At 41.1% G+C, this 72,089-nt stretch overlaps 4 protein-coding genes across 4 annotated transcripts in view; 2 read left to right on the forward strand and 2 right to left on the reverse strand.

Moving 5' to 3' along the window:
• Positions 1-7,738: 7,738 nt before the first annotated feature.
• Positions 7,739-9,694, reverse strand: LOC110694978. Its single transcript, XM_021872165.1, has 2 exons — positions 9,605-9,694; positions 7,739-8,755 (listed from the first exon to the last, which is right to left on the reverse strand). The coding sequence occupies exon 2, from the start codon at positions 8,417-8,419 to the stop codon at positions 7,922-7,924; it is 498 nt and encodes a 165-aa protein (XP_021727857.1). The 5' UTR covers positions 8,420-8,755; positions 9,605-9,694; the 3' UTR covers positions 7,739-7,921.
• LOC110694977 (protein ROOT PRIMORDIUM DEFECTIVE 1-like) lies at positions 9,363-11,495 on the reverse strand. Its single transcript, XM_021872164.1, has one exon. It carries the CDS (start codon positions 11,002-11,004, stop codon positions 9,703-9,705), a length of 1,302 nt encoding a protein of 433 aa, XP_021727856.1. The 5' UTR covers positions 11,005-11,495; the 3' UTR covers positions 9,363-9,702.
• Positions 11,496-44,609: 33,114 nt separating this feature from the next.
• Positions 44,610-50,128, forward strand: LOC110694979 (DUF21 domain-containing protein At4g14240-like). The gene is made up of 13 exons (XM_021872166.1): positions 44,610-45,158; positions 46,196-46,272; positions 46,352-46,435; positions 46,534-46,647; positions 47,003-47,086; positions 47,201-47,272; positions 47,381-47,448; positions 47,709-47,796; positions 47,905-47,978; positions 48,060-48,429; positions 48,701-48,747; positions 48,818-48,896; positions 49,428-50,128. The coding sequence occupies exons 1-13, from the start codon at positions 44,921-44,923 to the stop codon at positions 49,488-49,490; spliced, it is 1,458 nt and encodes a 485-aa protein (XP_021727858.1). The 5' UTR covers positions 44,610-44,920; the 3' UTR covers positions 49,491-50,128.
• A 21,502-nt stretch (positions 50,129-71,630) lies between these two features.
• Positions 71,631-72,089, forward strand: part of LOC110694981 — a 1,470-nt gene continuing 1,011 nt past the window's right edge. Inside the window, exon 1 of the mRNA XM_021872170.1 lies at positions 71,631-72,089. This exon is cut by the window's right edge and continues 1,011 nt beyond it. Within this exon, the coding sequence (XP_021727862.1) occupies positions 71,971-72,089 (119 nt within the window). The 5' untranslated portion in view covers positions 71,631-71,970.

Consider the following 72,089-nt stretch of genomic DNA (forward strand, 5'->3'; position numbering starts at 1 on the left):
TGATCGGCTTAGAAATCTTCCCAAGGCCGCCAGACAACCCGTTAACTTCTGAACCTCTCGGATGGTACGAGGCGACTGCATGTCAATGACCGCCTGCACCTTCTCAGGGTTCGCTTCTATTCCTCTCTGATTGATAAGGAATCCGAGAAATTTCCCAGACTCAACTCCAAATACACATTTCTTGGGATTGAGCATGACATGGTGCCGTCTGAGTGTGGCGAAAGTTTCTCGGAGGTCCGACAGATGATCTTTCTGAAGTTTAGTCTTGACAATCATATCATCAATATATGCCTCGACGTTTCTCCCAATCTGATCAAAGAACACTGTGTTTATCATTCGTTGGAAGGTAGCCGGGGCATTCTTAAGACCAAACGGCATGACCGTGTAACAGTATAACCCCTGATCAGTGACGAAGGCCGTCTTCTCCTGATCTTTCTTCCATAAGGGAATTTGATGGAAACCAGAATAGGCGTCCATGAAACTCATCAAGGCATGGCCGGCTGTTGAGTCGACCAGGTTATCAATTTTAGGCAGAGGGTAACTGTCTTTGGGGCACGCCTTGTTTAAGTCTGTGTAGTCTACACACATTCGCCAGGTGCCATTCGGCTTTTTAACAAGCACCACATTTGCAACCCAGTCTGGGAAGTAACATTGCCGAATGAACCCTGCATCAAGTAATTTTTTAACTTCGGCGGCTGCCGCCTGACTTCTTTCTTCGCCATGATTCCGCTTCTTTTGCCGTACCGGCTTCTTTTTCGGATCCACAGCGAGTTTATGTACCGCCAGATCAGGACTAATGCCTGGCATTTCATGGACTTCAAATGCAAAGATGTCCTTGTATTCTTTCAATAGGTTGTGAAAGTCGTCACCAAGGTTTCTTAGAGCAGTCGTCCCAACTTTGACTGTTCGGTCAGGACGTGAGTCGTCTAAGATCAGGTCCGCATGCTCACCAGCCGGCTGAGGGCGGAACTCATCCGGCCGCTCCTCTGCCAATGATTGCTATTTTCTCGCTTTTCTTGCGGACTCTGTCTGGGACGCCTTTCTCTTTTTGCCGCCTGCTTCTTGAACAGGCGCACTCTCCTTGACATTGTCAAGGTCTGTTTTTTCACCACTTGACCCAGTGGCCATAACAGTGGGCTTGACATCCGAGAGATAGCACTCTCGGGCCATCCTCTGATCTCCCCTTAGGGAGCCGACTGTTCCATTATCCCTCTCAAACTTGAGCAACATAAGAGACGGGATTATAACAGCCTTGGAATTATTCAGGGTTGGTCGACCTAGAATCATGTTGTAGGTCGAGAGTTCCTCTACTACTAGGAACCGGACTACCATGTGTCGTCCTTCCCCTTTTTCGCCCAGGCGAATGGGTAAATCTACTCGTCCCAGTGGGTGGACGACTCCTCCTCCAAACCCTATTAAAGGGTGGGAGGCCGGATGTATGCAGTCAGTCTGATATTTCAGTTTCGACAGACATTTGCTGCTGATGAGATCTGAGGAGCTCCCGGTATCTATGAGGATTCGGCCAACTCTCTGGTTGGCCACTTTACATTCAATAACGAGAGGGTCGTCATGCGGCCCCCTTACCCCTCCTAGATCCTCTTCAGTGATGACAATCTCAGGAAATGTATATTTGGACGGCCGTTCTTGGTGAACGGAATTTACATCTAACCGCCTTATATTATCTTTGTTGCCCCTAATAGTGGGGCCGCCTCCTGAGAAGCCGCCTGCAATGGTGTAGACGACTGCATCATCTGTATCGGAGCTGTCGGCTTGTTGATTCTTTTTGGCCGACAGCTTTCTTGAGGAAGTGTTCCCTGTAGATTTCTTGACATAAGTGTCAAGATCACCTTGCTCAGCCAGGCGGTCTAGGTACCGCATGAGACTGATGCAGTCATTGGTGTGATGACCAACGTCATCATGATAAGCACAGATTTTATCTTGGTTCCGATTGTTTGCAGAACCCTTCATGGGGACCGGCTTCTCAATTGAGATCCGTCCCTTATTTCTTTTAGGATAAATTGGTTATCCTTGTTAAACACATACTTTGGGGAGTATGGTTTGAATTCTTTTTTCTTTTTCTGGGCCGGCTGTTTAGAGGAATCAGCCGCCCAGACCTCTTTTCTTTTCTCATCTTTGTTTGACGACTGTTTCTGTCGTCCTTCTCTTTTGTCGAACCTTTTCCCGTCCGACTGTTTTATCGTACACAGATCAGTCGCCTGTATATAGGCTTCTGCTTCAATCAAGGCCTCTTGAAGAGTCGCCACCCTTTTTCGAACCAAATCAAATTTGAAGGTAGACCCGTCTTTGAGACCTCTAAAAAAGTCGGTATAAGCTACCTCATCCGGTAACCCTTGAATCTGTATTCTCATCAGGTTGAACCGCCTGATGTAAGAGCGAAGCCCCTCCTTCTCGCCCTGCTGAATTGTTCCCAAATCAAGGGTCGTTTTCTTCGCAGGGATGTTCATGGCGAAGTTGGAGGCAAACAAGTAAGCAAGCGTCCTGAAGCTATTTACACAACCAGTCGGCAGGTTGCCGAACCATTGCTGTGCGATTCCTTTGAGAGTCGCTGGGAAACACTTGCACCAAGTGGGATCATCCAACCCTTGAAGGTACATCAGGTTGGTGAATGCCATCAGATGGTCTTCTGGGTTAGTAGTGCCGTCATAGGCGCCTACTAGTACATTTTTCACTTTGGCCGGCTGAGCGGCTTCAGTAATTTCCTTGGAGAAGGCCGACGGCTGTTCACCAAGTCTAAGCAACCGTAGCTGCCAGTCCATAGGTTGGACGTTTTTTGCTGCAGGTCCACCAAATGGAGGTGGCTGCATAAAATACTGTTGCGGCACAAATGGTAAGTTTGGTACCGCCTGGGCACTATGAAAGCCGGACTGACGGGAGGTGCCGCCTGACTGACTCTCATGGTACGACTGAGTATGCCTCATCGAGGCATTTCGCAAACTGTCTTGAAAGTCTGAAGTAGAAGCCGACTCTGACAATCGGTCACTCTTCTTCTGCTCTAGCAGTAGCCGAGCATCTGTGAATGTTTGCTTTGACCCGTCCGCCTGAATATGACGAACCGGTTTCCTATTTCCTGTAGGATAACGGAATTTTGTGAAATCAAGGGCAGGTGGCTCCCGCTTCCTAGATTTAGGATAAGGAGTCGCCTCTCGCCCTTGAACTGGCTTCCTCTTCAGTGAAGTGGAAGGTTTCTTGGCCGACTGCTCCTTGACTGAAGCAGGCGGCTTCTTGTTGATCAACTCTTGAATCTCTCCCTTGAAGTCCCTCATGAAGGTCATGAGTTCGTTCCTTGTGATGGGAGCAGACCCATCAGTCGGTTGTTGCCGAGCAGGCGGTGCGCCTGCTGGCTCGCTTCCTGTTTGAAGATGCTCCTGTTCCCTCCTTTCGGTATGACGGGTACGTCGGGCCCTTAGGGTCCCGTCTGGAGCTGTATGAGTTTCAACTTCAAATTCACTTTCAGTGTCATGGTCCGACTGAACTTGAGGGTCGTTTAGGGGACGCCTCTCTTCAGGAGTCGGTACAGACTTGGATGCCATCTCTGAAGTACTCTCCCCACAGACGGCGCCAAATGTTTCGGGGTTTTCTGATGTCCTGCGGGAGAGTTACAATTCCGAGACTGGAACCGGACGCTTGTACCTGCAAAATAACGGAGACTCCTCAGAGCTCCGCCTCCAACGGTCAAGTTAGTACCTGATTAAGGAGTAATTAATACGGAAATTAAAGTAATAAGGTCTCTCTAGGTGAGAGTGTTTAATGTTGGTAATCTGCTTTGTTAGCGAGATCAGCCGGTTATTAGTGTGTTCCGTAACGTTTCTGTTCTTCCTTTTTTTTTCTCTTAATGAGGATTAATTAAGTATTTATAGTCTTGAGAAGCGTGCCACTCTCTAGGTTTAGGGTAAACCTAGGGCTGACCGGGCCTCTAAACAGGATTGGGCCTTGTTGGCCGGTTTCCCATTTGGCATGGGTGGACACGTGGCGTGTCTCAATTGGTCCGTAGAGGACGTATCTGTGATTGACACGTGGCAGGCTCCTATTGGCCTACGTGAAGGACACGTGGCGGAACCTGGTTGGTCCACTTGTCAGACGGTGATTGGTGGATAAAAATCCCCTAATCACCACTTGTTTATAAAATGGGATTAAAATGGTATAAATTACTTAGGGTGATAAGTAATGTAGGGCTAACTAATCAAAAAATGGCTAAATATTGTAATCGTAAAAATTAATCAATTTTAAGGATAATAATTAATAACATTTTTTACTTTAGGGATAGTATTCAATTTTGTTTTATTTTTTTAAGGGTAGTAATCAACATTTGTCAATTACTATACAATAATGTGTGTCTTGTCAATTATCTAATTGATACAATAGTAATCAACATTCTAGGGTAATCGAACCAAAATATTAGAGTTAGGTCGGATTTTTTTTTAACTTTTAACAATCCGAAGTGAAGTACAGATAACTAATCCAATTGAAAGACTATACATTACTAACTTTTTTGTTTAGGATAAATCTTGGGCCTGTTCTGATATACTGAACTGAACTGAACTGATTGGGGCTAAACTAAACTGAACTAAATAGAGCTGTAATGAATTGCTTATGAGAGAAGGAAATTAGGAACTTAACTGAAATTAAGCTGAACCGAACAGGCCCTTAGAGGGGTAGTTTTTAGGAATTTGCTTAAGGTTTTAGGGGTATTAATAATCAATCCTGCAAGAACAATCACAATAACAAAGAACAATAATACGATAAAGGAATAAAGATTTAATAGAAGAATAAGAGTAAAGAACGACAATACTGAGTAAGAACAGCTTCCTTGGTCAGAATAGCTACGATTATTATTAAGTAATTTGTAAATAATTCCAGCATCAGAGTATGAATGAGGCTATACACGTGTTTCTAGCTATTTATACCTAGGGATTGCTCGAGTTTACACGGATTTACATAATCTATCTTCGTGATTTATTCTTCTTGCCTTTATGCTTCCACGTATTTTTAGTATAAATAATTGCCTTGTTGATTTGTTGATTGATCCTCTTGCCTTATTTGTATCAATCACGCCGTTAGCTTGATTCTTCCTCATCCATATCCTGGCTTGTGCTTAGGTCTTTAAGTGGCAGCCCTATACTTTGTGGGCTTATTAGAAATACGGGTCCAATATTTTTTTACTTAAAATGTTTTCATTTCTCTCTTCATTTTAATATTTAACTTGTTACCCGAAATTATTATTCACTTTTCCTCCTCAATTTTTCTCCGTTTATTTAGTAATTAGTAATTGATAGCATCTTTTATATGTTTTTTTTTACAGTTGTTTTACAATCAGTTTATTGTATTACTACGAAGGATTTAAATATTAAATGTTTAAGAATTATTTTTATTGGTGGTTAGTTGTAGATTTTAACTGAAGTTTTTGATGGCCTTTATTTAAACGTTACGAAAAACAAAAATTATTATCTGACCAAACTGAAGCGAAAAAACCGATACCATAATAGCGCGTATCAAAAATTTGGATACGCTTTAGGGTTGACAAAAGTGCGACTCGAAAGTAACAATCACCTAAATTAAATTTTTGTTTGTTTGTGTGTGTTAGTGTGTATATGTTACGTGCGCGTGTGTGTGAAAAGTATTGTTGGGTTGGTCTCATGTATATTTTATATTTTTTTAATAAAATATATTCATTAATGTGTACACAATTTTATAGTTAACTAGGGTAGTTAACACGTGCAATGCATGCCATAGCTAGTCACGCCAGTGAGATTTTTCGATATAGCCTATGTCACAAATTTAGTTGTTGGCATCATTAATGAGAGAACATGTATAAACAAATATTTTAGGTCTTAGGGGTATGAAAATCCGCACACTATTCTTGATAGTTTTTTTTAAAAAAGACAATCTACATTAATGAGGGTAAATAAATAAATATACATTTAAAAGGGTATGATTGTCCAAACACTATATATAAGAGTTTTTCAAACGTTAAAAAAAATATTATTAATGAAGGCAAATAAGTAAATAAACATTTTGAATGATATAATTGCCCTGCCCAAACACTATTTAAATATTTAGAGTTTTCTCAGACTTATAAAAGATAAGGATGGATGGATGTAGTCTATTGAAAAATTAAAGTCAAATCAGCGTATCTATAATAACACGGAGGTAGTTTTATTTTTGCAAAAATAAGTCGGATATTCGTGTTAGTGTCTACATACCCAACATGGTTTATCTAGAAGCTTGAACCAGCCCGCTTGGTGAAGTCACCTGACAAACCCCTAACACTTTCACTACCAGAGGTAAAAGCCCCAAGATGAATTTCAAATATTTGTAATCAGGCCCGTTTCTGAGATTTAGGTGGCCTAGGGCGAACATATAATTTGGGGCCCTAACTAACAAGTACTCCATATTATTTAAAATAATTAAACTTTAAGGGGCAAAAAAAAAACCCTACAAATGGTACTTTTTCTTATGATTAACAAACAATCTTATAATTTCTCAAAAAAAGAAAATAAATAAATAAAATAAACGATCTCATAAAACATTTCATATACATATATTGAAGTATAAAAGTCTAAATGTTCATACTAAACAATTTCTACTAGCATTTTTAGAAGTAAAGTCAATAATAGTTAACTAAAACAACCAATGTTCTTACTGCTTACTTCGTATAATATACTTAGAGCTGAAGCATTAAAAAAATATGCTCTTAATTTGTTACCTATTCTTTCACCAACTAATAACTTTACAAAGGTATGTCTTCACACAAGTGCATCCCATCAACTGAAAACGGGCTTTACAATTTCATATGAAATCAATTGAAATCTAAGGATTATCTAACAATCTAACACAAAGGGACTGAAAAACTTTTACCCAAGATTATTGAACGAAACCAATCAAACAAATCCAAATTCAGAAAACATATGCATGAAAATATAAGAAGAAAAAAGAGAAAAAAATGGCTCATTGAAATTGAAGAGATATATGATCGTTTATATTTTCATCATTAGTTAAGTAATTTGAGTTAATTAAGATTTTATTTTGAAAGGATTTAATGTAGGTTTGGAAAGACTATAAGAGGTAATTGAATTTTTGAAACAGAACTAGCAAAAAAAGGGGATTGATTGAATGATTTTTTTTTATTTTTTTTGAGGTGTAAATTAAATACAGTTTGGCAACTGAATAATTAGTGCGAAAAATTAGGGGGAAGAAAACCATAACCGTTTGACTTCTCTTGATAACAGACATCTTATAGTTTTTTGGTTTTTTTAGGGGCCTTAAGTATAACTAAATTTGGGCTTTTCAACATTGGGCCCAGGGCGGTTGCCCCACCTGCCCTGCCCTAGATACGGGCCTGTTTGTAATTAGATTAGATCTAACCATTGGAGATAACAAAAATAAAAAAACTAAGTATAAAATATTTTAAAATTTAAGACCCACCATTGGAGATAGAGATGGTGTCTTTAAAATCATTTGTCAAGAAATTGACACTTTCAATGTGTTTATAAGAACGAACCTTTCTGCTAGACAGTTTTCAAAGCTACTATGTTAAGCAAAGCATCTCCACAAATCTTTCGATATGGCGATTAGGCTTACAATCACTTTGACCTTCCCATACACCATCCATGGCCAGAATTTCACAAGGTGTTGCATTGTTGTTGCGATAAGTCGCTTGTGAGACCATGATAGACTAATTTCAAAGTGCTACAACAGTTCAATCAAGGGACAGAGAATCTGAAGTGAAAGAAATTAATACTTATACATATGCAAAGAGCTATGTTATTTGAAGAGTACACACAAAATAAAGCACCATACATAAACAGCTATTATTTAAAAAGTTGCATAAATAATTACCATACCCCTTTAGCCTACATAGTACATACCCTAACACCTTATAAATCAAATTGAACCTCACAAATCAATTCATCACCCGGCCTGGACATTGATAGGTGACACTACAGTCTTCACTAACATTAACCGTATAATCATGTGAAGGCTTGGCCAGAAATATAGGCAAACGAACGAGCAAATCACAGACACATTGAGTGTCGACTTCTTTCAACCAGCGACAACATTCCTCTGCTGCAGCACTTACAGGGGCGGAACTGGTATGCCTATGCCTGTGATGGTGTCCATGTCGATGGCCAGTTTTCGGGGGGCAAGGGGGTTGAGCAGGTGCAGGAGGAGTTGGTGGAGAAGGTGGAGCAGGAGGGGGCAACGGTGAATAAGGAAGCATAGAACATGCATGATTAACAAGGGCAAATTGGGAAAGGCACAGAGGACGGAGTGCAGGAAAACTCGGGAATGGAAGTGCAGGAGCTGGTCTATATTGACAATTTGACTTAGATATCACAGCCAAGAATGTAGTAATGAAAACCCATAAAGCAATATTTTTTCTCTCCATCTTGAACAGCATGACAAATTAAAAGGGCACAGATGCTAGATAAAAGAATAATGTTCTTCTGTACTTAAGTAAAATCTAAATAGCTTCTACTTAAATAGTAGGGCATTCATGCACTTCTTGTTGGTCACAAGAAGGTGCTTCTTTGATGGTATATAACAGAAGATGACAAGGGAGTGATTTTGAAATACCAGCTGATATAAAGCAGATTAGGTTCCGGACGGTTGTAAAATATGCCATTTCTTTTGTGTGAGCAACATTTACTAGATTATTATAATATTTGCCTTCCTAGCTGTTGTCATGACAACTTCGCTCCTATTTGTCCTCTGGTTGAAGTTCCCTTCCCGTCTCCTGCATAAGTAAGACAATCAAAAATTGCAAACTGCATGTCTACTAAGTACGAAACGTGCAAACTTTCCTAACATAATTTCCGTTAATAATTTTTACTATAAACCTCAGTATCTCCACACTAGACAAAAACCATCTGAGGATAGAGTACCCTCATTTTAAGAAAGGTTGCGATGAAATCATGCTTAAAGGCTGCCAGATCAATGTTCACACATATACCACATTCATAAGTACACGATGTTAATCCTTTAGAACTCGTACTCTCTCAACACAGAAACAAAAAACTGAAGCCGAATTTAGCTAGGGAGGGCAAACACAAAATCATTGGACAAATCTGATCATAGCTATTGGAAAGCATTCCAGGTAGCTTTTGACAATAATAGATAGCCAAATACAGCTAAAGCCATATTTCATTAAGATGTTAGGTTCAGTTGTGTGAATAACTAAAATATAAAATCATATTTGTTTTTCTTTGACATTCTTTCAACCTTCAGCATTTTCAATTCAGTGTCAAACATTGTCTAATGCACTTAGAGAATTTAAATTAGCATATATTCAGCTGTAATCACATAAAAGCATATAGATGGTATAGCAACAATTGCACAAAGTGTTCACAATTTGTATCATGTTATTTATAGCAGAAATTATACTCGAACAAAGGAGCAGTCATACAACGAGAAATAATAGAGAGCAAGTATAAAAATGCCAAGGAACAGGTTCTCTACTAGCCTAAGATTGAATTATTTAAAATCCAAAGTAAACAAACATAACTAGCAACATCAAATTGGAAGTGAAATCAATATTATCTAGCATATAACTGAATTCCACCAACTCTACTTTTGCTATCAATACCCAAAATATAAGGCCACTATGAACAATTGAACGCTAGGACCAGTGCGAAAATCTCTGCCATCAGCATAACAACAACTTCGAGCACGTTTCTCCCCATTTCAAAGATGATCATCATCCTCTTGAGACTCCAACTCCGAACTCCCAAGCGTCACTGACTTATTGCGATTACGAGCACTTTCCCTCCTCAACCTCAATTCCTCCATCCTCATTTCCCACCCCTCCTCCAACAACTCAACAAACTTGTCCTTAATCTCAAGCAACGGATCCCGGTCAACCAATACACCACCCTTATACGCCTCTCTCAGCACCGCGGTCTCAATCCCTCCCTTCAAAGACATATAGAATATACCCGAATGCCTAGTAAACACACTCGAAAATGCATTCGACAATCTGTAATCCTCACTAAACTTCCCTAAAATCGGAACAGGAATCCTCTTAAACAACGACAACGATAATAACTCATGAAGTACCCCTACCATCCTCTTCTCCATTTCCCTCGAACTCGAGTCTAAATGAGATGCATCGTCATAAGGATTAATGTAAGGCATCTCCATCCAGTCTCTAACCCACTCTCTCATTCCTTTCTTGATATAAAATCCTGGTGGCAATTTCCAATCAAATGAAGGTCTAACCCTAATCCCAGTCAACCTCTCTTCTTCCTCAGCCTTCAACATTATCACAGATTTCGCAAACTCGGGTTCCCAAGAAACCAACTCTAAGTACGAATTCTCATCAAAACCACCAACCAATTTGAAATAATTAGAGTATTTGGGCACTAATTTGCTCAAAAAATCATTCGGAAACCCGAATTCTCGCTTAACATGAACCAATTTCTCCACATTAATCACCCTATTTTTCGCCATCATCAACATTTTACAAATTTTCGAAACAATTAACAGCTCATTTTCAGCATAAATCCGCTCTTCTTCTTCCAAAAATCTTCGAAGCGATTCACTAGGTTTAATAAAAGTAACAGAATCCGATTTAGGTCGAATTCGATCAAAATAAGTATCAAAAAGAAGGGGGTTTTGATCAATGAATACTTTTGTAGTGACGTTGAGCTTCAATCTTTCTCTACGCTTCTCTAAGTAGCGCAATGGCATCACCTGACCTGGTTCGTTGAGAACCTCTTTGACGATTCGAGCGCAAAGCCGCCATTTCTTGTCGGCTCGAATTGATTCGTCGAGCTTCTCGTCTTTGCGCCAATGGACTTTGAGATTGCAGAATGATGCACATTGTAGCAGATTCCAAACCCTAGAAATCGAATTTGGGGGAATTTTTGGGGGTATGAGAGTGTTGAAGAAGGTGATTGCCTTATGAGAGTTTTGTAGCATAGTAAGTTTGGAAAATGATTGAATTAAAAAACATTTCATCATGTCACTAATTATGAAATCACACATTATATGTTGAGAATTATAGAGAAACAGAAAAAAATTGGGAGAGAATAAACTGTTGTAAAATTTTTCAAAAAAAAAAAAAAAAAGAAAACTGCTGTAAAATATAAGGACTAAAACAAAATTAAGTGAAAAGTGAAACGACGCCCTTATTTTACTATGGAATGCCCATATTTAAATATGAATGGACAAACATACCCTCGCGTGTATTCCATGTTCTAACTCAATCTAACACTTTCTCCTCCCAACAAACCACCACTGATTGAGGGCAAGATCATTGGACACATCGCCGGAATATAAGATGTTTTTTTTTTTGGGAGTGGAGGCCAAATGCCTAATTTTTTCAAAACTTTAGGGGAGGAACGCCTAGAATTTTCAAAAGTCCCTAGGAGATTCGAAAATTCTAGGTGTTTCACCCCTAGAAATTTTACAATTTTTTTTGCGTTTTTTGTTTTTATCATAACTTTTGATCTCAAACTTGGATTATACAAATAATATAACGTTGGAAAGCTCTGAAAGTATACTTTCCAACCCAATCGGAATCAAGTCAATACCGTTTCTAGATTTTAAGATATGGTTGAAATAGTGGAAGGGTGTTGGTTTTGGACTAAACTTAGTATTTTAGTCATATCTTAAGATCTAGATATGATATTAACCTGATTCTAATTGGGTTAAAAAATAGACTTCCAAAGCTTTCCAACTATATATTATTTGTCTTAATCCGAGTTTGGGATCAAAAGTTATGATAAAAACGCAAAAAAACTGGAAAATTCTAAGGGGAAATGCGTAGAATTTTCGAATCTCCTAGGGACTTTGAAAATTATAGGCGTTACACCCCTAGAGTTTTGAAAAATTTAGGCGTTTGACCTACACCTCTACAAAAATCGACTCTAACTCTGGCGATATTTCCGATAATCTTTCCCTCGGTCGGTGGTGGTTTGTTGGGAGGAGAGAATGTACGATTGAGTTAGAGGCCAGTGAAGAAAAATATGGAATACACGCAAGGGTATGTTTGTCCATTCATGTTTAAATGCGGGCGTTATCTGGTAAAATAAGGGCGTCATTTAAGAGAGATAAGGATTAAAATATAAATTATGCAACTTTTATTTAATTTATTTGTTATTAAAAATTAAATAAGAAAATGGATATTTAAAATGATGTGGACCAATAAAATTAAATGGTACATAGAATGAGTAACAATAGGGGATAGAGGATTCAAACCCGTAATGAATTATGTGGTTCAATAATTAAGAATTGGGGAAGTAAAATTTTGATTTGGGGTAGAAAGAAGGTAAGAGAGATTAAATTCATAACTGAGATTTAATTGGGGAATAGCTGAGAGAAAGGGATAAACTGAAGATCGTTGTGTAATGACAATAAATGTCTTGAACAAAGGGATTGATGTATAAATTACGGTGATTTCACCAAATGCACTGAGTTTTTTAAAAGAGAAGGTTTTGCCTGAGTCCAAACTCACCGTAAGTCTAATGTGTCTGACAATGATATTCTAATACCTGACAATAGTAATCTAATACCAAACAATAATAATCTAATACCAAACAATGATAATCTAATACCTGACAATAATAATCTAATACCAAACAATAATAATCTAATACCTGACATTATTTTCTCCTTCACGACTGACCCTCTTCTTCTTCCATGGCTACAATATTTTATCTCTCCTCATTACATCCATGGAAACCCTTCCAGATTGGGATTTTCCACTTAAATCAAACAAAGCATCTCTTACACTTAGAACAAAGAATAAGAATATAATTGAACATTCTCTCTCCTCATTACATCCAAAACCCCTCTTTTCATTCAACTCCATAAGCAGCAGCAACATTCTCCATCCTCAGCTCCTACACAATAATGGCGGTGAGGCCTTAGCTATTAGCACCGCCAGAGATTTTCTACGACCAATTAGAAGCTCACAAATACACTTCTTCTTCTTGAATCATCGATATTCAAGTCCCTTTTTCTCCCTCATCCACCTTCTCTTTATTCCCTCTTTCAATTTCAATGTCTTCTCTGCCGGAAAATGCCGCCCGAAAACGTTGACGAAGAAACCCAAAACAAAGAAGACGATGGAAGTGGTGGTGGTGGAGGAAGACGGTGGAAGTGGGTAATGAGGTGATGATGGTTGGATTTCGTTTTTAGCGAGAGTTGATGAATTAATGGTATTGTGAGTGTTGGCGTCGGACTCACGGTGAGTCCGTCTCACCCAAAAGTTTACCTTTTTAAAAATTCACCAAATGCCATGAATGTTTTCACAAATTCACCAAATGTCATCGAGCTTGTAAAAAATTCATTGAATGCCATTAACGACTAACGACCGTTAACTCCATTAATCATTAGAATTTGTGAAAACTTTATGGCATTTGGTGAAATCACCGTATAAATTAGCTGAACATTGGGAATTGGGAAGGTGAATGAAGTATTGTTTTGAGAAGAAACTGAAAAAAAAGGAAAATTAAAACATTATCATGACAAACACCCGTGATTTTAATTTTAATTTTTAACAAAAATACAAAAAAATAAACAAAAAATGACACGTGGACACTCTAAATTTCCTTTAACTTTTCGTGCTATTAAATATTAATATAGATACCTTGTTAAGACTTACCTTGAAAAATCTTATGAGATAAAAAATAGTGAAGGAAAAAGTGTTAAAATTAAATGAATTGAATACGTAATTTAATCTTCATATCAAATTAATTAGTGTATCATAATTGTAGAAGTGTACCTAATTCCATGATAATTTAATTTGACTGAATCCCTTTTTGATTAAGAGTTTTCTAGTAGATACACTAGGGTTTTCTCTCTATTGATGGGATATTTTGAGGAGGCCAGGGAGGTTAGTGAGCAGGGTCGGCTATTGGGTTGTTCAGCCCAACAACACAGGGCCTCACATTAGTTGGGGCCCCAAAATCTAAATTTTAAAAAATATTATATATATACTTTTTAATGAACCTGAATTATAGAATAACAGCTTGGCTGAGATGGTTATGCAATTGATTCATTGAATATACTTGGTTTGCATAGGTTGTGTGTTCAAATCCTTTACTCAACACTTATCCATCTCTTTCCTCCTTTCTCTCACCCCCATGTGCTTTTCAATATTTTAGTATTTGTTATACATTACTTAGAGGAATTCTAAAGAGAATATTGTTATGTATTTGTTGGTACATAACAAGGATAAAATGGTATATTAGTAAAATAATAAAAGGTGATAAAACTACATTTTGTCAGTTTAATTTTCAAATTTAGTGTACCACTGTAGTTATTTTAATATCATTGCAATCATTTAATACCATTGCACTATGACTGGCAAGATTTCACAACCCAATATTACATATACTAGCTTTAAAAGTATATCATTGTAACAGAGTTAGTATTGTTTTGGGTAAAAATACCCAGGCCATGTGGCCCAATCAGAAGGTGACACGTGTCACCCTAAGAGATGTTCAAAATGAACCAATCCCTAACTGACACGTGGCACTCCTAATCAGCAGGGAAAAAGACGGCCTTCACGGCCCAATTCCCGAGAAAGCCGCAAAACGGCGTAGCCCACCAATTTAGGTCAGAATGACCTAAGGGCACATTTACCAATGACCCTATAAATAAGGAGATTTACCCCCTTTTGGATGGGGGTTTATTTGTTTTACACGCAATCAATTCTCTCAAAAAAATAAAGAAATCACCAGATCTCAGAATTCGAGAAGATTTACCTTTACTTTCCGCACTTTTACATTACTCCGAACACCTTCTAACTTGATCGTCGGAGGCGGAACTCTGAAGACCCGGAGTTTCCGTTGTTTTGTAAGTACAACTGGTGGGAAATCAGTCTTGGTGACGTAACTTTCCTGAGGGACACAAAAAACCCCGAAACATTTGGCTCCGTTTGTGGGGAGAGTACCTCTAAGATGGTTTCTCAAGAGACTGTATCACCTCTTGAGGATAAGTAGCCTACGGCTAAGGTCAATTCAGACCATGATACGGATCCAGAGGTCGAAACATATACGGCCACAGATGGATCCCTCATTACCAGGCGCATCCGTTCCAAAGACAACAAGGAATGGGGCGATGCTCAGGCGGGTCCGAGTAAGACCTCCGGCCAGCCCGAAGCGGCAGGACAGTGTGCTCACATCACCCGAGACGAGTTCATGAAATTCATGACAAGCTTCAAGGGAGAGATGAAGGACTTAATCTCCAAGAGGACGGCTGGTCCCAGCAAGGGTCAGTCGGCCAAGAAGCCCTCTCGCTTTGAGAAGGCTAAATCGATCAAGGATAGAGAGCCCACTCCGCACCTAAAAACAAAGGAGAGGACCTAACCTTTGATTGATTGGACCAAGTTTCGCTTCCCTGAGCCGGGGAATAGGAAGGCCATCCGGCATACACAACCGGATGGCAGGAAGAAGACTATCTCTGATGCTCATCTTATTATCGAGCAAAGGAGAAACCAACAACTGTCTGACTCGGCTTCAACGTCGACGTTCTCAGACAGCTTCAAGAATACCTCAATGAGGTATTCTTAATCTGTACAGGAGAGCTTGTCAGGTGGCCCGTCTGTCCATACAGGTCCTCAGATGATAGGCTCGGTCCCGTATGTGCCCCAACAGCCATACATGTCGTTTGCCTAGCCTTACCTGCAGCCCACCCTCTTCGGTGGTCAGGCAACATATAACGTCCAACCACTGGACTGGCAGCTCCATCTGCTAAAACTTGGAGAACAACCTTCTGCATTCTCCAAGGAGATAACCAAGGCGGCACAGCCGGCCAAGGTTAAGAATGTCATGGTGGGTACTTATGATGGTACCACCAACCCATAAGACCACATGTTAGCATACACCCACCTCATATACTTGCAAGGGTTGGATGACGCCGCATGGTGCAGGTGTTTCCCAGCCACGCTGAAGGGCATTGCCCAACAGTGGTTCAACAATTTGCCGGCTGAGCGCATCAACAACTTTAGGATGCTTGCGTTCTTGTTCGCCTCAAACTTCTCCATAAACATACCCGCCAAAAAGACAAGCCTTGACTTGGGCGCGGTACAACAAGGAGACAGGGAGGGGCTCCGCTCATACGTTAGACGTTTCAATCTGGTGAGAATCCAGATCTAAGGACTGTCTGACGATGTTGCTTACACAGACTTCTTTAAGGGTCTGAAAGACGGGTTGGCTTTCAAATTCGACCTCGTCCGGAAGAGAATTTTCACTCTTCAAGAAGCGCTGATGGAGGCGGAAGCCTATATACAGGCAACCGAGCTCTGATCCACTAGCAAGCAGTCGGACTCAAAGAAGTCCAAAAAACAAAAAGGGAGTCGGCAAGAATAGCCGACTCATAAAGCTGAAGAACGCAAGAAAAGAAAAGAAATTTGGGCGGTTGAGGATTTTGATTAGCCGTCCTAGAAGAAAAAGAAAGATTTTAAACCATACGTCCCAAAGTACGAGTTTAACAAAGACTGCTACTCCATCCTCATGGAGATAAAAGATCGGGTAACTATCGAAATGCCTGCAGCAATGAAAGGTCCGGCCAAAAATCGGAATAAAGACAAGTACTGCCACTTCCATGAGGATATTGGTCATGACACAAACGACTGCTATAGCCTCAAGCGCTTGTTGGATAGATTGGCTGATAAGGGGGTGTTGAAATCTTACATCCTTAAGTCTAAGGTGACCTTGAAGACGAACCCTAGACAGCCGTCAAAAAAGCCAGCAAAGCCTACTGGTAGTTCGGACACTGATAAGGAGTCGATCTACACCATAGCAGGCGGCTTTGCCGGAGGGGGGCTGACAATCAGGGGCACCAAGGACCATGTTAGCCGGCTAGATGTCAGCTCCGTTGATGAGGGCCAGGCGTCTATCGATACATTCCCTGAGGTCCTCATCACTGTAAAGGACTGAGGCAAAGTTTGCCGGCTGCATGATGACCCCATTGTCATTGAATGCAAGGTGGTGAACCAAAAGGTTGGCCAGATCCTTATTGATACCGGTAGCTCGTTTGACATCATCAGCTACAAGTGCCTGTCTAAGCTGAAGTATAGGCCCGACAGCATGCACAAGGTCACTCACCCCTTAGTTGGTTTTGGGGGTGGAGTTGTGCACCCATTCGGACGGATTGATCTACCCATCCGACTGGGAGAGAAAGGAGAGGAGCGCCACATGGTTGTCCGGTTCTTGGTCGTGGAAGAGCTGACCGCCTATAATCTGATTTTGGGCCATCCGAATCTGAACGAATCCAAGGCTGTCATTATCCCATCCCTCATGCTGCTGAATTTTGAAAAAGATGATGATTCTGTTGACTCCTTGAACGAGGACCAGAAGGCGGCTCGAGAGTGCTATCTCTCAGACGTCAAGCCGGCGGCAGCAGCCGGCCAGAGTGAGGAGCCTATAGACCTTGATGATGTCAGGGAACAAGAGCCTACACCACCAGCAGCCGACAAGAAAAGAAAGGTCGATCAGCTGGTGGCTGTCAGAAAAGAAAAGCAATAGCAATCACTGGCCGGGGAACGGTCAGATGACCTCTGTCTCCAACCGACTAGAGAATATATGGATATCGTTCTGGATGACACACGTCTGTAGCATACTGTAAAGGTTGTGACGGTTGCTTTTGCAAAACTGGGTGCAGACTTGCACCATCTTCTGAAAGAATTCAAGGACATTTTTGCCTTTGAAGTGGAAGAGATTCCAGGCATCAGCCCGGATCTTGTTGTCCACAAGCTCACCGTGGATCCAAAATAGAAGTCTGTTCGGCAAAAGAAAAGAAATCACGACGAGGAGAGATCTGAAGCGGTAGCCACCGAGGTCAAGAAGTTGTTAGACGCCGGGTTCATTCGGCAATGCCACTTCTCAAACTGGGTTGCGAATGTTGTCCTTGTAAAGAAGTCGAATGGTACCTGCGCATGTGTGTTGATTACACTGAATTGAACAAGGCATGTCCGAAGGACAGCTATCCACTTCCAAAGATTAATAGTCTGGTCGATTCAACAGCCGGACATGCTTTGATGAGTTTTATGGATGCCTATTCCGGCTTCCATCAGATACCCTTGTGGAAAAAAGATCAAGAGAAGACGACATTCATCACTGATCAAGGGTTATTCTGCTATACTGTGATGTCGTTTGGCTTGAATAATGCGCATGCTAATTTCAAACGTATGGCCGGGTTGAATCCTTCAACAAGCTAATCTCAGACGGCAGAAAAAGAAAATTGAAAGGGCTAGCGGTCTATGGGCAGAAGAGTTAACTCATGTCCTGTGGGCCATTAGAACAACAACAAAAGGGGCAACCGGCAAAACTCCATTTCTTATGGTATACGGTGCTGAAGCCGTCTTACCCATTGAGCTTTATGAGTCGACTCTTTGAGTCATGTTATATGATGAAGAGGCAAATTGGGAGGCCATGCGGCTAGCATTTGACTCACTTCTAGAACGCAGGGGCAATGCTGCGTTGAGTCATGAGATATATCGTCTAAGACTGACAAGAGCCTACAACAAGAGAGTGCACAAACAACCCTTGAAAGCAGGGGACTTTATGTTACGGAGAATGGAGGCAACCGGTAGGGCCAATGAACAAGGCAAATTGACGCCCAATTGGGAGGGTCCCTACCGGATCTATGAAGATGTAAGAGGCGGCACCTACCGCCTGGAAACTCCAGACGGATGGAAGCTAGCCAGAACTTGGAATGTAGACAATCTAAAGATGTACTACTTTTTTAAGACTTGTAAATTTTTTGTAAATAAGAAGCTTATTAATGAAAAGTTGCTTTTTATTTTCAATATGTATCAATTATTTATGCTTATTTAGATGTCTCCTAATGGGAACACCGCATGTGCAATGTGCATACGACCAAATCTAAACCAACCGTCTGCTCTAACAAGTGTATGACATATGGCGACGCCCATCCGGGTGATTTCGTCGCAGAGAGCATCTTCCATTTGGGTGGCACATTGCTCTATAAACTCAAACACAAACAGCCCAATTGACTAATTCAATAAGGGTTAGCTCATAGCCGTTTGACCTGAATAATCTATAATGGAACCTAAACGGCGTAACAACAATCGCATGTCTTATTGACACCAGCCAGTATTCGGCCGTCATTTCAACTTAGATTAAAAACTTATAATAATATTATAACTCAAGAAATCCTCCCAATGGGGCAAAAGGACGCTTGAGTATATCCATGGATAATCAAGTCCAATTTCACAGATGGCCCAAACGGTGAACGTCTAGGTATTCAAGATAGTACCGCCTGAATCTTGGACGACCGTGTACTTGGTTTGAAACCGACCACACAGCCGCCCGGGGGCAAAAGGCCAGCCGGTTTGTTAGTTACTCCATGCAAATAACGAGATAGGCAAAAATCAAAGCATATATGGTAAAAGTAAAAAAATTGCAAAATTTAACAAAACCGACTCAGTCGGTCATTTCATAAATAAAACCTGACTATAAAACCGGGAGAGTGATTGTCATATCGGATACACATCCGGGAAAATAAAAAGGATTGTTGAAAATACATCAGAATTACTCGACACGCCGGCCGGAAATGCAGACGGCCAAAGGCCGAATAGAAATAAAGAAAGCTAATCCTGCTGAGGTGGTGCCTTCGTTGCGTCCATATTTGGCGGAGGTAAAGCAAAGTTCACCTGCACATCCTCTTCCTGTTATTCTTACTCTTTCTCTCCCTCCCCTACAATCTGAGCTGGCTCCTCACCGTCTGAGGCCTCCTTATTTTCCCATTCCTCAAACGGTTCAAGCTCCGGCTTCCCTTAAGCCCTTGCAGTAAGAACAAGATCTGCGTACTGGTAGGCCAAAGCCCAGACGTCAAAATCAACACCCTGATGCACTAGGTCCCATGCCATCTTCATCTGGGCCTCGTAATCATGTTCATTCTCCTCTATGAGGCGGTCTTGCTTAGCCTCTAGAGTTGCCTTGAAATTAGTCTGGGAAGCAGCCATCTCATTCTTCAGACGGTTGACGTCTGCTCAGAGAGTGGTGTTCTTCTTGTCGGCTCCCTCTGGAGCTTTGAGGTCCGCCTGGGCGTTCTTGAGTGACGCCTCAAAATCGGAGGCTTTTTGGTTAGGCACATCAAGAGCAGTCGTCAGACATCTGATGGATTCCGCCTGCGTCATTAGCTCAGCTTTAGTCTCAAGATCATTTATGGTATTCTGATACTGGGCAACGTCAGCCGACTCATTCGCCCGTTTATTGGCCCTCATTACCTCATCCTGCTTGCGAGCATATGGCTTCTTCAGCCCATCAACTCTCAGCATCGCCTGTATAATACGAACGGTATGTTAGAAACACAACTGACATTATGCTTGAAAAATCTGAATTAAGGTACTATACCTCAGACAGCAGGGTAAGGATGCGTTCAACATTGAACGACTGACTCCCAAGGATGGCGTCTTTATCCTCCTTGGGTATAGACCTCAGCATGGTCATGGAGAATTGTTACATTTGGCCACCGGGGGGATTGATCTGCATTAGAAGGTAGATTTGGTGAGTAAGCTACATAGGCGCCACCAACAGATTCCCGGCTGCCTTAGGACCCTCCGACTGTAGCTGAGAGCGTGACTTGACCCACATGGGCTAAACAAGCTCAAAGGGGGAGTTAAAGGGGTCGTCCGTACCTTGGGGATGTTGCTGAAGGCTTAAATTGCCCACAACCGCTGCAGAATCACTTGCAGCTTTGGGTGGCTCGCCACTCTTTGGCACCTTAGAGGCACCCGAATTGTTTGAAAGCTCTATCCCAAGACCAAAGCTCTTAATACTCTTCCGGCCGATGGTCAGACGGCCCTTCCCAAGCGGAAGATCAAGAGCCGTTTGAGTAGAAGACACCTTCCTGGACTTAGCCGAGCTTGTGACCTCGTCATCCAGCTTCCGCTTGAATAGCTTGGTAAGGGATCTAAGAGGCCCCTGTTCTCCATCCTGGACAAGAAAATGCAAGCAATAAGTATACATTCGGTCAAAGCCGTCTATATACATAAAGAGGCAAAGAGAAGAAAGACTAGGGAAGGTGGTTCATACCTGACCCTCGGCCGCCAGCTAGGCTTTCTTTTTCTCTGCATTGTCTTTCCTTATTTGAGCTGCAGAGCGGGCAGACATCTTGCCTTCATGAAGCATGCTTCTGCTAGTTTCTGCAAAAAAAATCGTATGTCAGATCATCAAATAAACTAGAAAATTGCAAGTCATTGTAGAAACAATAAAGACGGCATAAAACTGCCGAATGTCTATTCTACGTACGTCTATCGAACATGGTGCTCAGATCACATGCGAACAAGAATGCCTCGTCCCTCAGCCACTCGTGCTTGGGTACCCAGTTTTTGGGGACACTTATCAACTCGGCAGATGATAAGGGCATGGTAGTCACCCCAAAGAAATCCGGGTCTATTATTGCCTCCCCGTCGGCGCCTGGAACCTTGGGCTTGGCACATTTCTGGCCCAACAAATCCGGCTTCTTATTGTAGCAGCGATACTCGAAGTTTTTTCGCCGTTTGGGGGCAGAAACAAGATAAAACCTGTTCCTCCAATCAGACCGCTTAGACGGTTTGTCTAAGGTCATGAGGTATTTCGGATGGGTTGTCAATGTGTACCAAGCCCTTCATCCGCCTGGTTTACGGCTCAGGTAATGCATATGAGCAAAAGCCTCCCGACCGGGATGGAGGTTCTGCATCTCGTAGGCGGCAATGTAGCCCAGAATGTTGATCCAGGAGTTTAGGGTCAACTGCCACACGCCAAGGCCGTATTGCCTTTATTGCATCGTGGAGGGGGAAGCGGAGACCGGCTAGGAACACTGCCTCATAACAGCCAAAGTACACATTGGCGTTTGGTTGATTATCTTTCCAAGCGATGGTGCCCAGCTTTGGCGGCACCCGCATGGCGTAGCCCACTCCAAGAGGACGTTTCTTCTTGAAGTTCTCTAAACCCTGTTCCATGTTTGCTTTATCCCTGGCGGAAACATGGATCCAAAACGGGTCCGTCTCTTTATTCCACTTCTTTCTCTCTTATTCCTCACTATCCTCAAGCGGGGATAATGAGCCACAACTCTCCTCAGAGCCAGACCTAGAGGCGGTCTCTCCACCGTCTCTCTCTGAGCTGGATACTGAGCCGGTTTCCTCACCGTCTCTCTGTTCGGACTCAACCTCTTCATCAGATTCCTCCAAGATCCTATCACTAGGAGTGCTAGGTGCAGCCGGAGGAGACTTTCTTTCTTTGCCAACCGGTTCCACCTCATTAGGCGGAACGCCGTCTGTGCCTTCCTCTCTATAGTCTAGATCAGGTGCCGTCCACATTAACCTAGGCATTGTGTCCTACACAGACATAGAAACGGTCGAATTTTGAGAGTTACAAGGGTGGTCCAAACACACAGAGACGACACCCCCAATCCTAGACTCAGCCGTACCAGGAGACCGGCTGACTACTTACCTAGGTTGTGCCGTGTGTGCTGATGGTGAATCCATTTTATCCAATGCTATATACACAAACGGTAAAAGAGTAAGGGGAAGAGAGACGGTACCTTAAATTTGTTTTTCTGGAAAGTGTCAAGCGTTGACCGGCTGTAACAGGCGGGCAAGAAATGAGGCAATTGTCTGAGAAATACACAGGCAGTTACCAGACTCTCTCTCTAGAATATTTGACTTTCTCTCTCTAGAATTTTTTGAAAATGTCAACAATGAGGGGGGGGGTAAATTCTATTTATATAGGGGTAAAAATCAAGGGCATCCCTGTAATTTCCCCAAAAGGTGGACAGTTAAAATCGTTCACCAATGCCTGTGTGACAAGTGTCACAGGCGCCACGTGGCACGCTACGCCACCCATGTGAGGGGCAAATGTTTTGGGGAAAAATACCCAGGCCACGTGGCCCAATCAAAAGGTGACACGTGTCACCTAAAAAGATGTTCAAAATGAACCAATCCCCAACTGACACGTGGAAATCCTAATCAGTAAGGAAAAAGACGGGCTTCAGGGCCTAATATCCGATAAAGCTGCAAAATGGCGTAGCCCACCAATTTAGGTTAGAATGACTAAGGGCACATTTACCAATGACCCTATAAATAGGGAGATTTACTGCCTTTTAGAGGGGGGTTCATTTGTTTTACACACAATCTCGGAATCCGAGAAATTACTTTCCGCACTTTTACATTACTCCGAACACCTTCTAACTTGATCGTCGGAGGCGGAACTCTGAACACCCAGAGTTTCCGTTGTTTTGCAGGTACAGCTGGTAGGAAATCAGTCTTGGTGACGTAACTCTCCCGAGGGACACAAAAAACCCAGAAACAAGTACCATTAAATATTTTTAGTACTATTCCACTATCAACGATTCCTTTCACAACCCACTGGTATATCATTGTAACCCTTAGTAATTAATAATGCACCTTTTAAAAAACATATTCCAAAGTCTTCAATACAATATATATGTAATGTGAACTAATTAATGAAAGATGATATTTCACAACTTCAATATATATCTTAAAAAACATATTCCAAAGTCTTCAATACAATATATATGTAATGTGAACTAATTAATGAAAGATGATATTTCACAACTTCAATATATATCCATAAAAAATATTTCCAACAATCTCCCTTTGGACTAAATACAAATACATGTTTGTGATTCTTGATAATTGGATTATACTCTTAAAACTTTATGAGCTCAAAATGTCATCGTTTCCAAACATATTTAAATAATTCGATTTATCAATTATATCAACATAAAGTCAAATTGATCTAAACTAAAATTAACGTAACTAGACCCATCAATGGCCATAATGTTAGCATAATCAATTACATGTGGGTTTGGGGTGGGATAGGGTTTCGTAGTGGCGGAGCTAGAAATTTCAAACCGGGGGTACAAATAGGCATCGTTTAGTTTGACAAAAATGTTGGAACACACATACACTTAAATAGTTAAAGTATTACAACTCAAAATTTCCAAAATATGGAGTACTTAGTAAAAAAAAAATCCAACATCATGTGCCAATTCTTCCTCCATATGCTTATGTGTTTAGAAAATTTGAAGAATTCGAACATAGAATAATGTAGCCAATTTAATGTGTTGTTCATAATTCCCTATTATAACCGTAATTTGGGGTATTGTTAAAAAAAAGGAAAAAAAAAAACAAAAAAAAAACTAACATGCCTTGCAACAAGGATTGATCCCGCGTCCCCAAGTCCCCAAGTCTCTATTAGTGGGACACTGACTGCTGCTCTATCTTCATTCGGTACAAAACATTAAACAAGATGTTTGTATTTAAACAATTTTTAAAATTTTGAGCAATCACATGCTGACACATTCTTAAGAGTTTTTGTGAGAGGGGAAGGTGGGAGAAGCTGCATTGGAAACCTTTTTTTTTTTTTTTTTTTTTTTGTAAAACTTGAAAATTAATGATAAACTAGTTTTTAACCTGGGCGATTAGGTGAAAAATTAATATATATTAGTTATATTTTCTTTTCAAGATTAATTATTTTTATAATAGTTCTTATACTACTAATTGTTTTTTTTTTCAAATTTTATTGAACATTAAAATTCATCATATAATATTGAGTATTCTAGATATTATTAGTTTATTTCGATTTTTAATACTTATAAGAAACTCTTTAAAATTGACATATATGTGGAAAAAATTAGCATATAAAGTGCAACATATTTTTGGGTTACATATTTCAAATTAACTATATGGTTGTATCTATGAGCAAGTGAAGGAGATGAGATCACTTTTGTTACTATAGATTGTCGTTAAATTTACGTTTATAAAATCTATATATATTATTATTAATTTTGAAATTTATGAACATAATGAACTCTTTTAATATAACATTTGTTGACATAAAATGTGTCTTTAGAGTGGTGGTACAACTTGAATTATAATGAACATAAGGTCATGGGTTTAAACATTAATGCTAACAATTTTTTGTTTAACGAACTAATAATGATCGATCAATAATGGACTGATATGATATGGCGTTACATCATATGCCAAATGGCAAAATTGGTGACACATGGTAAAATTGCATGTTATGGTAAAATTGCATGTTTTGCCATGAGTTTTAATAATATATTTATTGAATTAAATTGAATATTGATTAGATATGTAGGGGGGAAGATGGAAGGTTATACAATATTTATGGAACTTGCAAATTGGTGGGATTAATATATTATGGAGTAGATCAATTGAATTTGGAGAGATAATTTGGAAGGAATGTTTCAATTGATTGTTTATCGCGCAATAGAAAGACAGATGAAAGGTGTTTTTTTTTAGATTGTGATTCAACCTTCAAATAAATATGAGGCCTTAAATTTTTGGGGCTCTGTGCTACAGATCTATTTGCACAGGCCCTAAGCCGACCCTTGCGTGCACCAATTGGATTACCTAAACTCACCACTGAAACCTTCAACCTAAATGTTCGGATCACACACGGTCAAAAAATTCAAATAGGGTCATTGTATCCATACATATTATACCAATGCGGTTTAAATTTGATTTTGATATTGTTCTCACATATCGGGTCTATTTTTTACCACTGTACATCATGGGGAATGATGGACAGCTACCCGGTATAGGCCACCTCGCCCAATACTAAGAGACGTCAGTTTTATTTTTTTTTTCTTTGGAAATAAAAAGGATAAATAACAGTACTTGATAAATTAATAACAACATTTTACTTTAAAATAACAGTTTTAATAATAGACTGATTTTTACTATAATTCGACCTAATTATAACTTAAATGACTTTTAATGGTACTAGTTGTCACTACTCTACTACTAATATATTTTACAAATTAGTGTTTACATTTAATAGCCCACCATGCTTCGCACATAGACTGTTTTACTTAGAGAGTTTTGACCAATACCTGAACTTAGTCGACAATGGAACCTCCGGCGTTCTGAGCTTCCGACTTTACCATGGTAGCTAACCCTAACCTCATCTTCCTTAGATCAGGCACAACACAGATCTAATTCATTTCCTACCTTAGATCGTAGTCTCTACTCAAACAATCTTTATTGTATTTATGATGGTACTTTTAATTATAAAAATAACTCATTTGAGATATAGGTTTCGAAAGGATAACGTTCCCTTTTGAAAGGAAATTTTTATTTACTTTAAAAAGATTACAACACTCATATCTTACAAAACTAGAACTGAAAGCATAAAAAGACATGACAAGAAATAGAGTTTTTCTCTACTTAAAGAGAGATGGAGAACCAATCTATCTCTTAAGGTGAGGATTTTCTCTAAAGAATTTGCTTATTTTCAGAAACGCTATAGCCGACTCACTTCAAGCCTGCCTTCACTCTTTACCTAAGTCCCTTTATATAGGGAAACTAAAGATGCCTAGGATTCCCATTCTGACCTAGAAAATGGATCTCGTCCATTGCTTTTTACAAAGAAATACAGAACACTCATTTTAAAACATGACTACTGTTTTGGGGTTTTTGGAGTCCCTCGGGAGAGTTACGATTCTGGGAATGCGCGGCGACCGTCTGTACCTGCAAAACCACGAAACTCCCGTTGGGTGGAGTTCCGCCTCCGACGATCAAGTTAGAACGTCTCCGGATGTATAAAAGTGCGGAAAATAAAATGGATTTTCTCTCTGATTCAGAGAGAATTCTGCAATTAATATTACTCGGTTTTTGTGTTTGTATTTATGAGTGTTTCTAAATGAATAATAAATGAGGAGTTTCCTCTATTTATAGTAAAAGAAGATATGTTCCCCTATTAGGGTTACAGTGCCACGTGTCAGCATCCGATTGGATCCCATTAGACCTCTCTAGGGCTGACACGATAGGGTAATTTTACTTCAAACATTTGTCCCTCACAGGTGTGACATGGCTTGCCACGTGGCACCTGTGACACGTGTCATATTCTGGGAAGGTGACGGTTCGTCTCCTTCCCTCAATTTTTTTTTTGAATTCGAAGTTCGAATTTGAATTGGAGGGGGAGGTGACGGTTCGCCTTCTGCCCCCTCCTATAAATTGGAGGCTTCCTTCTCTCATTTCATACTTTGCAAATTTTCATAAAAAACTTCTTGAGAGAAAAAAGCTCTGACACCGGCTGCTCTTGCGTTCAACCAGCTTCTTCGATTCAGACACATCCGGATACCGGTTGAGAGCTCTTTGATCAACTCACTAAGGTACCGTTGGACTTTGTCAATTTCTCTTCTTGATTTCAATAGACCCACAGCCGGTCTTATACCGTCTAGGCATCTTTAAGCATTTTCTTCATAAATTGCTTTTAATAGACCCACAGCCGGTCTTATACCGTCTGGGGTATCTTTGAGCAATTTTCTTCATAAATTGCTTTCAATAGACCCACAGCCGATCTTATACCGTCTGGGGTATCTTTGAGCAATTTTCATCAATTGCTTTCAATAGACTCACAAACTGTCTTATACCGTCTGGGGCATCTTTAATCAATTATCTTCAAAAACGCCTGACCATCCGTTTATTTTCTTTAGCTTTCAAAAATCACACAGCCGGTCTCTTCCGCCTGTGGTATCTTCAAGCCACATTTCAAGAAAACGGTTGGATCTTCCACAAGTTTCAATTGCTCTTCAAAGGGGTACATCCGGGCACCGTCTAGGGTATTTTCAAGCAACAAATCAAAGATCCGCCTGCTAACTTTAAGGAGTCAACCTCCTTCCAAGTTTTTCACAACTTTAAGGTATTTTCTCTGCCCCTTGCAACTTTTTTGAGTTTTACCCGGCTGTATAGATTGTTAGAGAATAATGGACTCTCCCAACACACACACGGCACAGCCTAGGGCAGTTTTCAACCGTTCACCGGATACGGCTGAATCTAGGACTGGGGATGCCGTCTGGGGGTGTTTGGACCACCCTTACTCTTCTACGAATTCGACCGTCTCTGTTCATGTGCAGGGCAGAATGGCTCGGACAAGGAAAACGGCTGTTGACCCCGAGTACCCGTCAGATAATTCAGCCAGAACTCCGGTTGGTGATGCTCCTTTTGACCAACCGGGCGTACCTAGCACGCCCGGAGATGAGATTCTTGAGGAATCCGGGAGCTCAGACGGTGAAGAGACAGTCCAGCAATTCGGCTCCACTGAGTCAACGTTGGAGCCGGATGCCTCTCAAGAGGATGAGGAGGCATACAGTTGGCCTTCAATAAATAACCCAACATATGCCCACATGAGCGCCCGGGATGTTGTCACTTTAAATGCAACCCTCCCGACATTTTTGGAGAAGCGCCTGGTACGGGCCGGATGGGAGGTCGTCGTTCCGCTTGTGGATGCATCCGTTGTCTGGGATGATGACCTGGATTACGCCGATAATTACTTCGGATGCTATGAGGCGGAATTCAAAGCCGGCCTCCGATTCTCTCTCCACAACACAATCAAAGCCATTCTAAGGGGTTACAACCTTGGCGTCTGGCAGCTCACACCCAATTCTTGGGTGAACATTTTGGGGTACATAGTTGCCTGTGAAATGCAGAACGTGACGCCTAGCTAGGAGATGTTTGCACATATGCACTATCTTAGCCGTGCCCCAGGCGGCTGGAATGCGTGGTACACATTGACCATGCATCCGGAGTACATGATGACTTTGGAGAAGCCATCTAAGTGGACCAGCTGAAAGAGCAAGTTTTACATGGTCTCTTCCCCTTCTCCGGCTGTGAACCACCGGCTGCGCCGCTACAATAAGCACCCGACTCTATTGGGAAAGAAGTGTGCCCTCCCCAAGATACCGGAGAGGTCTTAGGATCAAATAATGGAGCTGGGCCTTTTCAAGAAGACTATTCTGCCTCTGGATGATGGGACACAAGTCATTTTCCCTAAATTCTAGGTCCCTCATCCGGACTGGTTTAAAGACGAGGCGTTCCTTTCCGCTTGTGGTCTTAGCACCTTTTGGAGCAGACGTTCGTGAATTGCTTAACCGGCATCTTATGTCGCCTGTATGGTGTTTGAATGATATCTAACTTTACTTTTTCCTTTTTGCAGAGAAAGGACTCGAGATGGTTCCTCCTGAAAAAACTCCGACCAAGTCAGCCGCTGAAATCCGGAAGGAGCAGCTTGAGAAAAGAAGGCCCAACTGGCGGCCAAAGGCGATGGGGTAAGCACCGGTTGATTATTTTACCGTCTGTATGACTTGCAGCCCATTTTAATACTAACCGGTTGATGTGCTTTCTTTTTCTGACGGGGAGCCAGAACGTCCCTCGGTCTCTAAGGCAAATGTTGAAGAGGACGGGAGAGGAGCCCGCCCAACCTTCTTCACAAAGGCGGAGGGTCCCACCTGCCCCTGCCCCTACTTCAGCCGAAAGACAGCCGGCTCCTAAGAGACCTACTTTCGCAGGCAAAAGTTTGCGTGATCCGGGCCTAGGCTCAAGGCCGGCTGAGGCCAGAGCTAGGGAGCCTAAGGTTCCTTCCAGTCGGGTGCTTGCTGTTGCATCTGGCTCTAATGCGGCTGGGGGTGGTGTCACCCCTCAGCCTGAAAACCAAGGTACGGATCTCACTTTTGACCTCCCTAGCCGCTTGGGCCTGTTCGAGTCAAGTCCCAAGCTTCCCAATCAGGGGACTCTTCATGCAGCCGGCAGAATATAGGCGCTGCATATGCTCAGTACTTAACCGATAAATATCATGATGCAGATGCCTCTTCTCGTTGGCCGGATCTGCAGAATTATGCCAAGAGAATGCTGCGGACTCTCACCCGGTCCGAAAAGGAGGCGGTACCGGGTATCAACCAGGTCAACATTGACCGCATCAACTCACTGCTGGCTGAGGTAATTTACCGGTTAGGGTACTTTTGTGCAATTTTGTTCATTGCCGGTTGTAGCATAACTGAGAAGCTAACTTATTTCCGGCTGACTTTGTAGGTGATGTTGAGGGTTGATGGGCTGAAAGCCCCCTTGCGGAAGAAGCAAGAGGAGGTAAGGGATGCCTAGAGATGAGCAATCGAATTAATAGATGTCTCACAATATAACTCCCTTATGCTTGAAATCCAAACTACTGCCCGGGAGATGAAACAAGAGGAGCTGATCCGGGAGCTCACGACTGCTGCTGATACAGCAAAAAAAAAGGCTGCCGACTGTGAACTTCAAGTCAACAAACTCAGGGCTGATGTCAAAGCCTTGAGGGAGGCTGACAAGGAGAACACCGGGCTGAAGGCTGAGGTCACCCGGTTGAAAGATGAACTGGCCAAGACCTAGACGGAGCACAAGGACCAGTTGGTGGCTGAGCAGGACCGGCTGGTTACCGAGAACGAGCGCGACTGCGAAGAGCGCATGAAGATGGCATGGTCCATGATCCACCCGGACACTGACTACTCCTTCTTCGACTTGAGATACAAATACGCTACTGAGGTATTTGACGCTCAAGTTCTTGGGACTGAGAAGCCGGCGCCCTTTTAAGAATGGGTCGGCATCGAGGAGGAGGAGCATGCGGAAGGGACTGTGTCGGGTGAGACTGGAGAAGCCCAACCCCAGCAAACTCAAGAAGCCCCTCCTACCGGTCAGGGCCAGCCGTCAGAACAGCAACAGCAGCAGCAGCAGTAGCTTAACATTTTTTAAACTTCCTGCTTTCATCCGGCCTGCGTGCTGCGTATTTCTGTATCTTTTCCCCGGACAAGGGTACGGCTGAGATTTAAATTTCTTATATATATATGCCGACTGTGTCGGTTTTGCTTTGATATTATTTGCTTTAATTTTTTGCAATTTTTGCCTTGAATGAAATATCTTCTTTTCTTTGTTGCAATTTGAATTGAAACATGCGGTATGTCGGATGCATTGGCTCTGTCTGCCCCTGGACGTTTGTTTTCTTATAGTTAATCCAACTTTAAGCAGGCAGCCGTCCATATAAACATCCAGGTTAAAAAACAGGCGGTCCTTGACCGTTTTGAAATGGAATTATTCCTAAGTTGTATCTTCCGGCGGTGCCGGCTAAACCCAACCTAGAATTCTCGTTTAACCGGCTGCGGATTAGGCAACAAGGTTTTGACTTCGTTTATGAAATTGTAGCCGGCTGTAGTGCTTTTTGGTAAAAGCCGGCTGCAAACCAAGATTTAATTCACCGTCTATATTGCCTCAAGGCAATGACCGGGTGTATCTTGATTTCGATAGATCATTCGAACGACCATGAGTTATCTTTAACCAAACCGGTTAAAGCCGTTTGAGTGTATGACCTGTAGAACAATGTACCACCCGGAAGGGAGATGTTCTCTTCGACGAATTCACCCAAATGGGCGTCGTCGGATACCTGCTCATGTTGGAGCAGGCGGTTTAAAATATGTTGGCCATTGGCCTTATGAATAACTAAGTTCGATACTTAGCCTTCTTACTCAATTAGAGCAAACGGTTGCCCGGTTGTGTATTGCACAGATGGGACTAGATAGTTGCCCAGTTGTGCATTGCACAGATGGGACTTTATACAAAAGATAATAGAAGTAAAATACTCTTTCATTAATATACTTTACTAACAAAGAATTTACAATTCCTTAGAAGTAGTACTTTTTCAAGTTATCTACATTCCAGGTTCTGGCTAGCTGCCTGTCGTCTAGAGTTTCCAGGCAGTAGGTGCCGCCTTTAAATTCTTCAAAAATCTGGTAAGGGCCTTCCCAATTAGGGGTTAGCTTCCCTTGCTCGTTTGCCCTACCGGTTGCCTCCATCTTTCGTAACATAAAGTCCCCCACTTTGAGGGGCCGCTTGTGTACTCTTTTGTTGTAGGCCCTTATCATTCTCAGACGGTATATGTCATGACGCAAGGCGGCATTGCCCTTGCGTTCCGAGAGTGAAACCAATGCTAGACGCATGGCCTCCCAATTAACCTCTTCATCATAGAGCATGACTCGGAGTGTTGGCTCATAAAGTTCAATTGGCAGGACGGCTTTAGTGTCGTATGTCATGAGAGACGGGGTTTCACTGGTTGCCCCTTTTTCAGTTGTTATGATGTCCCAAAGGACATGTGGCAACTCATCTGCCCATAGACCACCAGCCCTTTCAATTTTCTTCTTAATACCGTCTGAGATGAGCTTATTGAAGGCTTCAACTTGGCCGTTTGCTTCTGGTCGGCCAACGAATGCAAAGCAATGTGAGATCCCTTGATCTCCTAACCAGCTCTTGAGGGTAGGCGTTTCGAACTGAGGGCCATTGTCAAAGACCATAGACATAGGAACCCCAAACCGGGTGATGATGTTTCTCCAGATGAAGGAGATGACATCCTTTGTCTTAATGCACTTGACCGCCTCTACCTCAACCCATTTGGTGAAATAATCTACAACCACCAGGATATACCTCCGCCCGCTTGTGGCCGGCGTATATGGACCTAAGATGTCCATGCCCTATTTTGCAAATGGAACCGGGCTATAGATAGCCATCAAGTCGGTGGCCGGGCGGTGTATGAGCCGGCCAAATCTTTGGCACTTGTCACACTTTTTCACCATTTCCATGGCGTCTGCCTCAAGAGTAGGCCAAAAGTAGCCCTGCCGCTTGGCCCTTTTTGCTAGAGTTCTGCCGCCTATATGTGATGCACAAAAGTCCGAGTGCAGATCCTCTAGAACCTCTTTGCCCCTTTCAGGGGTAACACACTTCATCAAAGGCTGGAGGTAACCCTTTCTAAAGAGCTCCCACTTGTAGATCTCGAAGCTCAAAGCTCGCTTTTTCAATGTTGCCGCTTCTGAAGGGGCATCCGGCAAGGTGTCGTCTACCAAATAATCCCGGATGGGATCCATCTAGGTAGAGCTTCGGTCAAGAACTCCAATGGGATCATGCTCAATGCTTCTTTTTTCCATGACCTCCCAAAAGACTGACCTAGGCACATCACAAGTGGCGGATGATGCTAGTTTGGACAATGCATCCGCCTGATTGTTTTCTGACCTGGGCACCTGCCTTAGATGGAATTCGTCAAGTACCTCGGCCTCATCTTTAACCGCCTGCAGATACTTGATCATCACCGGATGGGTGGCCTCATAGTCACCATGGTATTGGCTAATGATCAGTTGAGAATCTGAGCAGACTTTCCTTGCCCTTGCCGCCTTACACATGTGTATACCGGCTAGTAGGGCCTCGTACTCCGCCTCATTATTTGAGGCTTGGAACTTGAACTGAGTGCGTATTCATATTTGTCCCCTTCCGGAGACTTGCAAATTACGCCCGCACTATAGCCGTTCATAGTAGAGCTCCCGTCTACATATAAATTCCAAAACCTGATCAACATTTTCCGGCTGAGCCAGCCTTGTCATTTCAACAATGAAGTTGGCGAACGCCTGACCCTTCACTGCCTTTGTAGGTTCGAAGGAAATTTCCAGACTTTGCATTTCAATAGCCCACTTGAGCATTTTGTCGGATGACTCCAAGGTCGTCATTAGCCGCTTGAGGGGTTGGTCTGTGTAGATCACCACCGGATGTGCCAAGAAGTATGGCTTTAACTTCCTGACTGCCATGAACAAAGCGAGGCCAAAATTTTCAACCAAGGGGTACCGCAGCTCAGCATTCCGGAGAACATGGCTAATAAAATAGATCGGGAGCTGAATGCCGTCTATCTCAGCTAGGAGAACGACACTGAGGGCATGATCTGAGACGGCCAAATACATATAGAGAACCTCCCCTGCTAGAGGGCTGACTAACCGTGGCAACGAGTGAAGGTGCTCTTTCAATTTTTGGAATGTCGATTCAGCATTCTCCCCCCATTCAAATCTAGTCTTCTTCTTGATTGCCTGGAAAAAGTAGAGGCACTTGTCACCTGACCAGCTGAGGAACCTCCCTAATGCCGCCAGACAATCGGTAAGTTTTTGGACTTCTCTGACAGTGCTAGGTGACTTCTTGTCAATTACCGCCTGTACCTTTTTCGGATTGGCCTCTATTCCCTTTTGATCAATCAAGAATCTGAGAAACTTCCCAGACTCAACATCAAAGACGCATTTTTTGGGATTAAGCATGACCTTATGCCGCCTTAGGGTGGTGAAGGTTTCTCGGAGGTCAGAAAGGTGATCCGTCTGGAGCTTGGATTTGACTATCATGTCATCAATGTACGCCTCTACATTCCTCCCAATTTGATTAATGAAGACCGTATTAATCATCCGTTGGAAAGCAGGCGCATCCTTCAGCCTTAACGGCATCACCGTATAACTGAACAACCCTTGATCAGTGACGAATGCTGTTTTTTCTTGATCATTTTTCCACAAGGGTATCTGGTGGAAGCCTGAGTAGGCGTCCATGAAGCTCATCAAGGCATGACCGGCTGTAGAGTCGACTAAACTGTCGATCTTTGGAAGTGGATAGCTATCCTTCGGACATGCCTTGTTCAGATCTGTGTAATCAACACACATCCGCTAGGTCCCATTCGGCTTTTTGACAAGGACGACATTGGCTACCCAATCCGGGTAGTAGCATTGCCGAATGAACCTAGCATCCAATAGCTTCTTGACCTCGATGGTTGCCGCCCGAGATCTTTCCTCGCCGTGGTTCCTTTTCTTTTGCCTAACTGGCTTCTTTTTTGGGTCCACGATAAGTTTGTGGGCAGAAAGATCCGGGCTGACGGCTGGCATCTCTTCCACTTCAAAGGCAAAGATGTCTTTAAATTCCTTCAGCAGTTGGTGCAAGTCTGCACCCAACTTTGCAAAAGCAACCGTCCCCACTTTTACGGTTCGTTCCGGACGGCTGTCATCTAGAACAATATCAATATTAATACCAGTCGGCTGGGGACAGAGATCCTCTGATCGTTCCCCAATCAGTGATTGCTATTGCTTCTCTTTTTTTACGGCCACCAGGTGGTCCGCCTTTCTCTTTTAATCGGCTGCTTCGGGAGCAGGCGCGGCTTCCTTGAAGTCATCAAGGTCAATGAGCTCCTCGCCTTGGCCAGCAGCAGCCACAGTAGGCTTGAAGTCTGAGAGGTAACACTCCCTAGCCGTCTTCTGATCCCCGTTCAGGGATCCCACTAACCCGTCATCCCTCTCAAACTTGATCAGCATGAGGGATGCACCACTCCTCCCCCAAAGTCGACTGGGGGGTGGGAAGCCTTGTGCATGCTGCTAGGCTTGTACTTGAGCTTCGCCAAGCATTGGTAGCTGATCAGGTCAGATGAGCTCCCAGTATTGATGAGGATCCGGCCCACTCGTTGGTTGGCAACCTTGCATTTGATGACAATTGGGTCATCATGAGGCCGCCTGACCTTGCCCCGATCTTTCTCAGAGATGAGGACCTCAGGGAAGGTGTCTTTCGACGCCTGGCCCTCATCCACTGAGTTGACCAGCTTCCGGATGTTGTCCTTAGTACCTCGGATGGTAGGACCACCGCCCGCGAAGCCGCCTGCTATGGTGAAGATGTGCTCATCATCAGTGTCAGAGCTCACAGCCGGCTTCTTGGCCAGTTGTCCATTATTGGTTTTGGGGTTACCCTTGGACTTCACCATGTAGGACTTTAAAGCCCCCTCATCAGCCAGACAGTCCAACAGCCGCCTGAGTCTATAACAACCATTGGTGTCATGGCCGACATTCTCATGGAACTGACAATACTTGCTCTTGTCGCGGCTGTTGATGGGACTTCATTGCTGCCGGTTTTTCAAGGGTTAACCGGTCTTTGATCTCCATGAGGATGGAGGAGCAGTCCTTGTTGAACTTGTACTTGGAGACGTACGGTTCCAACTTTCTCTGTTTCTTCTATGACGGCTGACCAGAGTGATCCGCCGCCCAAACTTCTTATCTTTTCTTGCTCTCTTCGTTTTTGGCCGGCTGAGCAGACCGACTCTCTTTCCTGTCGGTCCTCTTAGGTTCCGACGAGTGCTTGATGGCACAGAGCTCCGTCGCCTGTATATAGGCTTGGGCTTCCATCAACGCCTCTTGGAGGGTAGCAACCCTCTTGCGGACCAGGTCGAACTTAAAGGTCGACCCATCCTTCAGACCCTTGAAGAAGTCTGTGTATGCAACTTCATCAAACATCCTCTGAATCTGAATTCTCATCAGATTGAACCGCCTGACATAGGACCGTAGTCCCTCATTGTCTCTCTGCTGATTAGCCCTTAGGTCGAGACTTGTCTTTTTGGCAGGGATGTTCATGGAGAAGTTGGACGCAAACAGGTATGGAAGCGTCTTAAAATTGTTGATGCACCCGGCTGGAAGATTGCCAAACCATCGTTGGGCTATGCCCTTCAACGTTGCCGGGAAGCATCGGCACCAAGCGGCGTCTTCCAACCCCTGTAGGTACATGAGGTTGGTGTAAGCCATTAGGTGGTCTTTAGGGTTGGTGGTACCGTCGTAGGTACCGACCAACACATTCTTAACCTTGGCCGGTTGAACCCCCTCGGTTATCTCCCTGGAGAACGCCGACGGCTGTTCTCCAAGGTTTAGCAGCCGGAGCTGCCAGTCCATAGGCTGGACCTGCTGTGCCGCCGGACCCCCGAAGAGGGTCGGCTGCATGTATAGAGATCCATACGGCATGTATGGCTGTTGGGGTACATACGGAGCCGGCTGGATAATCTGAGGGCCAGTACGTGCGGACATGCCGCGCGACTGACTCTCTCGGTTTGTCTCCGAATATTTCATTGAAGTATTGCGGAAACTGTCTGGGTAAGTCGACGTTGAGGCCGACTCAGACATTTGTTGACTTCTCTTCTCCTAGATAAACATCCGGGCGTCAGAGTAAGTCTTTTTTTACCCATCCGGCTGAACTTGCCGGATGGCCTTCCTTTGCCCTAATTCAGGGAAACGGAGTCTGGAAAGGTCGATCAGGGGCCCATCCGCCCCCTTTGGTTTAGGGTGAGGAGTAGGCACCTGGTCTTTGATGTGCTTCTTCCCGGAGGGAGAAGGCTTCTTGGCCGACTGACCCTTGTTGGAGCCAGTTGACTTCTTTATTATATCTTTGATTTCCCCCTTGAAACTTATCATGAATTTCATGAGCTCATCTTTAGTGACGAGGGTTGTGCCCTCCGCCGCCTGGGGTTGCCCAGCAGGCTTACCGGCTGGGTTGCTGGGACCAGCTTTGTCTTCGCCCCGTTCCCTTGTTTCTTTGGAACGGGTGCGCCTTGTTCGGAATGACCCGTCTGGGGCCACATAGGTGTCGACCTCATAGTCGTCACCACTATCCTGGTCCGTATGGACCTTAGGTTCGACTGTAGGCCGCTTACCCTCACTAGGAGGTATAGAATCGGATGTCATCTCAGAAGTACGATCCCCACACACGGCGCCAGATGTTTCGGGGTTTTTGGAGTCCCTCGGGAGAGTTACGATTCTGGGAATGCGCGCCAACCATCCGTACCTGCAAAACCACGAAACTCCGCTTGGTTGGAGTTCCGCCTCCGACGATCAAGTTAGAACGTCTCCGGATGTATAAAAGTGCAGAAAATAAATGGATTTTCTCTCTGATTCAGAGAGAATTCTGCAATTAATATTCCTCAGTTTTTGTGTTTGTATTTATGAGTGTTTCTGAATGAATAATAAAATGAGGAGTTTCCTCTATTTATAGTAGAAGAATATCTGTTCCCCTATTAGGGTTACAGTGCCCCGTGTCAGCATCCGATTGGATCCCATTAGGCCTCTCTGGGGCTGACACGTGTCATCTTGCTATTGGGCCACGTGGTATAGGGTAATTTTACTCCAAACAGCTACAATTATGTGCGTGATTACCGTTGTGGGGCTTAGTCTTCCACCATTTCATCCATCATTTCCTCTTGTGGTCCACCTTTGTTGTCTTTACCATTTTCATAGTGGACATACATGGGTTATCTTCTTCTTTGCCAAGATCTACAAAATATTTGGTAGCATATGACTCATCCCATATGACAAAGATTTCGAATAGATGCTCCTTTTCGGCCTTCTAAGGATAAATATCTTCTAGCTTCAACTTCTTCGAGATAATTGTATACTGATTCACCATGTAAAACTCCTTCTTCTAAGTAATTTTTTAACCATTCTGGCGCAGCTAAAGTAGTATTTCCAACATGTATTATGACCGGGGGCTCTTCTATTATTGCTAAGAACTGATTGAGATACTGAGCAATATAGAAAAATCCATATGCTCTTGCTTCTGTAAGGTCTCTTACTCGTCTTTGCTAGGCATAGATTGGATCTTTGACTTTTCGATGAACATCTTCAAACATGATTAAGAAATGTGGAGATCTAATCCTTCCTTCAATCATTTCGATATTAGCACTTTACACTTGGATCTGTTCAATTCTTCCCTTGTATCTTGTCACATCATAAATTCGTTTGAAAACATATCTTTGGAACTTTGTAAATTTCTCAAAGAATGTAGTGTTTTCATCAGGAAATGACACAATGCTGTGAACCATTCCATAATCCCAAGCTCTATAATGTTCTGCAACATAAGGAGCTACCCATTCTCGAGAAAGTGGATGTATTGACACCGTTCCTACCCTTGAGTTTGTGTTGAAGGTTATTCTACTTCCCCATAGATCAAATACATCATATAACTAATAAGATCTTGATACTACTAGATTGTACCAAAATCTGAATTCGTTATCTCTTATTTTATTTAGTATTATGTCCTAAATATCATGAATGAGTCGTAGGATTATGACCATTACTTCACACATTAGGAACTTTCGTACTGCTACATGATAACTTTTTGTCAAACCATCTATAGACCTCTTTTTAGATGAAACGATCAAGGCCTCCATTAAGGCCCAAGTGGAGGGTGAAACCCACTCCATTGTTTTCTCAGTTTCTTCAATAAGAGTTTTCTTCTCTGCATCCATCTTTTGTAGTTGGTCTGCAGGAGGTGTTTAAGGTTTCTTGGATTTCCTTGCCATTAGCTAGTTCTCGAGTGAGACTATCTGCTACTGAGTTCTTCGATCCCTGTATATGAACAACAGTAAAGGAAAACTAGTTAAGTCGTAATTGCCAACGCAGGAGTCTCCCTTGCGCTTACATATTAGACAAATTCCTTTTAACAAAGCCAAGTATGCCTTTGCAATCAGTTCTAATTAGAAACGATTTAGGGGCTAAGAAGATTAAGAATTTCTCGATCCCTCTAGTGACTGCAAGGATTTCTTTTTGCATTGTTGGATAATTTAACTCAGCTTTATTAAAACTTCCACCACTAAATCTGCAAAGCCTTTCTCCTTCTTTGATTTTAAACACATCACTCCAGTGCTCATTACTAGCATCTGTTTCAAGGATTAAATCATCTTCACTAGTAGGAAGTGTTAGTATAGGGATATCTTTACACATAGCTTTTAAATTTTGAACAATTTTGGAATTGCTTTCCTTCCAGTTCCATGTTATCTCTTTCTTAAGTTTTTGTTGTAATGGTTTTCTTAACAAAGTAAGATTTTTTATGAATTCAGAGGCATATGTTAAACATCCGAGAAATCTCTCTAGTAGTTTCCTATCTTCAATTTCATTCGGGAATTTTTCAATCTTTTCTAGGATATGTTTTTGCAAAATTATTTGTCCTGCTTTAATTTCTAATCATAGAAACTCAATTTCTTGTTTAGCATATACACATTTATCTTTTCCAGGGATAATTCCATGTTCAGCACAATTTTGAGTTATAGCTTTAAGATCGTTCTTAAGTTGCTCTAAGTTTTTTGAGAAGATTAGAATATCATCTATATAAACCAAGCAACAATGATTAAGTTCTTTGAAAATATTATCCATTCTTCTCTAAAATATTTGTAGAGCATTTTTTAATCCAAAAGGCATTACTAACAATTCATAATGTCCTTGAGGGGCACTGAATGCGGTTAACGGAATGCTTTCTGTTTTCATTAATTTGCCAGTAACCACTTTTGCAATCCATTTTAGAAAACCATGTGGCTCCTTATATACTATTGAATAACACAATTTTATTAGGAATGTAATAGTCATCAAACACAGTATTATTATTTAGCTGTTTATAATTAATGACCACTAGTGTGTACCCCGGACGATGCCCTGAGTTGCTAGTTTGTGTACTTCTTGCTTTAATTTAACAATTATGTTCGACTGTTTGTATAGTTACTGTGCGTATTGGTTCGGGCGTTGCCTCGGATGTCACTTTTTTTTTCACATCATATGTATTTATATTCTAATCTTGTGAAAAATAAATGAATTATATTACCTCTAATTTACTTAATAAATGAAAGGAATATATAATATTATGTGAAACTTGAAACATTAATAATAGATGGCTGAGATGGTAAATGTATTACCTATATGTATTGGAGGTAATGGGTTCGAATCTTGTTCAAAGCATATTTTATTTTGTTAAATGAAGTGGCTTTGGATGATGACATGGCATTGTGACATAGCACACATACTTTGAAGAGTGCCATGTGGCGCCGTTCCTTTAAAAGGAACGCCTTTTAATATATAGTATAGATTCTAGCTTTACCTCTTTTTTCTTCTGCATGATTTCTAACCATGAATGTTGGAGTATTATGAGGACTCTTGCTATTCCTAATCAATTTCTTATTAAGCAATTCTTTTAATGTGTTCATCAAATTCCAATATATCTTGGTAGGTATAAACCATTTGTCTTACTCTAATAATCTTATTCGGATTTGTTAAAGTTATCTTAGCAAATGCTTTATCCCTTTCCCAATGTTCCAACGGATTTGTTGAATATAATTTTTCGCATAATTTTTCCTGTTGCTTAATTATCTGATCTATTAATGATGATTCACACTTAGAAATTCTAAGTGCAACCTCTCGTTGTGTAGGTGTAACCCTATCACCACGATGGTTGCGCGTAAATTCCATTGTTTGATGTGTATAAGCCTTTGTAATTTTGGTATAGGAACATAATGACCATTAATAGTAAAGATAATTTGATAAATGGTTTGGGTGCATGGAGAGTATAGTCGTTGAAATTTATTTCCTATTTTCATGTCATGACTAGGTTGATCAGTAACCCATAAAATAGGAATAACACATTGAACACCTCCAATTTCTATTGGTGATTCTTCTATTATTTTCGTATGCATCATGACACTGCTATTAGCAATTCTAAATTGCATAGGATATTTAGCCTTTTTCCACAAGAATTCTGGAAATAATGATCTTTTTCCGAAACATGTAGAACAACCACTGTCAATCTATGCACATAATTTATATTTATTATAATCTTCAATGCATATATCAATTGGAATATAAATGTTATTTGGATAAGTATTGGATATTTCATTACAAGCTTCCATTTGCTTATTTACTTCATCTTCATATACTAGTTCACTCATAGTTTTGGTCTTATATCCAATTACCTTTCTTTTTTCAATACTAGGATTATTCGGATCTTCATTTATCTCTAAATTAGAACATGAACCAATATATGTACTATGTCTTGCGGGTTGCTTTAAGGCTTTCTTAGTTTCATATTTTTCATTTACCTTCTTTATTAAAGATAATATTTCTTCTTTATCCTCTTCTGATTTTTCATTAACTTGTTTTTTCAATTTTATAATAGCTGAATTTTGTCTACTTAGACTAGGTGATCTAAGACTCATACTTCTTTGTATTTTAGGGTTTGTAGTTATCCCAATATGAAGCAATCCTGATTCTTCAATTAATAACTTACTTGACCTATTTTTTACTGCAGGATTCATGAAGAATTCTTCCCAAGATTTTTCAATTTATATTTCATTAGGACTTACCTTTATAGGGTTAATCTTCTTCTTAGAACCTCCTCCTTGCTCATATTTTTGAGCATCTACTATTTGTTTCTTGAAAGATAAATCTATAGTATTAACCAACTTATAGACTACCTTGCATCTTAATTGAATAGGTTGAGTTCCTTTATGCATGTTTACTCCATCAGTTAATAACTTGATTGTTAGAAACTTTGGAGCATATAAATCTTCTAAGCTCACATAATATCTTGGTTCACATATATAACTTACAGTTCCCTGACTTAGGCTACATGTGATACCACTAATAATTTGATCATAAAACTCTTTATGTCGTCTAACATTACACACAAAGCTTAAACATTTGACATTTTACCAAAATCTTGTAAAGGAGTTATGTATACTTGTATTGCACCAATACAAATATAACTATAATTTTCTTTTTCTTTATGATTCTTAATGCTTTTCCAGTTTATGATATTAATTTCAGCTGCTTTCTTTTCACAATCCTCAATTATTATACTTCCCTCCATTTCTTAACAAACATATTTAGTTCTAGTTTTAAAGAAAGAAGTTTTAAATATTTTATCTTTGGTAATCTGAGAAAAATTCCAATTTTCTTTGTTCATTTGATCTAGATCTTTATTATCTTCAATTGAATATTCAGCTCTTTTTAGTTGACCTATAGTCATTTTAATCATATCTTCCTCCTCATCTAATTCAGAATTTTCTAGCACTTCTCCTAGCTTCCATCATATTATTTATTTCTTCATAATTTTCTTCTTCAAATTCACCGTCATCATGTTCTTCATTATACTCATTTTCTTCCTCGATTATTTCTACTATTCCTTTGTTATTACTTAAAGCTAATTCCAAAGCCTTATCTTCTGGTATTTCTATGTAGTCCCAACTGCCTAAGGCTTCCATTAGTTTATGATTAGCTTTCTTACATTCATTAGCATAGTGTCCTAATTCTCCACAAGACCAACATTTACATATTTTCTTTTTCTCAGGATAATATGTTGCTTTTCTGAAAAACCTACTAGGTTTTCTATATTTATGTTTATACTACTTCTTCTTATAGGTTTCCCCTCTTGATCTATCAAATTTATTTTTCTTATAGTTTTTCCTCTTGTTATAATTTTTTCTTTCACATCCATAGCTATCTGGGAAATCCCAACAAGTGAGAAATTGTCTCTTCATTTGTTGAGTTCCTACAACATCTCTACATTTGTTTTCAATCCATTTTCTTAAGAAAGCAATTCGGTTGCCTAGGGCACCCCTAGCTATATATTTTTCTCTCCATTCTTGATATTTTTCACTGATTTCTTCATTAAGAGGACTTGATAATTTATCATAGAACATTCCAAGGTTTGTTTCATTTTCACCAATTTATAATAATACGTTTCAAACTCCATAATGTAACTCTCAACATATTTCATATTACAGATGGAAAGATAACTTAATTTTCTTTGATAAACCATTCGTTTTTCATTAGGGTCAGCTCTATGACCAATGAATTCTAACTCAATGTATTAACATAACTGTCTAAACATTCTAGTAGGAGATTCACTAGTTCTTAATTCGGTTTTAACTTCTTCATCAATACCATCATACCAGTCTTGTACACAGCCATAAAAGCTATGTTCAATGTAATTCAAGAAATTTTCAGAAGTCCATTCGGTGTTTAGGTTAAGTACACTACTCATGCTCTTTTTCCACTGATCTAAAACATCTTGTCTATCTCTTATCCCGTCTAATTTAAGGTTATAACCAGTTTGGCTATAACCAACTTTATGGGTTCAAGAGTTACTTTTTCATGTTTAGGTATTTGATTAGGCATAACCTTGACACTAAACCGGGTAGTCTTCCCTGGTATGTATCTTGGTCGTGTACAACTTCCCTCTCCTTGATACCTAGGTCTTTGGATAACATTGTTTATATTATTTATAATTTCTTCTCCAACGTCATAATTATCCATTACCCTTTTACTTAGTTTATTGTCTATCTTTTGTTGAACAACTTCAATAGGTAAAAAATCTAAATCTTCTAACTTCATTAATCCTATTTGTTGATATAAATCTTCTTCTAATGTAACGTAATTATATTCTTCTATTTCATTGTTAGGAACAAATCCTTTTTCAGAAATTATTTTCATGATCTCATTTAGTTTATCAAGGTCTTCTTATTTATCAAATAAGTTTTGCTTTAATCGTTTTCTCCTGAAGATGATGGCTCATCTTTAGTTTCTTTGTTCTTTTCCTTTTCGCCAGTGGTTCTCTTAGTGAGTGATACAGAAAACTTCTTAGTTTTATCTAAATTCTGAAAAGGATATTTATATTTATAAGGAACAATCTTTTCTTTACTAGGTGATAATTCTTTGTTAAACTGATGTCTAACTTCGTTTGTTAAAGCAAGTTGTACTTGTTTAACTTGTTCTCTTAGCTCACTTAAATTTTTGTTAATATTAGATGTTGTTGCTAACAACTTATTTTCAATATTCATGCAACGAAAATGTATTCTATCAACTTCTACTTTTAGTTCACCAATTTGATCTACTATATAATTAAGGACTGGACCAAAATTATTAGTATTTTCAGGAATGTGATAGTTGTGCTTAAAATCGGGTTTCTTACACTCAATAGAAAGTCTTGTATTCTCCAGTTTTACTTAACTAAATAGCAACTTGGCTCTGATACCAAATCTACGCAGCTTAACAGTTCCTAATTTATAATAGCAATATTATCTTTCTTAATAACAGGTTTCACTTACGCAATAACAGTATACAAATATAACACTTTATTTCTAATACAAAATATTTAGTCTTTATTATATAAGTACTACTGAAATAAACAAAATGGCACCTCGAAAGCAATATTGAACAAACATATAACCGCATTAAATTTATTATAACAAGTTCAAACTTAAAATAACAGTATTAAAATAAAAAATGATGTTTTTCCAACACTTAGCGAATTTTTATTTGTTTAATTTTTTTTCACCTAGGTACGGACCTTTGTTGTCCATACCTGGTAGTGTTCTATACTTACTTGTACATCACTAGTTCACTACCCGAATTTGGACCAAATGAAAACCAACATAGCTTGCCAGTTTAGTACTCTAATGGTCTCCTAGACCCACACAATTCAGGCCCTTACGGTCACCGAACGTTTTCTCCATCACTCTCTTTTCAATGCAATTGCATTTAACATGCCGAAACTCCCAAAATAGTTAAATTTTTTTTTAATACTACTACCATGTAATTAGCTGTTGTCAAAATCACCTAAAAATTCAACACCCACTATTCAAAAAGATTTAATTTGGGGGTCTTCAGTTTTGTCTTCTATAGTAGAAGGTAGAACTACTGATAAACAAGGCGTAAAAACGAGTGAGACAAAAAGTTAAGCATGTTGAAGAGTTTAGCAATTGCAGGAATATCATTATTTTCAATGCAAAATATTATAGTTGAAGCCGAAGATTATGAATTTGGGACTTTTGAATGGTTTTTGTATGCGGGTATTTCATGTTTTCTTGTAATATTTGCTGGGATTATGTCTGGTCTTACTCTTGGTTTGATGTCTCTTGGCCTTGTTGAGCTTGAAATTCTTCAGAGAAGTGGTTCTTTGACTGAGAAGAAACAAGCAGGTTTATTTTCTGGGCTTATAATATTTTCTGTTTGGTATTTTTGGCTTAATTTTTTATATTGGAGGTCAAATCAGCAAATAAATTGTGGGTTTATCTGGGTTTGTTGTAATTAATTTGTTCTTTTGATTGTTATTGAACATTTTTTAATTAACTAAATTTATATAGTTTTATTCTCACATTATGAATTTATATTAGTTTTGAAATTTAAGGATTGATTATAAAGGGTCAATTTATAATTTCGGGGCTTGTTTTGATTACTATAATTGACTGACATAAGTGAAAATTTCACAATTTTTTCATGGTTACTATAAAGAAAGCTCAATATGTTATGGTCAAATGCAAATTTTGGTGTTGATTTTGAATGTTGTCTCAGTTGAGACTGATTATGAATTTCTGTATATCAGAACTCTTAATTGTAATGTTAGTATCTTATGTTGATTGTCTAGAGTTGACCCTGATCATGTTTGCATGCAAGTAATCACTAATATGACATTGTTATATGCTTTACTGGTTACTTACTTACTTTGGATGATTTGAAGTGATCGGGTTCGAATTAAGGAGATATATATTATATAGTTGCTTCTGAAAATCTGTAATTTCTGCAATAATATTGGTCAATATTAGTTTTTCTCTGAGATTGTAGTCAATTCTTTCCATTTTGGATATATTTTTGGATGGATTTTTAATTATTAGTGATAAAGTACATTTTTAAAGTGGTGTTATGGACTTGTGTTAGTGGCCTGGCGTTGGCATATGAACATGCTGATTAATTGAAGCTAATGATCCAATGTAGCATCAAGAATTTATAATGATACTCTATTATAAAGTCAAGACTATGGTTTGATTGTATTATTTTTTATCTGTTTTCAGTTATGGTTACAAGCATTGTAGCTGTTAGCATCTTTACTTGCATTTCATAGATGTGCTGGACTTTTGATAGGATATAAAAAGTAGCTTCTTAGTTTTTGTAGGAATGTTCTGCCTCTGATCTTGGTAATTATATTTTGATATTCATTTTATCTTTCCCTACATTCCAGCTGTTATTCTACCAGTTGTCCAGAAGCAGCATCAACTTCTTGTGACCTTGCTTTTATGTAATGCTTGTGCGATGGAAGTAAGTGAATACTAGCAACTTCCCCCGGAGTCATATTGCGGACTTTTCATTGTTCTGCTCTTGTATATTTTCATTGCAGGCACTGCCTATTTACTTGGATAAGATTTTCCATCCTTTTGTAGCTGTTGTGCTGTCCGTTACCTTTGTTCTAGCTTTTGGAGAGGTCTGTCATTTTCACATTTTTCCCCCTTTATCAATTGACTTATTATTTATATATTTTCTGTTGCAGTACTAATCATTCTCCATGATTTGGTGTGTCAGATTATTCCACAAGCCATTTGCACAAAATATGGACTTGCTGTTGGTGCAAATTTCGTTTGGCTTGTGCGTGTACTTATGATAATTTGCTATCCCATAGCTTATCCTATTTCAAAGGTAAAATTAATTATTTTTAGAAAAATTGATTCTAATAAAACCACTTTACCCGGTTTTCTTAACACAGCTTCACATTTGACTGAGAATAATCCCAATTTTTAGGGTTGATATATAGGTTCCCTAATGTTAAAACAAGCAACTCTAGTATACATTCTTCTCAGATGATTTCTATTGTGGTCAAAAAGTCTATCAAAAGATGGAACATCTTTCTAGGAACATTGTTGTATTGAATAAGAAAGAAAAGTATGTAAAATGTTCCTTTGTACTATTTCTGAGAAGTGGATCATATTTAAATAGACACTACAGAAGTTTTCAGTAATGTCATTAACATTAGTTGCATATGGTGATGTGACAGGTCCTGGATGCATTGCTTGGACACGATACTGCACTATTTAGGCGAGCTCAATTAAAAGCCCTTGTCTCTATACATAGTATGGAGGTATAAATGATATATTATTTTTTTAACAAGGAATAAAGGATTCTTATGAATGGTTTGCCTGCAAAACACTGCCGTTATGTCTAACGTCCCGCTTTCTCCCTTTATCTTATTTAGGAGGGTAAGGGTGGAGAACTTACACATGATGAGACAACAATAATCAGTGGAGCACTGGATTTAACAGAGAAGGTATTGTTAGTACCCAAAGGAATGTCATGGCTTCTATGATTTCATATTTGCATAATTTCTTATTAATTCTCACACTCTACTGCTTTGACTGCATATAATTTTCTACAGACAGCTGAAGAGGCAATGACACCCATAGAATCAACATTTTCCTTGGATGTAAACGCCAAGCTTGATTGGTTAGTTCATTACTAAAATCAACTAATATCTTATTCATCAACATTTTATTTGGAAAAATTTCTTCTGGTTTGTATATGAAGATCAAGGGATACACATCTTTTTGCTGTTTTTTTTTTTTTCAGGGGATAATATGTTTAGTTTTCTTGGAAAAGTCCTAAAGAAGAATTGATGCTTATAATCAAGTTTGTTAATTAAATTCTTAAAATGATCAAATGAAAGATAACTATGCAAAAATAATTTCTTAATTGTCACAACACAGGGAAGCTATGGGGAAAATACTTGCACGTGGACACAGTCGTGTTCCTGTATATACTGGGAACCCAAGAAATGTTATTGGATTGTTGCTGGTGGGTGAGAAAACTCCAATTAAAACTTCTGCAAGAAAAAATTTGCATATAAGAAGAATTCATATTTGTAAACCTTGCTTCTCTTTTCTTACATCCATGGTCGTCTAGGTAAAGAGCCTACTCACAGTACGACCTGAAACAGAAACCCCAGTCAGTGCTGTTTCTATTCGCAGAATTCCTCGGTGAGCACATGGCACGTTTTCATTACTTTTTCTGAGTTTTTGGGTTTCATGCTAGTGATTGCCAGACTTTACATATTTCAGGGTTCCGGGAGACATGCCACTGTATGATATCCTAAATGAATTTCAAAAGGGAAGCAGCCATATGGCTGCTGTGGTGAAGGTAAAAAGAAAATGCAAGGAGCCAGTCAGCAACAAAGAATGCTTTGAAACAAAAAGTGCAGGCACAGTGATTCCTGAATTATCAGCCCCTTTGCTTCCTAAAGCTGACCGAAAATCGGATGGTGTTGTTCTTGATATCGGTCATTATCCAAGGGCAGGAAAGAAGAATAATCAAACTGCTAGCCAAAATGATGATACATCTTATGGTTCTCTTGATTATTCTGAAGATGCTGAAGATGGTGATGTAATTGGCATTATTACCCTGGAAGATGTCTTTGAGGAACTTTTACAGGTAGGGAGGCTTGACTTATCATGTTGAAGAATGGTTTTATGAACCTTTAACATTATTATTACATTCCGTTTTTAAAGTCGGTCCACTACATTTTTTTTTTTGGGTTTCAACTTCCATTTCTTTTTTGTTTAGTCTTCAACCTTCCCTCTAGTAAGTTTGAGGATTAAAAATTGTATGCCCATAGTGGTTTCCATCATTTAGAGAACTACATAAGATATCTTCAGTTTTCATTCTAAGCCAGATTTATCAAATTGCACTATTGCTTGTGCAGGAAGAGATTGTTGATGAGACAGATGTGTATATTGATGTACATAAAAGGTAAAATCATACAGCTATGTTGAATACTGTTTGTTATTTTATTATTACTGAGACATTATGTTACCTACAGAATACGAGTGGCGGCGGCAGCAGCTGCTTCATCTGCTGTAAGAACTCCATCAGGTCGTAAGCTAATCGGTCAAAAGGTGGTGAGTGACAGTTTCTTTGTTCGCATTATGATTATATGATGTTTGTGGCTTAATTAAAGGTGATCCTCTCATTGAATGCGAAAGGGAGACTTGAGAAGAATTGAGGTTACTAGTACTAGTAATGTTAGGGTCCATCCTCCACACGAAAATTATGTGCTTATTGCAAGTGTCATTAAGGGCATTTAGTCAGGCTACAACAGTATCTCTGAATCTTTAACTATTTCTGAATCTATATGTTCTGTTTTGTGGTCATTTCGGAAGCAATTTCCTACGTTTTCCAGCTAATAAGGGGATGACGTAACCCCAGCATTGACATGTGCATTCCCGTTTAACTTGCTTTTTATCTGTTTTAAGTTGGTGAGATCTTGTTTGCATTGTGGGCTTTTAATTTTCACTTTCATTTTTTTTCTTAAAAAAATTCCGATATAGTATGTTTGCTGATTTGAGTTGCATATCTTCATTTTTAAAGTAATGGGCTTCATGATCTTAATTTGCTTACTAAATACCACTTTTCTGCTAATCTGTGCTTAGGGAGAGCAAAACAAGCACGTCCAAGCTGCAAAGAAGTCCGAGCAAAACGCCCGCAGCAAATGATGCCTAGATAGGTTTCAGCCCAGAGACAAGAGCTAAACTTGCGGCTTGTGAATTTTTATCTGTGTATTCTTTGATCCTCAAATCTGTAGCTAATACTTAGTAACACAGTCCCACGAGAATTAGCATGAACAGAGTAAAGTTGATCTTTTTCTATACTATAGGAGCTAGATGATACTGTGTTTTGAGTTGTTATAGGTAGAACAGTATCTGTTACGTGATACGTCAGCGGACTTGCAGTCAGACCAATCTGGAGAAGACTGCACTGATAGGTTTTTTTTTTTTTTTTTTTTTTTGAAGGAAACGTACACGGATCTAAAAGACCCCCTATTACACCACACTATACACCATTTACGTCGTGATGTTATTGTTAAGACAACCACTTAGATAGCGAATCTGTGTTTGTTTTACTAAAAAATGGCCAATTAGGTGGATTTGCTGCAGATAATTTGAATTATAGGCCATATGTGCTTAATAAAATGCATCAGTGATGCTGACTTTTACATTATATTGCACTACTTAGTTACTTACCAGCTTTTTGTACTAAAAAATGGCCAATTAGGTGGATTTGCTGCAGATAATTTGAATTATAGGCCATATGTGCTTAATAAAATGCATCAGTGATGCTGACTTTTACATTATATTGCACTACTTAGTTACTTACCAGCTTTTGTACTCTTTGTGCATGATATATTCTAAGAATATTCGTACTGAACTTATGATGGTCATGGATTATTGACTTTACATTATCATCGTATTATATATCTACAAAAAAATTACCAAAGGAAGCTTTATTGAGAAACAATACTCCATAGTAGACGCGTGGCAAAACTATTTACCAAACTAAGCTTCCAGGGTAAAACGCCATCTAGAGTGGCGTTTTTACCCTGGTCAAATTTTTTTTTTTAAATTCCAGTCAAGGTAAAAGCGCCATCCAGGATGGTGTTTTTTACCCTGACTGAAATTTTAAAAAAAACTTTGGCCAAGGTAAAAACGCCAGTCTGGTTGGCGTTTTTCCTGCAACACCCAGCCTGCAGGCTGCAGGCACCATACCATCCACAAACACAGCAACAGCACCACACCAGCTACAAACACAGCAATAGCAGCAACAACATCAACAACAACAACAAAAGCAACAACCACAACAACCACAACAACCACAACAATAACAAAAACCACAACAACAACAACATCAGCAACAGCAGAAGCAACAACAACCAGTTCAATGAAAGGAATGAAAGCGTATGGTGAAGTTGATAATTGACATAAAATCAATTAAAAAAATCAGTAATATTGATAATATTTGTTTGGATACAACGTACTAGAGAATCTGATTACAACAAACTAACAAAAGAAATTCTAAGTTCCTGATTCATCTATTCGACGTAATTGCTGTCTATCAACTCGCAGTCTCCGACGACGATAGTACTGAGATACCATTGTGAAAGGATCTGGGTAGAAGTCTCGGAAGGAGTCTGTTGGCTGGATGATTGTCCCTCCTGGGTGGGTACTGAGATACCCTTGTTTGTTGGCGCAGACAAGGGTACGGCGAAATCCTCCTGAATGTCAAAAAACTGCGACGCTGTAGGTGACGTGTGAGTCTATCCCCTACTACTCTCGCTTACCTCACGGTGTGAAAGCTGCTGTGATTGGTCCTGCCCCTGAATAAGATGACCATGACCATGTCTCTGTAAGCTACTCACAGTCATTGCCTGAATTTCACATATCTACGGTATGGTGGGATATGATATGCTTAAGACTCCAAGTGCATCATGTATAGCCAACATATCAAACGCCTGCATAAGTCAACAATCAGTCAATTTAATAATATCAGTAATTATAAATTGATAAAAAAAAAAAAAATCCATCTAAAACTCACATATCCACTGATGTCTCCAAAAGCTGGCTGATAATGAATTGAGGGTGGGGTGTAGTTAGGGTTGATGAAGCGTCAGGTAATGCTCCTGTACCATACCATGTGTGGATCGTGATACTCCATCCGGCCTTGGAAAGGCGCACCATCCACGACCTGCTGCAACCGCTGATCCCACATGTCAATGAAAGGGGCATGCTGAACTGTCGAGCTCACGTCCCCCTTTCCTCGTCGGTTTGTCTTGTGCAAGTGGACACTCGTGTAACACGTGGCGGGGACGGCCTGACAAAGGCCGAACTGTTGCATGGCTCTATCGAGGAGGTGAGCCTCCACTACCTCAAAACAGATGAGGACTGTCATGGCGCGCCACTCCATCTGATGATCACGAAGATATGGGGGCATGGCATCAACTAAGTCAGCGACGTACGGATTCCACGTCATCTGCACTAACACGTTGTCAGTAACATCATAATTAACTTATTGAAACAATGAACGGGGTGTTAAATTAGTTTTTATAGTGTAATTGATCACCTGAGACTCGCTTAGTCTGTCGAATGCGTCTCTGTAATACGGTAGACCCCTCACTGCATGCACACGAGTAAGTCTCCGCACCAGCCACCTAATTATAAATAATAACAGCGTTCATGAGAAATAATTAGCAAAATAAAGCGTATGCCACGTTTGGTGGAGAGAGTGGAGGAGCCTCATATGCATGCTCCTAATTGTTTTCCTCCTCCTGGCCAACCTACCGTCGACGGCTAGCAGCCCTAGCTGGCCTACCAACGTGGATGTGCTCCCAAGCCCATAACTGTAATAAAAAACACAAGTTAAGTTTAGTCACCGTTAAGTATGTAATAGTTAAAAAATGGTATGAAATTAAATGGCTACTTGAAGCTCAATCAAGGAACCGCCGATCTCCCATCTATCTCGCCGGGATGCTCTGCAAAGATGGTGATACAAGGTCGCTAGACACGCACTACCCCAATTGTAGTCACGTATCCGCTCCCAGCTGTTCTCTAACAGCTGTAGGTAGATCAACTGTATGTGACTACCACTCTTGTTACTAAATAACGATCCTATCAACATGAACAGGTACGCTCGAACGACTCCATCATCAGGAGGCAACACCCCAAATGTCTCTCGTAACCACATGTGTCTCAGCCCTGTGCCTCTAATATCGGTGACCTCAGGCCTCACCCCTAACACCCTCTCAACAAGGCCACAAGGGTCCAGTATAATGGGCCCTATCACTGCCCTACCACGTATTGGGAGTCGTGTCAGTATCGCCACATCTCAGAGCGTGACGGTGGTCTCCCCAACTGGTAGATGGAAGGAGTGAGTCTCCTGTCTCCATCTCTCAACGAGTGCAGTAATTAGCGCTCGTTTTATAGGTGTGAAGGCCATCCTATGAAATTCGCGAAAACCCACAAAATCGACGTAATGTAGTACAAGTAGGTCGACGACCCAATCATCCACCGCCCTACCAACGTGGTGCCTGCAAAGCAAGCACCGTGCTGGATCAACCTGTATAACCCACAAAATTACATTGTTAGAACAATTAACATAAAAGTTGCCAAAAAGATTAAAGATTTGGTAGATGAAAACTTACTGACTGCACCCATATGTCACTGTTTCAGGGTTTTTGGTGTCCCTCGGGAGAGTTACAATTCCAAGAATGGATGCCGACCGTCTGTACCTGCAAAACCACGGAAACTACGGTTGGGTGGAGTTCCGCCTCCGACTATCAAGTTAGAACGTGCTCGGATGTAAAAAGTGCGGAATGTAAAGAGTTTCTCTCGGATTCCGAGAAAGAGTATTTGCAATTAATATTGCTCTGTTTTGTGAGAATTTCTCTGAATTTGCAATAGATGGGGATCTCTCCCTATTTATAGGGTTTGAGGTTCAACTCCCCTTTCATTACATGGACTGCCACGTGTCCTCAAAGGATTGATTCTTAAAGAACCTCTCTGAGGCTAACACGTGTCAGCATGCGATTGGTCCACGTGGACAGGGGTATTTTTACCCTAAATAGGTTCCCCTCACAGGTGTGACGTGGCTTGCCATGTGGCACCTGTGACAGGTGTCATAATCTGAGAAGGCGACAGTTTGCCTTCTTCTCTTTTTTTTTTTTTGGAGGTGACGGTTCGCCTTCTTGGGGATTTCCTTCTATAAGTAGAAGTCTCCCCCCCCCCTCATTTTCCTCACTTTTCCATTCTTGAGAAAGTTTCTGAGAGAGAGAAAAGAGAGCTCTAAGACCGACTGTTATTTCTTTCACAACCGCCTGCCTTTTCTTCACTCAAACGATTACCGTCTGAGTACCCATTGCTCAAAACTCACTAGCACCATCTGAGCATACCTTAATTGATTCCCTCTGCTTTCAATACACCCTTATCCAGTCAACCATCTAGGGTATCATCAAGTAAGATTTCAGAGAAACGCCTGAGTTCTTCAACAATTTTTAATTGCTTTCAAAGGGGGTACATACGGAGAACTGTCTGGGTATCTAGCAAGCAACAATCTGATTTCCGGCTGCTGATTCAGCTAGTCAACCGTTTACGCTTTTAAAGCTTCTTCAAGGTACCGTCTCTACCCCTTGCAACTCTCTTTGAGCTTTTCCGGTTGTATGCTTTGTAAGAATAATGGACTCAACCAACACACACACGGCACTGCGTAGGACAGTTGTCAGCCGGTCTCCTGATACGGCTGAGTTTAGGACTGGGGATGCCATCTGGGGGTGTTTGGACCATCCTTTCTCTTCCACAAATCAGACCGTCTCTGTGCATGTGCAGGACAGGATGGCTCGGACGAAGCGGACGACTGTTGACCCCGACTACAGATGAGACAGCTCAGCTGAAGCGCCGGCTGATATAGAATATTTTGACCCTCTAGGTGTACCCAGCACACCCAACGATGACATTTTGGAGGAGTCTGAAGACATAGGCGGTGATGAAACCGTCCAACAATCGGACTCTGAGGAGTCAACACCCTTAGAACCAGATGCCTTCCGGGAGGATGAGGAGGCGTACAAATGGCTCTCCATTAACAACCCTACTGAAGCAAGCATGTCCGCCAGGGACATCGCTACTCTGAACGCCACCTTCCCTGCCTTTATTAAGAAGTGCCCGATTGGGGATAGGTGGGAAGTATAAGTACCGCTTGTAGAGGCAACCGTCGTCTAGGAGGATGACATTGATCACGCCGACAACTATTTCAGCTATTATGAGGCGGCATTTAAAGCTGGACTCCGGTTCCCTCTTCACAACGCCATCAGAGCTATCTTAAGAGGCTATGATTTGGGCGTTTGGTAGTTAACACCCAATTCCTTGGTGAACATTTTAAGGTACATTGCTGCCTGCGATATGCAGAATGTGACGCTTAGCTGGGAGGCGTTTGCGCATATGCACTATCTTAGTCGTGCCTCAGGCGGCTGGCGGGCGTGGTATACTTTGACCACTCACGCAGAATACATGATGACGCTTGACAAACCGTCAAAGTGGAGCAGTTGGAAGAGCAAATTGTATTTAGTCTCCTCTCCCTCCCGCCGCCTGAACCACCAGCTCCGGCACTATAATAGGGATCCGGCTCTTCTAAGGAAGAAGTGTGCCCTTCCCCACGTCCAAGATGAGGCGTACACACAAATAATAGAGGCGGGGCTGTTTGAGAAGACAACCATGCCCCTAGATGACGGGTCCGATATTATTGTACCCAAGAATTGGGTACCCCATCCGGACTAGCTTAAGGATGAAAATTTCCTCTCCGCCTGCGGCCTTAGAACCTTTTTCAGCAGACGTATGTAGAGAAGTTAACTGGCTCTTTTTTGCCCTCTATAGTATTCTGAGTTGTGTTTGACTTGTTGATTTTCTTTTTGCAGAAAAAGGACTAGAGATGGTGCCACCTGAGAAGACACCGACTAAGTCTGTTGCCCAGATCCGAAAGGATCAATTAGAAAAGAAAAGGCCCCAAATGGCGGCCAAGGATGATGGGGTAAGCTCCGGCTAAGTCCTTTTTACCGTCTGTGTAGTTAGATGTCAATTCTGATATTAATCGGTTGCTCTGTTTATTTTTCAGGCGGGGAGTAAGAATGTTCCTCGCTCCCTTGCAAAAATGCTAAAAAGACCAACTAAGGAGCCCTCTTAGCCTCCTTGCAAGACAAGGAGGGTTCCGGCTGCCCCTCCCTCTTCTGGAAGGTCGCTTGTACCTAACAGGCCCACCTCAGTAGGTTAGAGCCTGAAGGACCTCGGTCTAAACATAGGACCGGCTGAGGTTGAGATGAGGGAGCCTAAAACACCCTCGAGCCGGCAGCCTACTGCGGCAACCGACTCTTATGCGGCTGGGGGTGGGGTGACCCTCAGCCTGAAAATCAAGGTATGGCTTTCACCTTTGATCCCCCTTGGCCGTTTGGGCTTATGCGAGTCAAGTCCCAGGCTACCCAATTAGGGGATTCCTCCGACAGCCGGCAGAATATAGGTGTCGCCTATGCTCGTTACTTAACACCTGACTCTATTGGTGCAGATGCCTATTCCCGTTGGCCTGACCTCCAAAAATACGCAAAGAGGATGCTAAGGAACCTCACCCGGTCCGAGAAGAAAGCGGTGTCGGGTGTGCACCAGGTCAACATTGACCGCATCAACTCGCTGCTTGCTGAGGTAATTTGCCGGTTGGGGTACTTTTGTATAATTTACTCTTTTTGCTGGATGTACCATAATTGAGAGACTAACCCTTTTCTGGCTGATGTTGCAGGTGATGTTGAGGGTAGACGGCATCAAGGTTCCTTTGAGGAAGAAACAAGAGGAGGTAAGAGAATACAACACCTTAATGTATGAAATAAAAACTAAAAGCCGGGAGATGAAACAGGAGGAGCTTATCAAGGAGCTCACTGCGGCTGCAGACCCAGCCAACAAAAAGGCGGCTGACTTTGAGCTGCCAGTGAAAAACATCCAGGTCGATATCAAAGCGCTTAGGAGAACACCCAAATAAGGGAAGACGTCTCCCGGCTGAAGAACGAGCTGGCCCAGACTCAGGCTGATCACAACGCTGAGCTGGCAGCCGAGCAGGACTGACTGGTTGCTGAAAACGAGCAGGACTGCGAGGCTCGCATGAAAATGGCCTGGTCCCTCATCCACCCGGACACCGTATGGGAGTTCTTTGAGCTAAGGTACAAGTATGCAACCGAGGTGTACGATGCTCAGGCTCTTGGCCTTGAGAAGCCGACTCCCTTCGAAGAATAGGCTAGCATTGCCGAGGAAGATCAGGAGGAGGATCAGGCGGAAGAACGAGCGCCGGGTGAGGCTAAATCAAGCCCAACCTCAGCAAACTCAAGATGCTCCTCCATCCGGCCAGGGCCAGACGTCTCAGCCTCTCCAGCAGCAGTGAACCTTATTGTTTTCCTTTTTTACCTCCGGCCTGCGAGCCGAGTATCTCATGTATTCTCTTTCTCGCCGGACGTAGTTCTGGCTGACAGTTATTATTATTCAATAGATTTTGCCGACTGAGTCGGTTTTGCCCATATTTTCCTTTGGTATATTTTGCTTCAATTTTTGCAATTTTCTCGATTTTCTGGTATGCATGAATATTTTTGCAAGTAACCTAACATATGCGGTTTACCGGGTGCATTGGCTTTATTTTCCCCTGGACGGTTGTTTGCTTGGTAATTATCAACCCTGAGCAGGCAACCGTCCAATAAAGCATGTGGACGAATAGACAGACGGTCATTGAGCGATGTTAGGGAAATTTCTCAAATTATTTTCTAAGTTGGAGTAGCAGACGGTTCCGACTAGTGACCAACCTAGGTTACTCTATTAACCGGTTGTGATTTTGCCGTCAGGGTAATCAGTCTTTGCTAGTTGCATAATAGCAAGCGCCCATTGGCTGGATGTAGGTGTCATGACCATTGTCATGTTTCAACTGCTAAGGCTTTGACCTTGCTTAATATGGATTTGTAACCGGTTGTAGTGTCTTTGGGAAAAGACCGGTTGTATTTGACCAAGATATCAGTTACCGTTTGTGTTGCTTTGAAGCAACACCGGTTGTATCGAGGTTTTGAGTTATTCAAACGGTCGTTAGTTATCTTTAACCTAGTTAGTCGGTTAAAGCCGCTTGAGTTATGATTTACAGAACAATGTACCACCCAAATGGGAGATGCTCTCTTTGACGAATTCACCCAAATGGGCGTCACCGGTTGCCAGCTCATGTTGGAGCAGGTGGTTTGAAGGCTATCCGGCCATTGGCGTCGTAAATAGGTGCTAAGTTTGGGACTTAGCCTATATCTACTCAAGTTAGAGCAGCGCATGCCCGGTTGTTTATTGCACATATGAGACTTTGTACAAGAAACCATAAATAAAGCATCTTTTCATTAACATACTCTATTTACAAAGATTTACAAGTCTTTAGAAGTAGTACCTTTTCAAGTTATCTACATTCTAAGTTCTGGCTAGCTGCCTATCGTTTGGAGTTTCCAGGCAGTAGGTGCCGCCTTTAACTTCCTCAAAAATCCGTCAGGGGCCTTCCCAAGTAAGGGTCAGCTTTCCTTGCTCATTAGCCCTACCGGTTGCCTCCATTTTCCGTAACATAAAGTCCCCCACTTTTAAGGGTTGTTTGTGCACTCTTCTGTTGTAGGATCTCGTCATTCTCAGACGGTAAATCTCATGACGCAAGGCGACATTGCCCCTGCGCTCCGGGAGTGAATCCAATGCTAGACACATGGCCTCCCAATTAGCCTCTTCATCATGGAGCATGATTCGAAGTGTTGGCTTGTAATGTTCAATAGGCAGGACGGCTTTAGTGCCGTATGTCATAAGAAACGGGGTTTCACCGGTTGCCCGTTTTTCAGTTGTTCTGATGGCCCATAGGACATGAGGCAACTCGTCTGCCCATAGACCACCAGCTTTTTCAATTTTCTTTTTAATGTCGTCTGAGATGAGCTTGTTGAAGGCTTCAACTTGGCCATTTGCTTGGGGACGGCCGACTGATGCAAAACAATGTGAGATCCCTTGATCTCCCAACAACCTCTTGAGGGTAGGCGTCTCAAACTAAGGGCCATTGTCAAAGACCATAGACATAGGTACCCCCAAACCTGGTGATAATGTTCCTCCAAATGAAGGAAATGACATCCTTCGTCTTTATGTCCTTGACCGCCTCTGCCTCCACCCATTTGGTGAAGTAATCAACGACAACTATAATGTACCTCCGTCCGCCTGTAGCAGGCGTATATGGACCCAGAATGTCCATGCCCCATTTAGCAAATGGAACTGGGCTGTAGATAGCCGTTAAATCAGTAGTCGGGCGGTGAATGAGTTTGCCAAATTTTTGACATTTATCACACTCTTCACCATTTCCATGGCATCTGTCTCAAGAGTGGGCCAAAAGTAGCCTTGCCGCCTGGCCCTTTTTGCTAGAGTTCTGTCGCCTATATGTGATGCACAAAAGCCCGAGTGCAGATCCTCTAGAACTTCTTTCCCCCTTTCCGGGGTAACACATTTCAGTAGCGGCTGGAGGTAACCCTTCTTGAAGAGCTCTCCATTATGGATCTCAAAACTTGCGGCCTGCTTTTTCAATGCAGCCGCTTCTAAATGGGCGTTCGGCAAAGTGTCATCTACCAGATAAGCCCGGATGGCATCCATCCAGGTCGAGCTTCGGTCAAGAACTCCAATGGGATCATGCTCAATACTTCTCTTTTCCATGACCTCCCAAAAGTCTGACCTTAGCGTATCACAGGAGGCGGATGATGCCAACTTAGAGAGCGCATCCGCCTGATTGTTTTCTGACCTGGGCACTTGACTTAGATGAAATTCGTCAAGTGTCCCGGCCACGTCTTTGACCGCCTGCAGATATTTGACCATAGCCGGATGGGTGGCCTTGTAATCACCTTGGTATTGGCTAACGATCAACTGAGAATCAGAGCAGGCGTCAACCTTTCTTGCCCCTGCCGCCTTACACATACAAATACCGGCTAGCAGGGCCTCATATTCTGCCTCATTATTTGTGGCTTGGAACTTGAACCGTAGTGCATATTCATATTTGCCCCTTCCGGACACTGGAATATTATCCCTGCACCACAGCCGTTCATAGTAGAGCTCTCGTCTACGTACACTTTCCAAACCTAATCAAGATTTGCTGGTTGGGTTAGCCTTGTCATTTCGACAATGAAGTCGGCAAACGCTTGACCCTTCACTGCCTTTCTAGGTTCGAAAGTGATTTCAAGGCTTTGCATTTCAATAGCCCACTTGAGCATCCTACCGGATGACTCCAAAGTTGTCATTGACCGCTTGAGGGGTTGATCTGTGTAGACCACCACCGGATGAGCCAAGAAGTAGGGTTTCAACTTCTTGATTGCCATGAAAAGAGCAAGGCCAAAATTTTCAACCAAGGGGTACCGTAGTTCAGCATTTCGAAGAACATGGCTAATGAAATAGACCGGGAGCTGAATGTCGTCTCTCTCAGCTAGGAGAACGGCACTAAGGGCATGATCTGAGACGGCCAAGTACATGTATAGGACCTCCCAGGGTAGGGGGCTAACCAGCCTTGGCAACGAGTGCAAGTGCTCTTTCAACTTTTGAAATGCCGCCTCAGCATTTTCCCCCCATTCGAATCTAGTCACCTGACTGGCTGAGGAATCTCCCCAATTCCGCCAGGCAACTGGTTAATTTTTGAACCTGCTTGACAGTGCGGGGTGACTTCATGTCAATCACCGCCTGCACCTTTTCTAGATTGGCCTCTATCCCCCTTTGATCAATCAAGAATCCGAGAAACTTGCCAGACTCAACACCAAAGACACACTTCTTGGGATTAAGCATGACCTTATGCCGCCTGAGGGTGGTGAATGTTTCTCGGAGATCAGGAAGGTGATCCAGCTGTAGCTTAGATTTGACTATCATGTCATCAATGTACACCTCTACGTTCCTCCTAATTTGATTAATGAAGACTGTATTAATCATTCGTTGGAAAGTAGCAGGCGCATTCTTCAGCCCAAACGGCATCACCGTATAACAAAATAACTCTTGATCAGTGACGAATGTCGTCTTCTCTTGATCTTTTTTCCACAAGGGTATCTGATGAAAGCCTGAGTAGGCGTCCATGAAACTCATCAGGGCATGACCGACTGTAGAGTTGACCAGGCTGTCGATCTTTGGGAGTGGATAGCTATCCTTTGGACATGCCTTGTTGAGATCTGTGTAATCAGCACACATACGCCAGGTTTCATTCGGCTTTTTCACGAGAACAACGTTTGCTACCCAATCCGGGTAGTAACATTGTCGAATGAACCCGACGTCCATCAACTTCTTGACCTCAGCGACAGCCGCCTGAGATCTCTCCTCGCCATGATTTCTTTTCTTTTGCCTAACCGGCTTCTTTTTTGGATCCACGGCGAGTTTGTGGAAAGCAAGATCCGGGCTGACGCCTTGCATCTCTTCCACTTCAAAGGTAAAGATGTCTTTTAATTCTTTCACTAGTTAGTGCAAGTTGGCACCCCGCCTTAACAGTTCGCTCTGGACGTGCATCTTCCAGAGGGATGTCTATGTGCTCACCAGCCGGCTGGGGACGGAAATCATCTGACCGTTCCTCGATCAGTGATTGCTATTGCTTTTCTTTCTTGACGGCCACCAACTGGTCCGCCTTCCTCTTTTTGCCGGCTGCCTTTGGAGCAGGTGCGGCTTCCTTGAATTCATCAAGGTCAATGGGCTCTTCGCCTTGGCCGGCTGCGACCACAATAGGCTTGACATCTGAGAGATAACACTCCCTTGTCGTCTTCTGATCCCCATTCAGGTAACCCACTGACCCATTATCCCTCTCAAATTTCAGCAGCATGAGAGATAGGATGATGACTACGTTGGTCTCGTTCAGGGTTGGACGACCCAAAATCAGATTGTAGGCGGTCAATTCCTCAACCACCAAGAATTTGACGATCATATGTCGTCCCTCCCCTTTTTCTCCTAGCCGGATGGGTAGGTCAATCCTCCCCACCGGATGCACTACTCCACCCCCAAAGCCAACTAAGGGGTGAGAGATTTTGTGCATGCTGCTAGGCTTGTACTTGATCTTCGCCAAGCACTTGTAGCTGATAAGGTCAGACGAGCTCCCGGTATCAATAAGGATCCGGCCCACCCATTGATTGGCGACCTTGCACTCGATGACTATGGGGTCATCATGTGGCCGCCTGACCTTGCCACGGTCCTTCTCAGAGATGATGACCTCAGGGAAGGTGTCTTTCGATGCCTGGCCCTCATCCACTGAGTTGACCTCCAACCTTCTGATGTAGTCCTTGGTGCCCCGGATGGTAGGACCCCCTCCGGCAAAGCCGGCTGCTATAGTATAGATCTGGTCTTCATCAATGTAAGAGCTAATAGCAAGTTAATTGGCCAGACTTTTTGGACAGTTGTCCATTGTTTGTTTTGAGGGTCATCTTGGACTTCAGAAGGTAGGACTTCAGTACCCCCTTGTCAGCCAGACGGTCCAACGACCGCCTGAGGCTATGGCAATTGTTGGTATCATGGCCTATATCCTCATGGAAGTGACAATATTTGTCCTAGTCCCGACTTTTAACAGGAATTTTCATTGCAGCCGGTTTCTCAATAGACACCAGGTCTTTGATCTCCATGAGGATGGAGTAACAGTCCTTGTTGAACTCGTACTTGGGAACGTACAGTTTCAACTCTTTTTTCTTCTTTTGGGATGGCTAACTAGAATTGTCTGCCACCCAGACCTCTTTCCTTTTCTTGCTCTCTTCTTTTTTTGCTGGCAGAGCTGATCGGCTCTTTTTTTTGTCGGAATTCTTAGGGTCCGACGACTGCTTGATGGAACAGAGCTTCGTCGCCTGTATATAGGCTTCGGCTTCCATCAAAGCTTCTTGGAGGGTAGTAACCCTCTTTCTGACCAGGTTGAACTTAAAGGTCGACTCGTCCTTCAGGCCCTTGAAGAAGTCTGTGTAGGCAACTTCGTCTGACAACCCTCTCATCTTATTGAACCGCCTGACATAGGACCTTAGCCCCTCTCTATCTCCCTGCTGGATAGCTCCCAAGTCGAAACTTGTCTTTTTGGCGAGGATATTCATAGAGAAGTTGGACACGAACAAGTATGCAAGCGTCTTGAAATTGTTGATGCACCCGGCTGGGAGATTGTCAAACCATCGTTGGGCTATACCCTTCAATGTCGCCGGAAAGCATCAGCACCAGGCGGCGTCATCCAACCCCTGTAAATACATGAGGTTAGTGTATGCCATTAGCTGGTCTTCCGGGTTGGTGGTACCGTCATAGGTACCAACCAACACATTCATAACCTTGGTCGGCTGATCCGCTTCGGTTATCTCCCTAGACAACGCTGACGGCTGTTCCCCAAGGTTTAGCAGCCGGAGCTGCCAGTCCATAGGCTAGACATTCAGTGCCGCCTGACCCCCGAAGAGGGTCGGCTGCATGTATGGTGATCCATATGGCATGTATGGTTGTTGGGGCACATACAGAGCCGGCTAGATAATCTGAGGGCCAATTCGTGCGCTCATGTCGCTCAATTGACTCTCTTGGTTTGTTTTCGAATACCTCATTGAAGCATTCGGGAAGCTGTCTGGATAAGTCGACGTTGAAGCCGACTCAGACAATTTTTGGCTTCTCTTTTGCTGGATTAACATCCGGGCATCCGAGTAAACTTGCCTGATGCCTTTCCTTTTCCCTGCTTCAGGGAAATGGAGTTTAGATAAATCAATCACGGGCCCATCCATCCCCTTTGGTTTAGGGTGAGGAGTAGGCACACGATCCTTCACATGCTTCCTCCCTGAGGGAGAAGGTTTCTTGGCCGATTGACCCTTGTTGGTGCCAGTCGCCCTCTTGTTTATCAGGTCCTTGATTTCCCCTTTGAAACTTGTCATGAATTTCATGAGTTTGTCTCTGGTAATAGGGGCAGCACCCTCCACCGCCTGTGGTTGCCTAGCCGGCTTAACGATTGGGCTTCTAGGACCAGCTTTGTCTTCGCCCCGTTCCCTTGTTTCCTTGGAACGGGTGCGTCTTGTTCTGAGTGACCCGTCTGGGGCCACATAGGTGTCGACATCGAAGTCGTCACCACTGTCTTGGTCCGTATAGATCTCTACTCCGGCCAAAGGCCGGTTCTCATTGGCAGGCGGTACAGACTGCTGCGAAGCCATCTTAAAATTACTCTCCCCACAAACGACGCCAAATGTTTCAGGGTTTTTGGTGTCCCTCGGGAGAGTTACAATTCTAAGAATGGATGCCAACCGTCTATACCTGCAAAACCACGGAAACTCCGGTTGGGTGGATTTCGCCTCCGACGACCAAGATAGAACGTGCTCGGATGTAAAAAGTGTTGAATGTAAAGAGTTTCTCTCGGATTTCAAGAGAGAGTATTTGCAATTAATATTGCTCTGTTTTGTGAGAATTTCTCTTAATTTGCAATAAATGGGGATCTCTCCCTATTTATAGGGTTTGAGGATCAACTCCCCTTTCATTACATGGACTGCCACGTGTCCTCGAAGGATTGGTTCTTAAAGAACCTCTATGAGGCTGACATGTGTTAGCATGCGATTGGTCCACGTGGACAAGGGTATTTTTACCCTAAACAGTCACGGCTCTGATGGGTGCCTTGAAGTGTCTGGACAGAAGGGTCAGCTGGTCCTGGGTCAGCTCATGGCGATCCCTGATCGTGTCCCTCCATGATATCTATTCATTGCGCAATGTAAAACAAGAAATCAGCTACATCCTAAGTGAAAACATACACACAACATGTTATTAAACTAAGACATAAACTAAGACCAATACCAGTCACCGCCCGTTCGTAACAGACAAGTTCTCTTATTGTGTCCTTCCTGATGACAACGACCACATTTGCTTAGTGGACGGTTAGTCTCATCCATTTCATTTCGTATACGCTTCGACTTTAGCCGACCATGTCCTCGGACCATGCTCTCATCAGGAATGATTTTAGGCCCTCTCTATGTCCTCCACGTCGTCTCACAAGGAATAGGCTAGAACTGTGGGGCATAAGTATTTGCATTCGCCTCTGATCATAGAAAACTGTCCACCCATGGTTCCTCAGAAACTGAGTACTTAAGACACATGGCTAGAACATGAGAACACGGTAGGTGAAATATCATAGTCTTGTTGCATGTACATGTTCTCAAATTGAAGTTAACAGTATGCTTATGACCTCCTTTTCTGCCTATCCTGTCTCCCCGGTGTGTTTTTACATGGTATATACCAAGTTGACGACTATAAACATCCACTGTGTGGTATTTTTCTTTTCCGTTATTCTTCTCCAACATGGAAGTGACCTTAGGTGAGTATGCATATCCGTCAGCACGCCTAGCAACTGAACTATCGCTTCTTAAATTAAAATACTTGTTAACTCTATGGATAGAAACTCGACTAGGGACATGATCGGCAGAAAACGAGCTCCCTTCAACACATTGTTAAATGTTTCTGAGAAATTTGTAGTACATATTCCATACCTACGACCAGCGTCATGAAACATGGACCACCTGCGAAACGGCACATCCATAATGTACTCTAGGGACTTGACACAAGATTCACCGATAGAACGCATAACTTCATCAAATTTTTTTTCTTGGCGTTGGTAAGCAGCAGCCTTGAACCTATCTCTCATGTTGTTGTTCTTCACATGAGTCCTCAAGTTAGAGGCCATGTGTCGAACGCAAAACCTGTGAAAGGCCTGTGGCTCATGAAATCTAACATTCGGGTCAGTCATTGCAGCAATAATCCCAGCATGTCGGTCAGATATAACACATAGGCCATCTCGATCAGTAACATGAACCCGAATGCAGCTTAGAAACCAAGACCAACTGGAGGTATTTTCCCCTTCAACTATTGCAAAATGCTAGAGGAAATACCTAAAAATTAGCATCAACACTTGTAGCAACCAAAAGTGTGCCTTTATATTTCCCATACAAGTGTGTCCCATCGATAGAGAGAACAGGCATGCAATGTTTAAACCCATCGACGCAAGGCTTGAAGGCCCAAAACACTCATTCAAACACCTCCATGTTGCTGTAGTAAAAGCCTTCAGCAATAGCAATATTTCCATAAAACTACGGTGCCCGGGTTTGACTCTTGGAGGGCTTTCATGAAAAAAGGAAGTCTTTTGTACGAACTCTCCCAATCCCCAAAAATTTCCGCAATAGCTTTTTGTTTGGCATACCACGCTCTTCGATAGGGAACATCGAATTGAAATTTGTAGGAGATGAGATCTTGTATGAACTCAACTCTCAAACATGGATCTTTCTACACAAACGACTTCACATAGTCACAGATTATGGAGGAGTCCAAGTGTCAGTGATCGCTGGGCGGAACTTCATTCACGCAGTTCTCATGATGTGGGCCCATGTAAGATACGATCTTAAAGGCATGTGTGTTCAGATTTGTTTTTGTACCACGTAGTGACCAACCACACTTCCTCTTGCATTTTAGATGAAGAACATTCTCATTTGATGTCACCGTGGTGTAGAACTGATTCCGTTGTATGGAATACAGTTTCACCATTTCTTGGAGCACTTTCTTACTGTCGAAAATCATGCCCTTCTCAAATTCTCCCTTGACAACAAACAAAGTCTGGCTCCCCGAATCAGCCCAATACATGTCCACCTCATAGTTCTCGTTTATTTGAGTGAACCAAGGCAATGGAGTTCTAGCCACAGCATCATCAACAGATGATTCGTTGTTTATAACATCTTCCTCATCTCCGCCCTCACCCTCGTCATTTGTATCCTCATACATATCAAGAACAAACAATTCGTTATTTACAACAGTTTCAGCAGTCACCAAAGCTTGAGATGGTGTTGCTTGAACATGTTCTTGCATAGGAGAGTAACTATGCAACTGCATCGGTGATGAAATGTCATTGTTTGAGGTAGATGGACCAGGTTGCTGCAACATTGACACCGACGCCCCTTCATGTACAAGTGCAGTAAAATGCAAACTGAATGGAATGTCAAATTGATCGTCGTGTAACATTCTACTGAAAGATCCCATTCCATATTCAAATGACGGAATGTTGTATGAGGGCATTTGTAACGAGCTTGTATCGTATGAGGGAAGATATGTAGGTTGTTGCTTTGTCAATCGAATAGTCTGTTGAGTACATATAGGCACCATTACCACATACAAATCAGTGGGAAGAGACCTCATTGCAACGACACCCCTCAAAACCTCCAAATGGTCATCATTCAAAACAGGTAAGATTTGAATCCCACTGACACTCTTAAACATCATTTTAATGTTCATTTCAACATTCGTTGGGTTTGAACAAGTTATAGTATAAACCTTCTTCAACAAATCATCGTAAGTATACAAGGTTTCAATGCCAATGGTTCCATTTCTCCTCCTCTATACTCGACTTTCGATCCGACACACAAAATTTCACCCCCCCCAACGGCATAACAAAACAATCAATTGTGAAGCCATGTTCTACATAACAATTGGAACACATATTAGATGACACAAATACACAACACAACTAAAACCATAATGATTCTATTAAATCCTCAAGCTAAGCGTATATACAATGTAGTGTTCAACAATGTACTTATTTACCTAGTTAATCAGCAATGTAGTATATATTTAAATGTACCTAATTCAACAATGTAGCTTGTAAACATACTTAAATTACATAATTACACACTAAATATACATATTTAGCAAAAAAAAAAAAACCTGCATACTTGAAGACTAATGTATGCTTCATATACTTGATTTGAAATTAAACAACGTACATATAAATATACTTAATTTCAATAATTAAACAATAATGTATTATGTAGTTGTACTTATATCGCATACTTGAACAACAATATAGAACATAAATTGTAAATTACAAACACAAACTCCCAAAAAACATCAAAAACAAGTAAAATAGTTAAATTACATACATACCTCAAATACGATCAATTTACTGCGTAAAAGTGTTAAAGAAAAAAGGAGGAACAATTTTTAGTGAGTGTGATGAAGATCTAAGCAATGGGAAGTGATGAATTTGCTGCAAATATGGAGGAATTGGCGAAGTGTTGTGCGCGGGGGTTAGGGTTTGGGAATTGGTGGTTTTTGTTTTTTTGAAGAACAATGATAAAACAGAAGTAAACTGGAAAATATACTCGATACAAAAACGCCATCCAGGTTGGCGTTTTTATCCTGGCCAATTTTTTTTTTAAAATGTCAGTTAGGGTAAAACGCCAACCTGGATGACATTTTACCCTAGAAGCTTAGTTTGGTAAATAGGTTTGCCACGCGTCTACTATGAAACATAGTTTCTTAATGTAGCTCACTTTGATCATTTTTCCATCAAAGTGCATGCTTTAAATTTTTTTTTTATACAATTACTATTCAAACCGGAACAATTTTTAACAAGGAGAGTACAAAGTAGAATTTTAAAGTTTATTGATGTTTGGGCTTAACTTAATGCCTTTTTTTTAATTTTTTTTTCTGTAACAAACTTAATGCTTATATGGTTGACAATGTTTTTCCAAAATATTTGTACAATGTAATCAATATTCATTGTTTGTGCTCAATTTTTTGTCTTTTTTTTCAAAAAAATAAAATTCCTTTATATATTATGTGATCCTTTGTAATCAATAGGAAATTTTGTAAAAAGCCACCCCCAAATACACCACTTTTTTAATTAACCACACTTTTTTTTTAACGAAATTTATAATAATAAAAAAAAAAAAAAAAAAAAAAAAGAAGAAATACCTTCAAAAAGCAAAACCAGTAGGTATCAAGGGTATCACCACCCCTTCCTCTATTAAGGCTTGTTTTTCAACTAAGGGTCGTCACCACCCTATTTTTCAAAATTAACAAAATTAAAAAAAATTAAATTAAATCAATTTTTTTTAAAAAATAAAAAAGAATAATTCCCCTAACCCTAGCCATAGCAGCCACCTCCAACCACTACCCCTTCCGGTGAACCCCCATCAAACCCCACCCTTGCTCGCCCGGCCACCAAGCCCCCTCCAATTTCATCCCCAATGTTTCCCCTTTCTCTCTCCTTGAAACTCTAGTTTCTTTGGTGTCCTACAATTCGCAACACCAGCCGAAATTAACCACCGCCTGCGATTCATCCTACCTCAAAAACTGTTTCAATGGAGTGAGAGAAAAGCTCAGGAGCTGCTTAAATGGAGAACTCAGAGTGCGCTTCAATTGAGTGAAAAGTAAAAGAAGAAGAAAAAGAAGGTATTGTATATACTTGTGGGGGGCTTGGTGGGGTTCGCTGGCAAGGGTATATGCTGGAGGTGGCTATGTTGGGGTGGGGGATTGTCCGACAAGTTGTTGGTTTGGGTGGGGTTGGCTGTTCCAGTGGGTGGCAGGAGAAAGGGGAGGGGACGGCTGCCGTGGAATGGTTACGGATTTTTTTAATATATTTTTTTAATTTTGTTAATTTTGACCAACAGGGTGGTGACACGTGGACCATTAGTCAGAAAACATGCCAGAATCGAGGAAGGGGTGATGATACCTACTAGTTTTGCGTTTTGGAGGTGGTTTTTTTTTTTTTTTTTTTTAATTTCGTAAAAAAGGGTGGTTAATTAGAAAAGTGGTGTTTTTTGGGGGTGGTTTTTACAAATTTTCCTGTTTTTCTACTACGCAATCAAATTAAGAATGATATTCCGTTAAGAAAAGAATCACACCAAATTCAATCTAAGCAACTTAAGGGTGTGTTTTTATGCACCTGATTTTTCACTTATTTGAATACCTTATTAGACTTTGTTAAAATTTATTATAGTTGTAATTTGAATTGGGGTAACCCTTATTGGTACTTAATTTTTACTGAATAGGATGTATCTACATTTATATAAACTTATTTGACCTGAAATAAGTAAAAAAAAAAAAAAAAAAAAGTGAACAAAATAAACCCTTATTCTAAACCTACTCCCTCCATATTTTTTATAAGTGAAACGTTATGACTTTTTACACTATTTACCTAATCCACTTTGACTAATATTACTCAATCAGTATCATAATGTTAGTCCCATTTAAAATCTTTTATATAAATTAAGGAAAAGGGAGATTATTGGAATAAAGTACATTAAGACCAGAAATATACAATGGACCATTTTTTTTTTAATCAATACGATGGGGCCGTGAAAATACGTTGAGAATTTGAGACCATTTTTTTTTTATTGGGATCATTAAAGTTTTGCATAGGGACCAAAACAAGGGTAATGTAGGAAAATAAAGAGGATATGTGAGGCATTAAAATAGAATGTGGGAGTGTGACACTATCTTTTTTAAAGGCCCAAAATAGAAAATGTGACTAACATTATGAAACGAAGACAATAGTGATTTATAAATGAAAATATTTAGTATTGTGGGCACTTGTTTGAAATGTCTCAATAAATAATTTATTAATATTCAATTGTTATAATTTTTACTTATTGATAATTAAAGATACGATTAATCAAAGTTTTGCATTGACATATGTACCCAAGAGAAATGTTTCACTTACAAAATATGAAGGGTATATAACAGTAAATCATTACACAAGACCTGTCTATCGGGTCAGTCAAGTTGGGTCACTTCGGGTCTGGTCACGGGCCGAGAAATGCTCAACCCTAATCCAATGTTTTCAAGTTCGCCCCAATGGGTTTAAGAACAATTTTTATGTAATTTATTTAATTTTTTGCTTATTGTTAGAAATATTTTATTTTTTCAAGCTCTCTTTGATGTTTATGTTTCATTTTTATTAATAAAATATACTCACCAATATAATTTTGTGTTTTGTCATTACATTTCTACTACATAATATAAATAGACACCAAAGCACATCCAATTCTAATGAATCAAAATAATAATATAATAAAAAATAAGTAAACATTACACAATTAAAAGAAGAAGCCAACATTATTAAATATGTGGAGAACAATATTTCTTGATATCACTTATTTATTTCTCCAAATCATATATTTGACAATATTGATATTGTTATTCTTTAGGTGTATAATCCCTTTGATTACGTAAATAATATCCTTATAGAGTTGGTTATTATCTCCCTTATCTAACTTAAAGCATTACATTATCTCCAATGACTATCTTTGTGATATATATCATGTAAAATTCATCAACACGGTACAATTCGACTTAACTTATAATATAATGATATAGTGTAAAAGACATTAGTTATACAAAATTCAAACTAAATACCATTTGATGACAGTTGTCGATGGCGCGAAATGGGTTATGCGGATGCAATTGGTGTGAGACGATACTCGGTAGGTTGGTGTGGTTGACAATTGGTGTGGATCTAAGAGAGAGATAGATGAGAGAAAAATGAATGTAGAATGGTGGATGGATGGTCAAACTCAATCAAAGAACTAGGTTTTCTTTTTTTGATAAATGTATTTAAAAAAAAAAAAAAGAGAAAATCCCAAAAACAGGTCATTGGGTTGGGTTAAGTTCTAGTCAGGTTTAACCCGCAAATTTATGAGTTAAACGGGCTCAGTTTGAATCGAATTTTGGTCGAAAATTTTGTTCATCAACCATAAAAATAGGTTGAGTTAGGTTGGATAAAAACTTGATAGGTCTAATTACACATGAATAATTAGAAGAAAAATAAATGAAAAATTTCATTTATCTTAATCGATTGAATAACCATGTAGTAAGATCCTAAATTATGGATAGTAAGAAAACATGGAAGGCCAATCAGGTCAAGGGTGAAGAACAAAAAAGATAAGAGGTATTCCGGTTTTGTTTTTGTAGGATCACGAAACGTAAGGGAACAAGTTTGAAACAACTAATGGATAGTTCTGGCGATGGATCTTCTCAACCCCCTTATTTGCATTGTCAAGCGGTTCACAACATCTGTAACCCCAATCCCCTTTCTAGTTCTTGTATTAGTTTGATTAAGAGAGTTAAATACACCCTTTGTAATCTTGAGTCATTTGAGAGCCAACCTCCTTTTAAAATTGTTGTTAAAAAAAATAAAACAAAAAAAATCCTAAAGTATAGGGGAAGTCTTAAGGTATAAACTATATCACAAACTCACATTATGGTCATCAAATAAACACATTTTCATAACCTGGATTGGACCGTGAGGAGTTCGGCCTGATAGGGCCTTTTATTTGAGGAAGCCCTAGTTTTATCTCCTTGATGACAAAATTGTAAATAAATCAACAATTTTGTCTAGTCAATATGACATTTTGGTAAATAAATCAATTTTTTTTTGACCCATATATGACTTTATTTACATTTTTGCTATTTTTGTCTAGTCAGCATGACATTTTGGTAAATAAATTAAAAAACGTGAGACCCATATACGACAAAAAGTTATTGATTTATTTACATTTTTGTCATTTGATAAATAATTTTTGTATATCAAAACAGATAAACCTAAACTTTTTCCTTTTATTTTACCTATAAAAATAGGGGACATTTTTATACTAAAATAAAATTTTATAGTTTCATTACAATTAGACGCTTCTCCCTACTCCATTAATGGATTTTTTCCATCCCCACCCAATCCCACGAGTCCATCACCTCCTCCTTCCACATATATAACAAAAAAAAAAACGTATAAAATACCAATACAAAATTACAAATACATTCAAAGTTCCCAAAAAAACTCACACTCACTTTGTCTTTCACCTTGAACCACTCAACCAAAAAACACAAAATGCAAATCCTCCAAACACCATTCACCCTTCCAAAACCCCAATTTCCTCACACTCAACTATCCTCCTCCAATTCAATCTCCCCACTCTCTCTCCTCCCTCACTTCTCCACCCTCTCCCT

This window comes from Chenopodium quinoa, unplaced genomic scaffold, assembly GCF_001683475.1.
Source record: "Chenopodium quinoa cultivar QQ74 unplaced genomic scaffold, ASM168347v1, whole genome shotgun sequence".
NCBI lineage: Eukaryota > Viridiplantae > Streptophyta > Magnoliopsida > Caryophyllales > Amaranthaceae > Chenopodium > Chenopodium quinoa.

Excerpts from the sequence above, each read along its gene's own strand:
- LOC110694978 (XM_021872165.1), bottom strand. The coding sequence starts at position 8,419 with ATGCTGTTCAAGATGGAGAGAAAAAATATTGCTTTATGGGTTTTCATT.
- LOC110694977 (XM_021872164.1), bottom strand. The coding sequence starts at position 11,004 with ATGTGTGATTTCATAATTAGTGACATGATGAAATGTTTTTTAATTCAA.
- LOC110694979 (XM_021872166.1), top strand. The coding sequence starts at position 44,921 with ATGTTGAAGAGTTTAGCAATTGCAGGAATATCATTATTTTCAATGCAA. Across the intron at positions 47,273-47,380 it reads CACTGGATTTAACAGAGAAG|ACAGCTGAAGAGGCAATGAC; the intron begins GTATTGTTAGTA and ends AATTTTCTACAG. Across the intron at positions 47,797-47,904 it reads ATGTTATTGGATTGTTGCTG|GTAAAGAGCCTACTCACAGT; the intron begins GTGGGTGAGAAA and ends ATGGTCGTCTAG.